The sequence below is a fragment of the Physella acuta genome, unplaced genomic scaffold (assembly GCF_028476545.2).
Source record: "Physella acuta isolate Inbredline_101_S28 unplaced genomic scaffold, ASM2847654v3 ptg000170l, whole genome shotgun sequence".
In the NCBI taxonomy this organism is placed as follows: domain Eukaryota; kingdom Metazoa; phylum Mollusca; class Gastropoda; family Physidae; genus Physella; species Physella acuta.
The window spans coordinates 138,841-202,941 of NW_026731689.1; the positions used below are offsets into that span (position 1 = coordinate 138,841).

Consider the following 64,101-nt stretch of genomic DNA (forward strand, 5'->3'; position numbering starts at 1 on the left):
TTTCAACAAATAATGCACTTTCTGTTCTATACATACATCTGTTGAAAAAAAAAAACGTTTATGTAAATAGAATCAGACATGTCTAACTTTGTATAATGAAAAGCAGGTATAAAAAACAACTTACGTAACAGAAAGTTTAAAATGAGTTAGAGACCACTTTTACTGGTCGAAAAATAGATTTTGTAGCATTTTTCGTCAAAGATTTTTTGAAAACTAAAACGCTTACTTTAGATAATCTGATTAATCTGTCAAACTTTTATTTTTCTGTGATGTGATGCGATTTAAAATGATCCAAAATAAAGATATCGAAGGTCTTCCGAAAAAAAAAACCACTTTTTGTTGGATTGTTGGATCTTGAGTCGCCTCCCACACACCCGCACACATTCTCAGCTGGTGTGGATATGGGCACATTTTAGATCGTCAATAAAGTCTTGATGGTAACGATTTTCGCTATGTTTACCGCCATCTGTGTGGACCAAAAATAGATATTATTTCTCACGAGGAAAAAAAAAAGCCACATTTTTAAAATCCGAAATCGATGTGTATCAATCAATATGTATTCGATGTAGACAAATCCCAGGTATAAAAGAAGTATTTGACTTTGGGATGATACTGGCTGAAGTGTGAGTTACCATGACGCCTTTGAGGACCTTAACGTTGTTGCTGGTGTTGTCTATGATGTTGGTGTACGTCACGGCTGCTGTGTTGCCTAGCAACACAACGACGACGACAAAAGCGCCAGCAACTACTAATGGTGAGTATAACAGAACCCTGCTGTCTTGTATGTCGTAATGGTGAGTATACAATGTGCCTGCTGTCCAGAATGTCAAAATGGTGAGTATACAATGAGTCAGCTTTCCTGTATATCGTAATGGTGAGTGTTAAAAAAGCCAAATTAAACCAATTGAGTGTCTGAGTATCACACATCATGATGTTTGATCTTACCGCTACAGGCGACAACTGCCAAGTAAACGGCAACATCATCCCTGCTGACCAAACCGTCAGCATCGAGGGTAGAGGCGATTGTTATTGCGTCAAGGACGGAAGTTACGACCTGCGCGCTGAGTGTGTTCTGGTGACCCCGCTAATGACGACACCCAATGTTTGTAACGTAAGGTTTAACATTTTTCAATACCCTTTAATTAAGGTCCAATGTACAACTAGTTTACGTGTTTGCAAGAAGAGGAATTTAATTATTTAACCAGGATGTTGATATTTAGAATAATTAATCTCCTCTTATAGTCTTATGTACTTATGTAGAGTCAAAATCAGTGTGTCTTCCAGACTTTTTCTCCGGGGGGGGGGGGGGGGGGGCACTTGATATGTTCGGGGGGGGGGCGGTCTACATTTTTGAGGGGGACACACGACACTGGTAGTTTTTGAATTGATATGCCCAAATATAGATAATCGAATAGAAGCTAAGTTTTCTTTCTAACTTTCGTTGCTAGTGAGGGTGTGTATTAATGGGGAGAAGGGGTTGGGAATGGGAGGTGGGGGAGGGGGAGTAAGGCGCGTTAGGCGACTGTGAGAGCGGAATTGTAAAATTATAATATTCTGTACGGCTTGGTTGAATCTCCAGGAAAACCTGGACAACTCTAACCCCTGTTACAAGTGCACATGTGAGAGCAACGAGAAACAATGTTACTACATCGACTGTTTTTTTGACCCGTGTGTGGACGGCTACTACGAACCTGGGGTTTGTTGCAAGATATGCCCCAACGGTCAGTGTCTGGCGGCCTCAACTACATACATACTTATATATATATATATATATATATATATATATATATATATATATATATATATATATATATATATATATATATATATATATATATATACATACATATATATATATATATATATATATATATATATATATATATATATATATATATATATATATATATATATATATATATATATATATATATATATATATATATATATATATATATATATATATATATACATACATACATATATATATATATATATATATATATATATATATATATATATATATATATATATTTATATATTTATATATTTATATACAAATATATATTTTTATATATATACATATATATATATATATATATATATATATATATATATATATATATATATATATATATATATATATATTTATATATAAATATATATTTATATATATATATATATATATATATATATATATATATATATATATATATATATATATATATATATATATATGTATACATATATAGAAAGGGAGAGAGAGAGAGGGGAGAGAGAGAGAGACGGATTGAATACTACGAGCATCCTATTTAATGTGTAGCCTCATGTTTTCTTCTAAAACACCCTATGTAATAGTTCACAATGATATCTCCACCTTCCAGGTAGAAACTGTGCTGTAGGAGGTACAATTATCCCTGATGGTACCAGTGTTGCTGTCGAGGGCTATGGCGAGTGCCACTGTTCTATGGACTACAACACGTTCCGTTTATCTGCAGCGTGTACACCCCAAACACCCCCCATGACCACCCCGGGGTTACCATCCACCCCTGGCTGTGATGTAAGTATTGTTCTGCCTTATGTTTTGTGTGGTCTATGTATTACCGTATTACAGTATGGTTAGACTTGTTTTGTCTTCAAATGTGCTGATTTAAAGAACTAGTTTAATCATATATAAAATAATGGCTAGTATGGTGTTTCACATCTCAGTTAAAAGAAGAAAAAATGAAAGAATAAAAGAAAATGATACAACGAAGTACAATTTTGAAAATTTTGTTGTCTCAAAAATTAATTTAAATGAATATGTTTATATTCAAACAAACCTTAAACCTCCAATATATTTACACCTTTTAGTATTTAATAAATACCGTTGTAATTATCTCATGAAAGTATTGGGATGTTTAATCCCCTTTACATTTCTCGTATTACGGTCACAATCTTTAACACCCCTTTGGTTTTTAGTTTTAAATATGTTTAACAATTGAATTTCAAAAAATTATCACTCTTAGTGCCAAATTGAGTAAACATCATTGTATGGTGTTTTTTCACAAAGTTAAAATAAGCCTGGGATAGTGAGATGCTGTCGTCGAATGTTTGTATGAGTGTGGCGTTTTTCAGGAAACCATCGACAACTCCGACCCCTGCTTCGTCTGTGAGTGTTACAACAACGAAAGACAATGTTACGTCATCGACTGTGCACCTTTAGGATGTGTGGACGGGTACAAAAAACCCGGAGACTGCTGCACCAAATGTCCAAACGGTCAGTTCCAGAAACTTAGAACTGGTCAATACATTGTTCGAATGGTCAATCCATAATACTTAGAACTGTCAATATATTGTCCATATGGTTAGGCCATGATACTTAGAATTGGCCAATACATTGTCCAAATGGTCAACCCATTATGAGTGTGGATTAAAATATGTATAACTAGTTTTAAAATTTAATGAAAAAGTAAGTAAAGATTATTCTTTACATCTAGAGATCCATTGGGCAGATGAAGCAGAGTTCATATGTTTCTAGTCCTCAACATATTAAGTAATCGTGTGTTCAGCACTATGCCCAGTCATCTTTACTTTCTCCATCATAAGTTAGGTACATAGAGTTGGGTGGACTCAGGAACGTTATATAGTCACAAGTGCTAATCGAGATCCGAACTCAAGACCTCCGGGCTAACAGTCAAACGCTCTACCGCGCCGACCCATCTGTATTCTCTACTTGCAACTTTTCCTCCAGGCAACAACTGTGCCGTGGATGGCACCATCATCACCGAGAACAGCCGCGTCTATGTCGATGGTCACGGCGAGTGCTATTGCGTCATCAACTTCGAGAAGTATCGCTTGGAGGCTGAGTGTGTTCCCCCCACAGACTTCCCCCACACCACGCCCTGGTTACCTCCCTCTACACCTGCTAGCTGTGAGGTAAGCGATAACAGCGCACCCTAGTCGTAGAAGTGGTGCGGTAGTGACAGAACTAATGGTGAGCAACAGGTGTAGGTACCCAACACTGACATGCTCTCCTCAACGACCACAGCAACTATATGTACTCACCTACAGAGTTTCTTTTAGGCACACACCCTCCCCCCCCCCCGCCCCCCCCCCCCCCCCCGCCACCAACCCAGAACAAAATAAAATTTATACTGATAATATATACTTCAGCCAGTGAAAAATCTAGGCTAAAGGGATCTTGTCGTCCCCGCCTCCCCCCATCAAAACTTTTTCATACCCCTCCCCCCTTGTCATGCCAATCAAGTGGTCAATACAAAACAGGATAAGCCAGAGGCGTAGCGACCCTTCCCGGCGCCCGGGGACAAACTTTCGATTTGCAACCCCCCGCCTCGAACTTTTGATTTGCGCCCCCCCCCCCCCCTAAGGTCGGCGCCCGGGGACATATGTCCCCCACCCCCACCCCCTGGCTACGCCTCTGGGATAAGCTATGTAGATACGGCTAGCTAAAGCGAGCGAGTATTTTGATGGACATCGCTTCCTGTAACATCCGCGTTACGGCTATCTTGAGATCGTACAAGCTGAGACAGTGTTTATTCAAATAGAACTTTTTTCAAAATTATTTAGATAAAATGATGAACATTTTTTAAAATTCATATAAACATGCTATTTTTTTTTTAATTAGGATGTAAGTATCATTGTGTTATATTTGCAGGGTCTTACAAATCCTGCAGCAGGGAATCCCTGCATGTATTGCTATTGTATGAACGGGATATATGAATGTATAATTGGGGATTGTGGGATGCCGAGGTGTTTTGACAGTGTAAGGGAGCCTGGTGCTTGTTGTAGCACCTGCCCAAATGGTGAGTTGTTGTAGCACTTGCCCAAATGGTGAGTTGTTGTAGCACCTGTGAACATTGTGAGTTGTTGTAGCACCTGCCCAAATAGTGAGTTGTTGTAGCACCTGCCCAAATAGTGAGTTGTTGTAGCACCTGTGAACATTGTGAGTTGTTGTAGCACCTGCCAAAATGGTGAGTTGTTGAAGCACCTGTAAACATGGTGATTTGTTGAAGCACCTGTCCTTATGGTGAGTTGTTGTAGCACTTTTAATAATTATTTGGGCACCCCTATAAAAATAGGGTCTACGGTAAATCGTTAATTTCAATTTCTAACAAACCAAGGGCTTAGTATATGGATGAAATCGATTGTCTTTCTATCGTGTATTAAAGGTGAGAACTGTGAATACGGAGGCTCCATCATCCCATACGGTCAGACGGTGGATGTTCCCTTCTTGGGCACGTGCACGTGTGCAGAGAATCATTATACGGGAGAGTTGCTTGCTCAGTGCATCCCGTTCGAACCTACCACACCTCCCGACCCACCCACCACACCTACCGGATGTTATGATGTAAGGAAATCTTTCTGATCACTTTAAAAAAAAGGTGTAATCTTTTAAAATTAGAGCTGTAATGTAAGGAGGTCGTGACAAAAGTTGTACCGCGGTGTCTGTTTGTTGCCAGGGTTACGTAGACAGCGACGACCCCTGCCGGAGGTGCGAGTGTGACGGCGACCAGTTGATGTGCTACAACATACCCTGCGCCTGGGGGAAGTGTGTCGACGGTTACACGGAGCCAGGGCAGTGCTGCCCTACGTGCCCTAACGGTGAGTACTAGTCCAATTACCCGGGGCACTTCTGCCCAAAGTATATATATGTAACTAGGGTAGTTACCATACTATGGTTAACAACGTATTACAGTCTGATGCAATAGTGCAGATGTTGGGCTGATAACGATCACAAAGCCAAGGCGTAGTTTGGGAAGCGATACGACAAAGCCGCTGCGCAGTTCACAGGCTGACGTAACAGTGCAGATGGTTTATTAATCGGATTGTATGACAGAAGCTGCGCAATTAATATTCTGATGCAACGATTAGAATACAAGTACGAATACGAGTACGAATACGAGTACGAATACGATTACGAATACGAAGGGATATATAGGAAGGCGACAGCTGAGAACGAGAGAGTATCAAAGGACGGTGGACAGTAGAGAACTCAGTTGGTTACTGAACGGGTTAGACGTATTGTGTTAATAGGGACGATAGACATGTGCATTCGGTTATGTGAAGACTAGTGAGGACGGTTGGGGGTCAGTTGATTCATTATATTATTGTGAAGCATTTCTTTTGATTCATGTAATAAAAGGATCAATGGTAAACCTGCATCTTCGAGTATCTATATTGTGGTCGATGTTGTGTAGAATGAGTAAATACACTCGTTAACATTTGGCACTACAAGCAAATAGACTCGTTACATTTGGCGTTGTCGAGCAGTGGAATAGACTCGGTTACATTTGGCGTTGTCGAGCAGAAGAATTCAACTAGACTTGCCGCTTTAGGCACCCATAGTCAACCTAGTTCATAACTGTGTTTCGTGTGTGTGAATTCGGACATTCAGGAACAGTGAAAATTGAGGAACGAGGAAAATTATTCATACATACACGGTAGGAAAGGTCTTTTTTTTTCTACTCAAAGAATTAAAATTAGAATGTCTACTCTGGACGAGAAGCAGACCCATATTGTGGTCCTGCCCAGAGAGTCCCACATCAACAAATTTTACGGGGACGGCGATCCAACTTTAACCAACAGGTTCAGTGAAGAGGTCAAAGCGGCCTGGGCCTCGAGATACATGTCACCAGAGGAAAGATTAAGACTGCTGATGGGCAGTATAGGAGAGACGGTTAGGGCAGAGGTCAAATGCCACGATAAAACCATCCAATCAGATCCAGATAAGGTGCTGGATCTAATTATGGAGACCTTTGGGGAGAGACGGTCGGGATCGCAACTGCTATCGGGGTTCGTAGGCTTAAAGCAGAGAATGGCGGAGAGTGTGATGGAGTATTCACACCGAATGAACAGGGCCTTTGATTCGGTAAAGGGCAAAACACCTGACATTGATGTGCGCCTACTGAGGGACCATTTCATCGAGGGGCTAGCAACCCCGATCTTAAGGAGAGAGTTGAAAGAAGAGGTCTACAAAGACCCACAGTTGACCTTCCTTCAGGTCAGGAACTCAGCGATCCGCAGGTCCGAGGATGAGGACCAATCGAACTGTTCGGTAGACAAAGTCTCTGTGCCGGAACAGAAACAATCCCCACCCACAGGGACCGGCACGATGGAAACCATGATGGCTCAACTGTTGGCCCACCTGGATAAGGTTGACCAACAATTGGAGAGGTTAGAAAGCAGGCCAACAGCAGAGAATCAGGACAAAAACGGGACAAAACATAGACAGGTTAGACGGCCGCGACCTGCCAAGCCATCACTCCAGTGGACAGCTGACGGTAGACCAATTAGCCTGTCCTGCTCACAACCCGGACATATGGCACGGTACTGTCAGGGAAACGGTCGTCCTCTGTAAGGCAGGGCCAGGCTACAGAGGGGCGAGGTTATGGCCCAAGAAACAAAATGATGGGAGTCTGTCCCGAAATGGTGATTACGATTGGGGACATCGCGGTGAAGGCAATTGTGGATACAGGCTCCCAGGTGACGACAATTACGGAACAATTTTACACCAAATAGATGAAAGGAAAAGACCATAGGTTAAGGTCTGACACATGCATGCGCCTGACGGCAGCTAATGGACTAACCATTCCATACTGTGGTTATTTTCTGGCGGATGTCGTGGTGGCGGGACATAGGTTGAAGCAGGTTGGGGTGTTCGTTACGAAACACAACCTAGAGACAAATGTGTCAAATATACCTTGCCTGTTGGACATGAATATCCTTGGCCAGTTGCCAGAATTTCTTACAAATATTGTCGGATCGTCCACACCAGGTCGGGGATCAAAGTTGGCCAGGTTTGCCAAGACCAGAGGAAGGACATCAGTCCCGGCAAACACGGTCAAGGCAATCACATTACAAATTGGTGATAGAAGTGTGAATGGTGATGTGATGGTAGAACCATCTGGCGCCGCACTGAGGGCAGGCGTCGTGTTACTGAGGACATACACATCAGCGGAAAATGGACTGGTTCAAGGATTAGTGGCAAATGTATTGGATGAGGAAATTTTTATACCACCTAACACTCTGGTAGGAGTACCACAGAACGTCGAGGTACAAAGGTCGGCACAGTGCATCGAACTGATCAATACCAGCAGTAATGAAGTAACAATTAGGTCGGTCAATGTGACGGCCGAGGTGAAGAAAGAGGATGGCCGATCATATACATTCCCGGAAACTGAGGACCCAAAATTAAATGAATTACTGAATAAGTACAGGGATATATTTGCCTCGTACGAGGGTGATTTGGGGTACACGGAAGTAATAAAACACCAGATACCCTTACTACAAGACAAGCCTGTGGCGCAACCTTATCGAAGATTACCACCAAGTCACTACTCGGCGGTGAAAGCACACCTGAACGATCTACTAAAAAAGGGAATTATTACAACCAGCACGAGCCCGTATGCGGCACCGTTAGTAGTGGTAAAAAAGAAGTCAGGGGAGATAAGACTGTGTTGTGATTACCGGAAATTGAACAATATCACAAGAAGGGATGCATTCCCCTTGCCTCGTATTGATGAATGTCTTGATGCGTTGGGGGGAGCAAGATTTTTTTCTACCTTGGATTTGGCTAGTGGCTACCACCAAGTGGCCATGCACCCCAACGATCAACATAAGACTGCATTTATTTCTCCACTGGGACTGTACGAGTGGACCCGTATGCCATTTGGTCTAGCTAATGCACTTGCTACATTCCAGCGAGTAATGCAAAGTACTATGAGTGACTTTCTATTTCAAATAATGTTGGTGTACTTGGATGATATACTAGTTTACTCAAAAACTTGGGAGGACCATCTAGAAAGATTAGAACAAGTGTTTCTCCGTCTTAGAGAGATAGGAGTAAAGCTGAACCCAGCAAATGCGTCTTCGGTCTGAAATCGGTACGTTTTTTGGGTTATGTGATTTCGTCGGATGGCATCGCCACTGACCCAGATAAAATTGCAGCTGTTAAAGAATGGAAACAGCCAACAACCACAGTAGAGGTCAGATCATTCTTGGGCTTTGCTTCCTATTATAGAAAATTTGTACCTGGTTTTGCAAAAATTGCCGCACCGTTGCATGACTTGGTAAACAAAATGACAAAGAAACACAGTAAGGAGAAAAAGAAAGGCAAAACACAACTGATAGGTGAATTATGGACTGAGGAATGCCTGAACTCGTTTAAGCTACTGAAAAATGCTTTGACCGAGGCGCCGGTATTAGGATACGCAGACTTTGACAAACCATTTCGGCTAGAAATTGACGCCAGCTCTAAAGGTCTGGGAGCTGTACTATCACAACAACAAAAGCAAGGTTTCAGGGTTATTGCGTATGCCAGTCGAGCTCTGAAGGAATCAGAGAAGAACATGACAAATTACAGCGCCATGAAACTAGAACTTTTGACATTAAAATGGGCTGTGACTGAAAAATTCAGAGACTATCTATTAGGTGCTAAATGTGTGGTATACACTGACAATAACCCCTTGAGTCACCTAAAGACAGCAAAGTTGGGATCCATCGAACAGCGATGGGCAGCAGAATTGGCACTCTTTGACCTAGAGATAAAATATCGCCCGGGGCGGTCCAATGGCAATGCGGACGCTTTATCAAGGAATCCGTACGAGAGACCGGGCGATGAGGAAGAAACGCTGACAGGAATATGTGAGGTCAGAGCGTCAACAGATATCCCTCACGGGGTGCAAGTGATGCAAAACGGGCAGACCGGGGTGGAGCACATATCCACGGAGCCCCGACATATGGACATCAGTGATTTTAACTGCCTTAATCACAAAGAGATAAGAGATGCCCAGAGAACGGATAGCGGGTTACAGCCGCTATTGAAATACGTCCAGCAACAAAAATTCCCAGGAAAAAGGGAAAGAGAACAGTTTGGTCGAGAAACAAAGAAACTACTGAGTCAGTGGGACCGTCTCAGTATAAAGGATGGTGTTCTCATGCGGAGAATTCATGACCAAATAGACGGGACAATACACCAGGTGGTGGTGCCAGGACAATTACGAGAAGAAGTGCTAAAGTTGGCACATGACAGGGCGGGACACCAGGGTCAGGACAGGACGCACAAAATATTACGACGGCGGTGTTACTGGCCCAATATGGAGATGGAGGTCAAACGCCATTGTGAGGCTTGTGTGAGGTGTCAGCATGCGAAAATGCCAGTTGTCAAAATGAGACAGCCATCAGGACACCTACTGGCGACAAAACCACTAGAGATTGTGGCTATGGACTTTACGTCGTTGGAGCAATCATCGGATGGGACGGAACATGTGTTGGTAATGACTGATGTATTCACCAAATGGACTGTTGCGGTGCCCACACGAGATCAGACTGCCAAAACAGTGGCAAAGGTCTTAATAGAACATTGTTTCATCAAATATGGCATACCAAGACAATTACACTCTGACCAAGGAAGGGCCTTCGAGTCAGAAGTAATAAACCAACTGTGCAGCCACTACGGGATCAACAAATCTAGAACAACCACATATAATCCTAAAGGAAACGGACAGTGCGAGCGGTTCAACCGCAGCATGCATGATTTGCTGCGTACTCTAGAACCTGAACAGAAAAAACGTTGGCCTGATTTTCTCCCAGAGTTGGTATATCTATACAACTGCACCCCCCATGCCACAACCGGCTTTTCGCCACACATGTTACTGTTCGGACGGGAGGCTCGACTCCCTCTTGACTTGTTCCTAGGAAAAAAGGAAAGTATGACTGGCTCATACACCGCACTGGAATATGTGAATGAACATATGAGACGAATTAGAGAAATGTACAGGGTGGTACAGGAAAGACTAGAACATGAAGCACGGCGAAGGGAACCGCCGGTACAGACAAAGGACCCGCCACTCAAACTGAACGACAGGGTATTACTGCGTAGCCACCCGTTAGGCAGAAACAAAATCCACGACCTCTGGGGACAGGAGATATGGCAAGTCGTGGAGATGCCTAAAGTAGCAGGTGGCCCCTTTAAGATAAGACCCATCAATCACACCAAACCGGATCGGTGGGCGAATATTGCTCAATTAAAGAAATATTGTCATAGTCAAGAAGAGCAGTTACACACAAGGAAACCTAAGACAATTAGGGAACCGGAAACTATAACGGAAATTCACATACCCATCCCGGAACCATGTCACCATCAACAGCACAACAGCGATACACAAGTGGAGGATAACGGCAACAAAGAGGATCCCGTTCCTCCCAGAAGCAGAGAGACAGTAGACCATCAGATAAGTGGTCCGCGGAGAAGTTTGAGAAACAGAAAGAATACGAAATTTTTCGTCAGCAACCATCAATTCTTTCATGGTCGCGCTGGTATGAGAACAGACTGTTCAAAAAGTTATAAAAGTGAACTGGTGAAGGCACCAAACGAAAAAAGGTGGATGTGAATTCTAGAACTGCTTTGTGTCTGAGGAATATGATGTAGACACATTTGATATGTGAAATAGGGATAACTGTCAATCTTTTACGAATGTGACGACATTGACAGTGAGTGGAACAATAAATTTTTTTTTACGGCGGTGCGTTGGACATTGAAGGAGTGCACCTGCCAAGCGTTGTTTGTGGTTGAAAACACACAAAAAAAGGCGGGGGTGGATGTAACTAGGGTAGTTACCATACTATGGTTAACAACGTATTACAGTCTGATGCAATAGTGCAGATGTTGGGCTGATAACGATCACAAAGCCAAGGCGTAGTTTGGGAAGCGATACGACAAAGCCGCTGCGCAGTTCACAGGCTGACGTAACAGTGCAGATGGTTTATTAATCGGATTGTATGACAGAAGCTGCGCAATTAATATTCTGATGCAACGATTAGAATACGAGTACGAATACGAGTACGAATACGAGTACGAATACGATTACGAATACGAAGGGATATATAGGAAGGCGACAGCTGAGAACGAGAGAGTATCAAAGGACGGTGGACAGTAGAGAACTCAGTTGGTTACTGAACGGGTTAGACGTATTGTGTTAATAGGGACGATAGACATGTGCATTCGGTTATGTGAAGACTAGTGAGGACGGTTGGGGGTCAGTTGATTCATTATATTATTGTGAAGCATTTCTTTTGATTCATGTAATAAAAGGATCAATGGTAAACCTGCATCTTCGAGTATCTATATTGTGGTCGATGTTGTGTAGAATGAGTAAATACACTCGTTAACATTTGGCACTACAAGCAAATAGACTCGTTACATTTGGCGTTGTCGAGCAGTGGAATAGACTCGGTTACATATATAAACAATGAAATAATGATTACTACAATTATACCGTAACACATATTTTATAAATACAATGGATTGTCCATGAGAGACGTCACTCTGATTTTGGCAACTCTGTACCCCTCAATGCCAAACTTACTCTTCAATAACATGACTTCTACTCCCTCACTCCCTACTCTACACCAACCGCTGCAAGTATTCCAATCTTAAAGCAGCAGTTCATTTGTACAATTTGGATTAAGCTTCATGAGGATGAAATAAATTCATACATGGCTATTGCGGTTTATTAATTTTTTTTAAAGTTGCGATTTTTCCAGAAACGTAGTTTGAAAAATTACTATTTAAATTGCAAACGTGAGTCGCCCTACTGTCTTAAATCAATTACAATATAGGAACATTGAGCACAAAACAGTCGTTATATATTTGCAAATGGTACGGTGAATACATAATTGCCAGTCCATCTTTATTTTTATTAAAATTTCCAGGTCGCAACTGTAAGGCAAACGGGGTGATCATTCCCTACGGAACACCGGTGTTGATAGAAGGCATCGGTTACTGCTACTGTGTGGATGAGACCAGTACGTATTGGCAGGGTGGGGTGGAAGTAGAGTGCTTACCACTCTCCACAACTCCGTTCACAACGCCACACACCACACCAGCAATGACCACACTGTACCACGAAGAAACCACCCCAGTGACACCCCCTCAGACGACCCCAGCAACAGACGCCCCGTGGTGGGAGACGAGCCAGGCACCATGGGAGGACACAACTACTGACCCCCCGCCACAGGGAGAGGTCAGCAGCAGACCTGCAAGAAGTATTAGAGAGGCCGTTAGAAGGCTCATGGCTAAACGTTGATGTCTGTATCTGCCAACTGTTCCTTAAATGGCAAGTCCAACCAGGCAATAGAATTTGTTTAAAAAGAAACATTGTCGTGTTATACATTACTTATATTGCTTGTATTAAAAAAACTGTCGGATATTTTAATTGCGTTTATTTAGATTTTAATAGTATATAAAAATATGTTGTAGTGTTTGTTATTAGTATATAAACAATGTATTTCATTGATTATTAAAGGATTTTTTTTCCATTAAAATGACACGTATTCTAAAATTGAGATTGTTTAATATCTAACTACAAAAACAATCGAGGATTCCTATTCAAATATTATGTTACTTGCTGCAATTTTAGTTTAAAATTAAAATGTGAAAGAAACTTTTCTAACAACAAGCTTTAAACGGCGCACCAAAAATGACAAAACATCACATTTTTATGGTTTTTACAAGCTTTCATTCGTCATAGATCGAAACGGGCAAGCAAAATTTCAAGCACTTCTAACTGACCGACTCGCTTCCAGCTTGGGACATGGGTTAAGACGATGTCATCTGTCATAAAATGTAAAATACTTATTTGCTTAATTAATTTTTATGAATTAATTAAAATTTTCTGAAATTAGTAGAGTGACCTACTACTACTATCCCTCATTATTATACGCGCATTATCATGTTCATTTGGTTCGAAACAGTTTTTTAGTCATGAAACTATTATTTAAAACAAGTTAATTAAAAAAGTCTAGTGACATTTGTGCGCAATTTCCTTATCTTAATACTACTAAAAGTCAAGTTTGTTTACATGTTTGAATATTTATTTTTTTGTTTGTCCGATCGAAAATTGTGATATGTTCGACTCTATCTGGAAAGCTGTAAAATAGTATGCAGGTAGAGAATAATTTTTTAATGCAGACAGACTGTTGATCACAAATTTATTTAAAGACGTTAATTAATTAATTGATTTATTCATACGCAGAGTAACCCATTTTTTTAAAAAAGATTTGAAAAGCCACTAGACTCGACGGAAACAGTGACGTCACATGATGTGTTTATTTTTTAAATCGATAATGGCGGCCTATCGAAGAAGATTGTGTTCCCATTCCAATGTTTAACGCGTTCTAAAGCTAATTTTCTGTCGGCTTTAACTTTAACAATACGTCCGTTTGCTGTATTTATTACGTTCCAACACTTATATCAATTTTCAACTGTCTTTTTCATTTAGTTTTACAATAAATTTCTCTAGGTCTAAAGATCAGCTGTCGAAGGAAAGTTATTTATAGATCTAGATCTAGAATCTAGAATCTAAAAATCTAGGTCAAACCCAAGATTTATTAGTTATAAATACAATAAAAAAAACGAAACTTTAGCAAACCAGTCGTAGATCTAGAATACAGATAATTCTATCTAGATTTAGATAATAATGAGTTTCTATATACTAAACTATTTTAGACCTTTATTATTTTATATAAATCTTTTTTTGTATAGCTATGAAATATGCTAATTAGGAAATGCTGGATGCGGGGCCTATTTGCATAACTTAAGATTCATACGCGGCTTCTATACCGCTAAGTGTGCAAAATTATAGACGTAAACTCTAGATATAGCTCAGTCGTAGATCTAAAATATAGATAATTTTCTATCTAGATTTAGATAATAATGATTTTCTATATACTAAACTATTTTAGACCTTTATTATTTTATATAAATCTTTGTTTGGAATATGGTAATTTTGAAATGCTCGCTCCGGGCCTATAAGCGTAGCTAATGATTAGATCTAGATTCTAGGTCTAGCAAGAAAAACTAAACATAAGAAGACTTAAGCAAACGAGTCGTAGAATCTAGACTAGATCTAGATAATTCTATCTAGATCTAGATAATTTCAGACCTTCTTTATCTATATATATAAAGCAAAGTGGTCAAGTGCCCGATAGGGCACTTCCCGGCGCCGCAGGCGCGTCAAATTTGGCACGATGGTGCCTTCGGGCGATAGAACACGAGGGCCGGTGACGGTTGGCCGAAAAATATACGGAGAGGGGGTCAAAACTGACCTCGACTGACCGGCGCCTTATATGGGCTATATTACGAAAAAAAATTTCCTCCGACGACCCCCCTTGATATTTTGTGAGGTGGTAGGAGAATGCCTTGGGGTGTCACAAAAAACTCGGCATATCTGGGAAAACTTCGTAAAGGGGTCAAAACTGACCAGTCGTATTTCCCTATATAATCTATGTATTTTATGGGGAAAACAGAGGGTCATTTCAAAACGGATTTTAGGGCACTTACCTTCTTTACATCTGGCTAAGTTTTGGCATGCTTATAGGTAAATGGCTTGGCCGTAGGGCAGACATGTCGGTTTCACTCATAGCCCTCGACGAGGGCTAAAAAGTGACCGCGAGTGAAATTCTCTTTATATGAGCTCTATTACGAAAAAAAATTTCCTCCGACGACCCCCCTTGAAATTTTGTGAGGTGGTAGGAGAACGCCTAGGGGTGTCAAAAAAAACTCGGCATATCTCGGAAAAATCGGGAAGTGGGTCAAAACTGACCAGTCGTATTTCCCTATATAATCTTTGTATTTTATGGGAAAAACAGAGGGTCATTTCAAAACGGATTTTAGGGCACTTACCCTCTTTACATCTCGCTAATTTTCGGCATGTTTATAGGTAAATGGCTTGGCCGTACGGCTGACCTGTCAGTTTCACTCAAAGCCCTCGACGAGGGCTAAAAAGTGACCGCGAGTGAAATTCTCTTTATATGAGCTCTATTACGGAAAAAAATTTCCTCCGACGACCCCCCTTGAAATTTTGTGAGGTGGTAGGAGAACGCCTTGGGGTGTCAAAAAAAACTCGGCATATCTCGGAAAAATCGGGAAGTGGGTCAAAACTGACCAATTGTATTTCCCTATATAATCTTTGTATTTTATTGGAAAAACAGAGGGTCATTTCAACGCAGGCTTTAGGGTACTTAAACTCAGTATATCTGGCTAAATTTTTGCATACTCTTAGGTCAATGGCTTGACCTTTAGGGAAAACTGTCGGTTTCACTCAAAGCCCTCGACGAGGGCTAAAAAGTGACCGCGAGTGAAATTCTCTTTATATGAGCTCTATTACGAAACAAAATTTCCTCTGACGACCCCCCTTGAAATTTTGTGAGGTGGTAGGAGAACGCCTTGGGGTGTCACAAAAAACTCGCCATGTCCTGGAAAAATCGGGAAATGGGTCAAAACTGACCAGTCGTATTTCCCTATATAATCTTTGTATTTTATGGGAAAAACAGAGGGTCATTTCAACGCAGGCTTTAGGGTACTTAAACTCAGTATATCTGGCTAAATTTTTGCATACTCTTAGGTCAATGGCTTGACCTTTAGGGAAAACTGTCGGTTTCACTCAAAGCCCTCGACGAGGGCTAAAAAGTGACCGCGAGTGAAATTCTCTTTATATGAGCTCTATTACGAAAAAAATTTTCCTCCGACGACCCCCCTTGAAATTTTGTGAGGTGGTAGGAGAACGCCTTGGGGTGTCACAAAAAACTCGGCATATCTGGGAAAACTTCGTAAAGCGGTCAAAACTGACCAGTTGTATTTCCTATATAATCTTTGTATTTTATTGGAAAAACAGAGGGTCATTTCAACGCAGGCTTTAGGGTACTTAAACTCAGTATATCTGGCTAAATTTTTGCATACTCTTAGGTCAATGGCTTGACCTTTAGGGAAAACTGTCGGTTTCACTCAAAGCCCTCGACGAGGGCTAAAAAGTGACCGCGAGTGAAATTCTCTTTATATGAGCTCTATTACGAAAAAAAATTTCCTCCGACGACCCCCCTTGAAATTTTGTGAGGTGGTAGGAGAACGCCTTGGGGTGTCACAAAAAACTCGGCATATCTGGGAAAACTTCGTAAAGCGGTCAAAACTGACCAGTTGTATTTCCCTATATAATCTTTGTATTTTATTGGAAAAACAGAGGGTCATTTCAACGCAGGCTTTAGGGTACTTAAACTCAGTATATCTGGCTAAACTTTTGCATACTCTTAGGTAAATGGCTTGACCTTTAGGGAAAACTGTCGGTTTCACTCAAAGCACTCGACGAGGGCTAAAATGTGACCGCGAGTGAAATTCTCTTTATATGAGCTCTATTACGAAAAAAAATTTCCTCCGACGACCCCCCTTGATATTTTGTGAGGTGGTAGGAGAACGCCTTGGGGTGTCACAAAAAACTCGGCATATCTGGGAAAACTTCGTAAAGGGGTCAAAACTGACCAGTCGTATTTCCCTATATAATCTTTGTATTTTATGGGAAAAACAGAGGGTCATTTCAACGCAGGCTTTAGGGTACTTAAACTCAGTATATCTGGCTAAACTTTTGCATACTCTTAGGTAAATGGCTTGACCTTTAGGGAAAACTGTCGGTTTCACTCAAAGCACTCGACGAGGGCTAAAATGTGACCGCGAGTGAAATTCTCTTTATATGAGCTCTATTACGAAAAAAAATTTCCTCCGACGACCCCCCTTGATATTTTGTGAGGTGGTAGGAGAACGCCTTGGGGTGTCACAAAAAACTCGGCATATCTGGGAAAACTTCGTAAAGGGGTCAAAACTGACCAGTCGTATTTCCCTATATAATCTTTGTATTTTATGGAAAAAAACAGGGTAATTTCAACACAATTTTTACGTTACTTAACCTCTGTACATCATGCTAATGTTTTGCATACACTTCTATAGATGACTAGGCCGTATGGAAAAACTGTTGGTCAGACTCAAAGCCCTCGACCAGTGCTAAAACATGACCGCGAGTGAAATTCTCCTTATATGAGATATATATAAATAATTTGACGATCGATCCCGTTAATATTATTTGAGGTCGTAGACCGACCCTGGAGGGTAACAAAAAACTTTAATCCCGTCGGAAAAAGCTATTGTAGTCGTTAAATATGTTTATATATCGTATTTTCTTATATAAGCATAGTAACTGTTTGTTTAAAAAAAAAGTAAACACAGAGATACGTCATTCGGTTAATTTCCAAGGGAGGTAACCTTTTTAAATAATTATTTTTCAAATAATTGTATACTATTTTAAACAGAAACAGAAAACGACAAAGTATAGCATTTGTTTTAGATAAAAAAAAGTTATTAATTAAGCTACGTATCATAATTAAATAAAAAATTAATTTTAAAAATCAATGTAATATAAATTATGAGATATACTGTTCATGGAACCTCTGTAGTTCTATTTCCATCTTAGTTATAAATTGCGTACTTTCGAACACTCTCTGAAAGCTGATGTTAAAGAGCATAGGCCTACAACATCTTCTCTAAAATTAGCATTACTGTTTACATTTAAGCACTCCACGCCTCATCCATCACCTAATAATTACTATTCAAATTATCAAATGTTTTTGAAAACCTAAGCGAAGCTAGGCAGTATGCCTAGTTTTATATAAATCTTTGTTTGGCTAATTTAAGATAAAATTTAATTTGAAAGTTACTACTACTAGAGTTAGATCTAGATCTATGCGCGTAAGGAGACTCAAAGTATAGTATAAAACTTCACTTGTAATGTCACGAGTAAATAGCTAACTTGGTAGTGAGGTCGGCTCTCATGTGGGTGGCACAGGTTCTAGACCAATTCGTCAATGATTTTTTTTTTCAATTTTTTTTTTTAGATGTGAATAATAAAGTTGCCTATCTGAACTTGGCGGGACACTGGGCAGGTGAAGTAGAGTTGAGTAGGTCACCTGTGACGTCAATATATGAAGGGATAGTCCGAAATCGTTGTTTTCGGTGTTTTTAAAAGATAAAAAACATATTTTTGAATGTGGGGTCTGTTTTTTGTGACGATAAGTGACACTGCAGTAGCGTAGCGAGGAGGGGGGGGCGGGAGGGAAGGGGAGGCGGGGGGAGGTGGACGGGGGAGGGGGGGTGGGGGGGACATATGTTGGGGCGCCAAAATGGTTTGGAAAAATAAATTGAAAGGTTGAGGGGGGTTCAAATGGAAAGTTTGAGTGGGGGGGGGGGGGTGCACATCAAAAGTTTGAAGGGGGGTGGGGTTGAAAATCGAAATCTTGGGGGGGGGGGGGGTTCAAATCGAAAAGTTTGTCCCCGGGCGCCGGGAAGGGTCGCTATGCCTCTGAGTGACAGACGTGATGTTTTTTGATGGATGACCCCCGAAACCCACAGTTATCCAACGGATGACGGGTATTCTAGTGTTATCTAAAAATAGCTCTGACGTATAATGTTGGGGTGCGTTCAAGCTAGAAGAACGATCGGTTTGTAGGTGTTTATGTAATTTTAAAATTTTGTGACCGAACGAGAGGATATTTTTGAAAACTTTCTTCGGCAATATTGTTCTAAATTATGACAGAAATCGATTGGTACATGTTTCAAGTCGCTAAGTGGCCTGGTTGCCGAGATATGGGCCAAAAACTGATTTTTTTCGAGGAGTTTTGGCTTTTCCGGGAAATACATGAAAGAAACCCGGAATTTTTATGGCCTATGCTCATTCTCGTAACTTGCTTAACATAATTGCTTTTGGAACTAGTCATCGATATTGCTTCGTTGAGGAGGAGATACGACTTAAAGCCCGGACACACATTCATCCATACATTCATTCATCCATCCATCCATTCCCAGAAATGACGAGTTAATAAACGCAATTCTCCAGAATGGAAATTGCGCTAAAAAATTAAAAGTACTGAAAAAAGCATAAAATGCATAAAACGTTTTAATAACAAGCTTTAATGTAATACTGCAGTGAAAAGGAGGAAATATATAGTTATGTTTATGTAAATAGTAGTAGTTTATTTCAAAAAATATTTTCTCATTTTTAGTGCATTATTACATAAAACATTAAAACTTGTTATTGAAACGGTTTTTTAATGCATTTTTTAATAAAAATCATAAAGAGCTTAAAGTGTTACTTTAGGTCACCAGAAATCAATTAAAATTTGAAAGAATTTGGAGAATAAACTTGTAAATATGTATTCTATTTCTTCAACCACCCTGATGCGGTTTGTATGTTACAGGTTTTTTGAAATCGGGAAATAGAGTAAAGTACCATTTCCTGATATTTGAAGTCACTCAAAACTTTAAAGTAATTCAAGTATAAAATCTTTAACTTATGTGTGACATTTTTTTCTGCCGTACTAATACCCTACTCAAATTATTGTGTTCACGCGATAGTAAAGTGCGAGTTCATGTACCGGATATCGCTCAAAAGAAAAGAAACCTATGCACACAAGTTTATTTGTATGTGATATTTCTTCCATTTAACTTAAACGGTACTGAACTTGTGGGGTTAGAGAAACTGGAAGTAGAATAAGTAACATTTCCGGTTACAGGATATCGCTCAAAGTTGATAGAAATTAAAGATATTAATATGTTAAAACTAGCCATTGTCGGCTAGGCTTTGTTCAAGCCATATGAAGCCATGTCCAAATGTAAAGGTTAATGCACATATGTATGTTTGTTTACCAAATGTTTTAACTAAACAAAAAAAGCATTACATAATGCGACGCTTGAAACATCAGCAACACATGATTCTAAAAAAATTGCCTACACATCACTTGCCATTCATCAACATCACGGTTCTTTACACAAATTTTGTGCACATTTACATAATACTTCCTTAAACTTTGCTGATGAGAAAGTAAAATGTGAAACTTTATGTTGTACGAATGTATACCATAAAGATAACAAGTTAATGCAATTCGTGAAAATTCAGTCATTAGCTATGTTAATTAAATACGTCTAATTTTATTTACACCACGTTTGATTTTTTTTTTTTTTTTTTTTTGTAACTGTAATAAACGTGTGTACAAAACATTTAGATACCAAGAATTCTACACCACGTTTGATTAAAAGTTAACTCACCATGGTTTCGACATGTCCTCTTATTGTATACTTGTTATGTGTTTTACAAAAAAACAACAACACTCAAAGCTTAGCGGTGTAGTTGTTTCAGTATGTTGCCATATATATATATATATATATATATATATATATATATATATATATATATATATATATATATATATATATATATATATATATATATATATATATATATATATATATATATTATATATATATATATATATATATATATATATATATATATATATATATATATATATATATATATATATATATATCGTGATGAGAATATCAAAATATCAGAAGATTGTATTGATATACATTTATTTAAATTAATCTCTTCTAAGAAGAGATTAAGGTAGGCTACTCTTCGAAATATTTTCTTCATAAGATTGACAGCTGTATTGAAATAAAATAGATGGAGCATATTTGGTTGACGTCAGATCTCTACTTTAAAATCACATAGGAATACATCTACATTCTTTTGGGATTTTGATTGACACTTTAACTTTCCTGGAGTAAACCATGCAAGGTTATACATTTTGTTCTATTTAATGGTAATGCTAATCTGCAGCTAGACTTACCAGGAGTAAAATGTATTTAGGAAAAATGTTGTCGCAACAAATTTTATTTACGCTAATATTGTGTCAAAGTTATTGCAATGTGGTGTTAGCAGCTAAGTGGAAAGATTGTCTTGTAAGTGTTTTCATTTTTTGTACGATAGTTTGTCAATAGCATTTTTACTAAATTGTAGTTAAACCTTCTGAATCGATGCGATATCTATACATTTTATTATTTTAGTTAAGGTTCTAAATACATAATATACCAATGTATTTCTTTTTAGTTATTAAAATAGTGGTGTATTTTATTTTATGATTAAAATTAATAGTTTTTTTTCTTTCTTTTTTGCGATTTAATGTATAAAAGCTTGTTATTAAAACGTTTTAAAAGTTTTAAAAATAACTATAAATGTTCAAACTTTAACTCGCATGACAAAATACAATTCAGCATCAAATGAACACAAAGTGCGGAAAAGTCCGGAGAAAAATTAGTACTTTATATGGGAATTTGAAATTATTTCTTTAAAAAATTAATTAAGCTTCCAATTATATCAAATTTGATGTCACATATCATTGTCGTCCGATCTTGACCCACGTGCCAAGTTTGGAACGAATTGGCCAGTTACAGGTTGTAGAAATTTCGTTCGGCCGTCTCCACCCATTATAAAGCACTATGCACTAAGCACGACTAACAAAAGCAGGAGGATGCGAGTTAAATAAATCCTTGTAAAATTAGAATAACCCATTACCAATAAATAAAATTGTGGTTTTAATGAGTCTATGATGTAATCGCCATTGAAAGGAAAATGCTAATAAACAAACCAAAAGCTTAATCGTATTTAACAGGGCCTGACAAACCCAGCGCTAAACAACCCGTGCATGGAATGCTCTTGTGTTGATGGTCAGTTCCAGTGTATGCAAGCTTGCTGTCTTTACCCTGAGTGTGTGGACAGTGTTAAGAAGCCTGGAGTCTGCTGTCCAGTTTGTCCAAACGGTCAGTTTATTCAAGTTATTACCATTTAATACAGGGGTGGGCCAAGTGCAACCCGCGGGCCACATGCGGCCCGCCACAGGGTTTTTGTAGCCCGCCACACATTCAGATAACCCCGCCTTAATAACGTTTAAGGCTGTAAGATAAAAATGGCAATTGAAGGAGAATCTGTTTCTGTGCAGTATATCACATGGATTGAAGTGTGATCTACGGCTAACCGAATTTTTTTTCTTCGAACCAAGTCTGGTACTAACCAGAATCAAAAGACAGTAATGACGTCATACCAATCCTGGTAGTCGAACATAAGTCCGTAGATCTGTTTATCATTTCTTCTCCGCGGAAACATATGCTACCGTTTTATTTTAAACAGCATAATGATTTAAATATAAATTTTGATTAAATAAAAATAAATCGAGAGTGATCTCCCCTAAACTTTCTCGAATATTCTAATATAACACTACGTGAGATGGCAATTCGGAATATAGACATGATTTTTGTTTACTTAAACTTTTAAAAATAGAATAGAATCTAGTAGAAAAAGAATTGCGCACCAAGCGAACGCCAAAACAAAATGTGCATAATAGTGCGCAATATTATTAGTACTTTATAAATTTACATGCTTTTTTTGATACATCGAAAATAGCGTAAATTAGTACTTTCGGTCAACGGAAATTACTCTAAATTTGATAGAAGGTAGAGAATTAGATCTTTTACCTATAAGTAATATTTCTTTCATTTATCTTAAATAGTACTCAAGTTAAAGGCTTTTGAAAAATTCAAAGTGGAAAAAGTACCACTTCCGGTTATCGGAAATCGCTCAAAAGTTTACACTGATCTACGATTTTGATAAAATACCTATACATGAAATTTTATCAACCTAGCTGTAACGGTACTCTAGTTATCGTGTCTACACACACACAGACACACACACACAGACACACACAGACACACAGACATACGGACAAGATTGCAAAATTATGTTTTTCCTTATCAGTGAGGTGTAAAACGTCGAGATTTCTAACAATCTCGATTTTTTTTGCACGATTACGACTTTCTCTATACTTTGTATATACGAGAAAGTAAAAAAGTTAAGGCTATGTATTGTCTAACTAAAAAAAACTATGATGCTAAGGAATATTTTCACTCTCCTCAGGTCGAAATTGCAAAATAAACAACAAAATTGTTCCCATTGATAGCAGGATTGTGGTCCCAGGTCTTGGCGAATGCTTGTGTGGTCCCCCAGGGGAAAAAGGTCCAGAAACTGTATGTTTCCCAATTACATCTGCACCAGTGACGACCACAACAACCACAACAACCACAACAACCACACTCAAGCCTACAACACAGATACCTACAACATGTCAAGTATGTAATAGTATATATATATATATATATATAGGCCCTATATATATATATATATATATATATGTATATATATATATATATATATATATATATATATATATATATATATATATATATATATATATATATATATATATATACATATATATATATACATATATATATATATATATATATATATATATATATATATATATATATATATATATATATATATATATATATAAAGTTGATTATGTTTGTCGATAACAACAGAATTAGAAGGGGTTAACGTATAAGTAAACGCGAACGTAAACGGGAACGTAAACGTTAACAAGAACGTGAACGTGAACGTGAACGTGAACTCAAACTCAAACTCAAACTCAAACTCAAACTCAAACTCAAACTCAAACTCAAACTCAAACTCAAACTCAAACTCAAACTCAAACTCAAACTCAAACTCAAACTCAAACTCAAACTCAAACTCAAACTCAAACTCAAACTCAAACTCAAACTCAAACTCAAACTCAAACTCAAACTCAAACTCAAACTCAAACTCAAACTCAAACTCAAACTCAAACTCAAACTCAAACTCAAACTCAAACTCAAACTCAAACTCAAACTCAAACTCAAACTCAAACTCAAACTCAAACTCAAACTCAAACTCAAACTCAAACTCAAACGTAAACGTAAACGTAAAGGGAAAAGGAAACGGAAACGGAAACGCGAACGAGTACGTGATCGTAAACGGTGATGGTAACGGTGACGGTGACGGTGACGGCCACGGCCACGGTCACGGTCACGGTCACGGTCGCGGTCACGGTCACGGTCACGGTCACGGTCACGGTCACGGTCACGGTTACGGTCACGGTCACGGTCACGGTCACGGTCACGGTCACGGTCACGGTCACGGTCACGGTCACGGTCACGGTCATGGTCATGGTCACGGTCACGGTCATGGTCATGGTCACGGTCATGGTCATGGTCATGGTCATGGTCATGGTCACGGTCACGGTCACGGTCATGGTCATGGTCATGGTCATGGTCATGGTCATGGTCATGGTCATGGTCATGGTCATGGTCATGGTCATGGTCATGGTCATGGTCATGGTCATGGTCATGGTCATGGTCATGGTCATGGTCATGGTCATGGTCATGGTCATGGTCATGGTCATGGTCATGGTCATGGTCATGGTCATGGTCATGGTCATGGTCATGGTCATGGTCATGGTCATGGTCATGGTCATGGTCATGGTCATGGTCATGGTCATGGTCATGGTCATGGTCATGGTCATGGTCACGGTCATGGTCACGGTCATGGTCATGGTCATGGTCGTGGTCATGGTCATGGTAATGGTCATGGTAATGGTAATGGTCATGGTAGTGATAGTGATAGTGGTAGTGGTAGTGGTAGTGGTAGTGGTAGTGGTAGTGGTAGTGGTAGTGGTAGTGGTAGTGGTAGTGGTAGTGGTAATGATAGTGGTAATGGTAATGGTAATGCTAACTTTTAACGGTCACGGTAATGGTAATGGTAAAGGTAGACTTGCATTTACTTTTTTTTTATTCCATTTGCCATTTTGTGTCTGTGCCGATGTCAGTCCCATATAATTTGATAGCACGTACCACGACTGTTGGTTCCTGAGAAACTGTCTTTTAATGGCTAAATTATAATCAGTATATTTTTAAAATAAATCTAAAAAGCATTTGGCTAACTGTATTGCAAAGTAACTCCTGCTATTTGCCCACTGTAGGAATATTTTCCATATTGTTTTCATACACAAAATTCTCATTTTATCTCTAGCCAACATCTAGTTGACTCATGCTAAAGTTCGGGCTGAGTCAATGTTATTGATGCAGTATCCACCAAGAAATCGTCATACGTAATTGACATATATGCGTTTGTCTGAAAATGTTAAATTATACAAAGTTAATTGTTAAACCAAACGAGATACACTTGTGAAAATTGTATGGTTGAAACGAGTTTACATATTAACAAATCCAACAACGTTTATTTTCACGTGATCCTATCCTAGGAGAGTAATAAAAAGAAGAATTGTAATTAATTAACAAAAATAGGATATTTGTATCAAATTGTTTTTACAATTGCAAACCACTAACAACAGGGCCTGACGAACCCAGCGCTAAACAACCCGTGCATGGAATGCTCTTGTGTTGATGGTCAGTTCCAGTGTATGCAAGCTTGCTGTCTTTATCCTGAGTGTGTGGACAGTGTTAAGAAGCCTGGAGTCTGCTGTCCAGTTTGTCCAAACGGTCAGTTTATTCAAGTTTTACCGTTTAAGGCAAAATGATTTGAATACAATTTTATTTTTATATAAGGCTTTGTATTGTTAACTAACTTTAAATGTTTAATAAGCACATATTTTTGCTCTCCTCAGGTCGAAATTGCAAAATAAACAACAAAATTGTTCCCATTGATAGCGTGATTGTGGTCCCAGGACTTGGCGAATGCGTATGTGGTCTTCCAATGGAAAATGGTCCAGAAACTGCATGTTTCCCAGTTTCATCTGCCCCAGTGACCACCACAACAACCACCACAACCACCACAACCACACGCAAGCCCACAACAACCACACGCAAGCCTACAACACAGAGACGTAATACTCCAAAACCTGTTGGTTACTTAATGTGAGTTTTTTTAAAGTCTTGTAGGTTCCAGAAGAGCACCTTGGTCAAACTTAGAAAAAATTGTTAAAATGTCATTAAACAATCAGTGGAGTAAACACTAAGGGCGGATAGGGGTTGATATCATTAGATAATTTTGTGAGCTCGTTACCCTTGAATGACTTTTAAATATGCTAGATTAGAGACGGAAGTTAGACTTTTCTAACCATGACATCTGTCAACTTGAAACTAGAGGATTGGAAAAAAATTAATGTAGTAATATTTGTTTGATTAAATGAGTGAATGTACTTTTATATCAATACAATAGCTGAATACTTAGTAGAAAATGTAACAAGCAGAAACCCATTTATATAAAAAATCGTTTTAAATGCATTAGATATTAAGAATAAAAGTAAACGTTTTCATTAGCAAGAATGATTAAAGTTCAAATTCTATTTAGTCGTTCTAGAAATGTTTTCTATACATTCTGCGACGAACTTATGTAATAGTCTATTTTTTAAGACAATGTGGCTTAATTTTAAATTATTTTTAGTGCATATAGTATTTATTAAAGAAGTATCTCTACGTCTATTATTTATCGACTTGAAGAAATCTTACTAAAAAAACAACAACCATGTCTTATGCATGCTTTAATTAAAACTATTTGCATTCTCTAATTACCGTTGAGCTTCTCTTTTACTTCTTATCTAGAAATTGTTTTTAATTTCAGATCAAATAGGATGAAATATATTTTTCCTTTTTAAAAGACCTGGAAGCATAACTTCTTAAATCCAACAATGGCTAATTGAAAGCATCACAAAAATGGTGATAAAAGTTTAAATTAATGTTCTAAATTTACCTGTTATAAAATAAAGCAATCATGATTTCAAAACCTCTGTGTCTACTTTATGTATTTTGATGTATGAACTATCTTTGAATGCATATATTGAAACATCTACTGCAAAAAAAAAAAGTTTAAATCTCTTTCAACCTAACGCAACACTGACAGTAATGCTCATCTTAACCCTATATTGCATACTGTAGCCATATGGCAACGTACCATTTTGAACAACCACAAATGTTTAATTTTACAGATACACATTAACTATAGTGTTTCATCCCTTTATTATAATCTCCCTTACAAAATAAATGCGAACTCTTTTTAGCAGAAACATTTTTGTTCCATTTCCGATTTCATTTTCGTGAGAATGTGGGCCAGCTTATCAACATGAAGGTTGGTATTTTTTTTATAATTTTTTTTTCATAAAGTACTTCTTACTTCACTATAAAAAAAATATAATGATAATTCAAAACTATTCTAAATTGTGTATATTCTATCATATGTATCATGTAATATGATTTACATACTTATTTAGATCGAAAATGGTTTGTTGCCATATGGCATCATATTGCAACAGAGGTTACTTTCAGGCTCTGTAGCCAAATGGCGACAATAAATCTATTTTTTGTTTTTTTAAAGATTTTTCAATGTATTTAGTTATATTCAAAGAAGATAATAATGCTCCTATTACCAATTACTTCCTAAGTTCTTTTGTTGAGAGGATGTCACAGAAAGAAAATTTATTTACTAAATTTATCCGCCTACTAATAATAAGCATATTTACTAGGATTAGTACAACTACTAAATAGATCTAGAATCTAACTATTTTAGCACATATATCACTATAAAATATATATATATAAACTGTTATTGGCAAATGCAATATATTATTTAGTCAAGAACATTACTGATTTAGAATAGTAGTAGTATTACTTATATAAACTTTACAATATATTTTATCGGCTAATAAAATTTATAATATATAATCCTAGCTTATATGATTTAGTTTTTAATTTTATAATTATTTTTTCAGAAGCTGCTAGTTACTGATACAAATGGATTCTAGAGAATTTTATTAGAGTAACATGAAAAGAAAAGTTAGAAGCATCATCAAACAGATGACCAGGAAACACTTCAGATACATTTCAAAATCATGACGGTTAGTTACAAATAGATTTAGGAACTCTGTAATCATAAAAAAAATGTTCACAAGATAGTAATCAATGCCGCTATTTATTGATAATGTATTTATTGATTGGGCACACTGCATGTCATGATATCTAGCCTGAATTACCAATATAATTAATTATACCTTAGGGTTTATTTAGCGTAGAAATGTTATTGACGACACGAGCATATTGGTTTGACTAATTATTGATAGAAATGTTAACCTTTTCTTATAGGGAAACAAATGTTTGTGTACTATTGACACAGTAAGTTTTATTCCAGTAGCCTACAGTTAAATGGTGGGTAACTTGATATTTTTATTTGTGTTATTCAGGTGAAGAAATATGAAACACGGCACAAGTTCTCTCAGAAGAAACAGAAATGCCACACCAGAAATAAAGTGTCTGACACCACACCATTGTAGGACCAACAAATAAAATCTACAAGTTTTGGACAATTATGAGGATATAAAGATACTAATATAATAATATAATTGGCTCTCTTGTTGTAAAGTGATAGTTGTATGGGAATTGTGTAAATAATTAAATTTTGAAATTCAGTTTTGTAAAAAAAATTTTTTAAAAAGTGCTAGGAACATTTTTGTTAGCCATCATAATATATGTTAGTGTTGTAAATATTTGTAAATATTACAGCAGCTAGAATACATGGCTATTATCTGGTAGATATTTTAGTAATCACAATAATGTAAGGGGGTAAAAAGTGTATTGTACCATGCAGTGCGGCTAAAAGAACAACTATCACTGGATAATTTATGTGCTTGTATAATTTTTTTTATAAATCTCTTAGCTACAAGAAACTTACTACAACAAGCAAGTTCAAGAAATACACACTTGTGTCAATCCCATTAGGAAAACTGCTATAGCAACTTATTTTAGCTACAATATTCTCATGTGATAAAAAATAAAGATAAGTTTTACTAAGTTACTCATAATACTTTCCAAATTTACCTAAACAGATAAATAATGGTACTTATTGTGTTAGGTCCAAAATAAGGGTTAGGATTATAATGCAATTAAATAATGTGATCATTGATTTCAATACCAAGCATCCAACACAAGTTTTGGAAGTTTATCTCTTTCTTATGAGTGTAATATATAAATAAAAAATTTTTATGTGTTTTAGTAGTATGTGAAAATTACCAATTTGTGTTGAAATGCATATATTATTGATATGTTTAATAAATCTTTAGTTTGTACTGTCCTAGAGCTTGTTTGTCTTTGTTTATACTAAAATTTGTTAGTTTGTTGCCATTTGGCAACTACTGAAATTTTTACCCTTATACGCACCATGTTGCCGCATGGCAACATACCTACAAAAGCAATATCCCATAATTTTTTTTACAAATTATCCATATAGAAGTGATCTATGATCTACCCATAACATAAACAAAGCATAGAAAAATTTTTCCATGTTCAAATAAAAAAGCGTGCAATATAGGGTTAATGGTTTTCATTCAATGTTTAAAATATTTGATCTTTCTGTTGTTGACGTTTTCTGATCTAACGATTAAATTGCAGTAATTGAAATTAGTCAACTTGTCAATAGAATGTATAAAACAGTTATACGTCAAATTTATGACTGTTTACGTTAACTATTTGCATCTCGGGGTGTTAACAACTGAAAAAGCTCCAGTTTCAAACATTAAAATGTTGTTATTCATCGTATATTTTCTTTCATTCTATGATTCTTTGATTCTTTGATTGTTGCAACTCTTTCTCTTCAGTTATCTCCCACTTTGCTACGCAATGATTCATTCAATATTTTCAAAATTACTTGACAAAAAACAATTGCCCACCAAATGAATACAAATATCTAAGAAAATAGTAGGCTCCTTTAATTTATTTATACAGCATTAATTAAGCATCCAAAAAAGTCAAATTTCCTTTCACGTTGCATTGTCATCAGGTCTTTTAAGAAAGATTCAAGACAAATTTTTGATTCATGTGTCTGTTTCTAAATTGTATTTTGAACAGTATTTAAGCCATGACCTTGAGCATTTAGTACTGTTCATACCATACACTCAACCGATGAGATAAAAAACCGACAATGTATTTGTTTTTAAAATGTATATATATATATATATATATATATATATATATATATATATATATAGTTTTATTTTGTTAAATTGCTGAGATGTAAATATTTGGCAAACGGTTAAGACTTTGCATATTAAATTTGAAAGATCAACATAAGTTGCGGGAAGGAACTTTAACTCTAGGATTAGTTACTTACCTTTTAAAGGATTATCTCTGACCTTCACGATTTGGGTGTCAGGAAAGTAGTTTTATAAAGCCGATACGATGGTCGTGCATTTTGAAATTTTGAAATCTAGGATTGTGTTTGAAATTTGTGATTTAGAACTTATGCTATATTTATGTGTGGGGAGGAAGTGTGTGTGTTTATGTGTGTGCATAGGTGTGCGTATGTGCTTATGTGCATTTGGTAGGGGTTAGTGTCATGTGTACAATTTTAAAAAGTGTCCGAAATGATAGAGATGAACTCTTTGTTGATACTCACAATTTTGTTTAACTACTTTTCGACAGATGACAAAGTAAATGCACGCTAAAAAGGTTGTACGCCTACTGTGCACATTTGGTTTAGATAATAATTTAATCAATGATACACTTATCTAAATGTCAGGTTTATACACACAATAACAAACTTTCGATCTCGCTTACGAATTCTGCAACAGTCTATACATACAGTGAGTCGGATGATGATAATAGCGCAGGGATCGGCAATCTTTTAAGATGGAAGAGTCAAAAGTTACAATTTACAAAATTTCCCGGGTTTTAGAGAGTCACTAACATTTTAGTTTCAATATAATGATATTTGATTAGGATTATATATATATATATATATATATATATATATATATATATATATATATATATATATATATATATATATATATATATATATATATATAACGTTACCGTTAACGTTAATTATCTGCTCCTAATAGCCGTCACTAAACCCGGCTCTACGATTGAAAAACATTAAGCGTGAACCACAGCTCACCAGACCATGTGGGGGTGGTAGGGATATGCTTACAGAGGAAGAGAGGGAGCTGCTAGGCGCGCTTACAGCTTGGTGTTTTCTAGGGTATCCAAGAAGAGAATTATATATATAGATTGTATAATTTCATTTTCACTGGGTGGTGGGGTGCATGTCTACCCTGCGTTCAGAAGGGTGGAATAAAAGCCTGGTGAGAACCAAATGACAGAAGCGAACGATACAATTTATTCAAACCGATATCCAAGACAGTTAGTTTGCCGTGTTGATGCCTGCCTGGCTAATGGGAGACTCCTGTTGAGCCGGTGTTATTCTTTAAAAAAAACCGCTTGTAAACTGAATTGGGATAGTATATTATTTGATTAATACTTTTATTATTCTGGCGAAACATGTGTATGCTTTAATATAAATTAATGATATTTCATATTTTAAAGCTATATATTTTAAATAACAAATCAAATGTATTTACATAATCCTAATCAAATATCAAATGTTGAAATAAAAATGTTAGTGGCTCTTTAAGAATTGCTTAGTTTTGTAAACTGAGAATTTTGGCTCTTCCGTCTAGAAAGGTTGTCGACCCCTGTCTAACCGTTAGAAACTGCCAAAGTTTTCTTATTCGGACGACACAACAGACCACTCAAACTCCTCAGCTGAAGAGAAGAACACAGAGAAGAAAAGGCAAATACAAAATCACAATCTAACAAAACAAATACACGGAGGAAAAGAAAAGACTTGCTACCGATAAAGATGAAAAGACCTAGGGACTACACACTACAAAGATTTGCTACCGCCAAAGATGAGTGGACCTAGGGACTACACACTATATGATAACAAAGAACAGCGATCTATTTAATTATCTGATTATAAAATTAAAGTTTATCCTGAAGATTTCACACCATTTTGCGCAATATTTTAATGTAGCGCGTATTTAATTTTGGCTTTGCTTTAGTTTAGCTAACTCCTTTTAGGTGTAATACTAAATAAAAATTATTAAAATTAATTTGTTTTTCTAAGGAAATAATCGAAATGGAATAAAATAGTTTTTGAAACAAAGGATGTTTAATTTATTTAGTGTGGTTTAATTCTTCCACTTTACCATTAACAAAACAAAATAAATGTCTACGTTTTATTACAACATTTAAACACCACACATTTCTTACATCATTTTTACTTCATAACTCATAACAAGCTTGTTTTAGTGTGTGAAGGGTCTTAATAAGATCAATCAATTATCTAGAGACTTGAATGATCAAGTCGAAATAAACTGAACCATATTCAATGAGTTCCTAATGGTGGGAAACGTGCGGCTCGCGAGCCGCATGCGGCTCTTTTGATGACAAGATGCGGCTCTCCAGCTCCTTGCAAAAATATTAATAATTATATAATTTCATTTTCACTGGACGGTGGGGTACATGTCTACCCTGCGTTCAGAAGGGTGGAGTAAAAGCCTGGTGAGAAACAAATGTCAGAAGCGAACGATACAAGTTATTCAAACCGATATCCAAGACAGTTAGTTTGCCGTGTTGATGCCTGCCTGGCTAATGGGAGACTCCTGTTGAGCAGGTGTTATTCTTAAAAAAAAAAAAAACTGCTTCTAAACTGGATTGGGATAGTATATTATTTGATTAATAATTTTATTATTCTGGCGAAACATGTGTATGTTTTTATATGAATTAATGTTATTTCATATTTTAAAGCTTTATATTTTAAATAACAAATCAAATGTATTTACATAATCCAAATCAAATATCAAATGTTGAAATTAAAATGTTAGTGGCTCTTTAAGAACAGCTTAGTTTTGTAAACTGAAAATGTTGGCTCTTCCGTCTACAAAGGTTGTCGACCCCTGTCTAACCGTTAGTAACTGCCAAAGTTTTCTTATTCGGACGACACAACAGACCACTCAAACTCCTCAGCTGAAGAGAAGAACACAGAAGAAAAACAGGCAAATACAAAATCACAATCTAACAAAATAATGAACTGAGGAAAAGAAAAGACTTGCTACTGATAAAGATGAAAAGACCTAGGGACAACACACTACGATGGCTTGCTACTGACAAAGATGAGTGGACCTAGGGACTACACACTACAAAGATTTGCTACCGACAAAGATGACTGGACCTAGGGACTACACATTACAAAGATTTGCTACCGACAAACATGGTTGGACCTAGGGACTACACACTGCAAAGATTTGCTACCGACAAAGATGAATGGACAAAAATTCAGTACGATTAAATAAACATTTCATGCTTATTATCCAAGTACCGTTGTAAATACCGCATATCTTGTCAGGTTAAGTGACCGTAAGACGCGATCATACGTAGCTGATATAGGATGGAATTCATACAAATATATGATAACAAAGAACAGCGATGTATTTAATTATCTGATTATAAAATTAAAGTTTATCCAGAAGATTTCACACCATTTTGCGCAATATTTTAATGTTGCGCGTATTTATGTTTGGCTTTGCTTTAGTTTAGCTAACTCCTATTAGGCGTAATACTAAATAAAAATTTAAAAAATTAATTTGTTTTTCTAAGGAAATAATCAAAATGGAATAAATTAGTTCTTAAAACAAAAGATGTTTAATTTATTTAGTGTGGTATGATTCTTCAACTTTACCATTAACAAAACAAAATAAATGTCTACGTTTTGTTACAATATTCAAACACCACACATTTCGTACATCATACTTACTTCATAATTTATAACAAACTTCTTTTAGAGTGTGAAGGGTCTTAATAAGATCAATCAATTATCTAGAGCCTTGAATGATCAAGTCGAAATAAACTGAACCATATTCAATGAGTTCCTAATGGTGGGAAACGTGCGGCTCGCGAGCCGCATGCGGCTCTTTTGATGACAAGATGCGGCTCTCCAGCTCCTTGCACAAATATTAATAATTATATAATTTCATTTTCACTGGACGGTGGGGTACATGTCTACCCTGCGTTCAGAAGGGTGGAATAAAAGCCTGGTGAGAAACAAATGTCAGAAGCGAACGATACAAGTTATTCAAACCGATATCCAAGACAGTTAGTTTGCCGTGTTGATGCCTGCCTGGCTAATGGGAGACTCCTGTTGAGCAGGTGTTATTCTTAAAAAAAAAAAAAAACTGCTTCTAAACTGGATTGGGATAGTATATTATTTGATTAATAATTTTATTATTCTGGCGAAACATGTGTATGTTTTTATATGAATTAATGTTATTTCATATTTTAAAGCTATATATTTTAAATAACAAATCAAATGTATTTACATAATCCTGATCAAATGTCAAATGTTGAAATAAAAATGTTAGTGGCTCTTTAAGAACTACTAAATTTTGTCAACTGAAAATTTTGGCTCTTCCATCTCCAAAGGTTGCCGATCCCTGGCCTAGACAGTAGGAATATTTTCCATATTTATATTTTTCATACACTAACTTTTCATTTTATGTCTAGCGAACATCTAGTTGTCTCGCGCTAAAGTACGGGATGAGGCAATGTTGATGTAGTATCCACCAAGAAATCGTAAAGCTTAATTGACATATATGCGTTTGTCTGAAAATGTTAAATTATACAAAGTTAATGTAAAACAAATCGAGGTACACCTGTGAAAATTGTATGGTTGAAACGAGTTTACCTATTAACAACTTATCCAACAACATAGTATGACCGTAATAAAATGAAAAATTGTGATTAATAAACCAAAGTAAGAAATTTGTAACACTTTTTATTTAACAATTTCAAACCACTAACAGGGCCTGACAAACCCAGCGCTAAACAACCCGTGCATGGAATGCTCTTGTGTTGATGGTCAGTTCCAGTGTATGCAAGCTTGCTGTCTTTACCCTGAGTGTGTGGACAGTGTTAAGAAGCCTGGAGTCTGCTGTCCAGTTTGTCCAAACGGTCAGTTTATTCAAGTTATAAGGCAAAATGATTTGAATACAATTTTATTTTTATATAAGGCTTTGTATTGTTAACTAACTTTAAATGTTTAATAAGCACATATTTTTGCTCTCCTCAGGTCGAAATTGCAAAATAAACGACACAATTGTTCCCATTGATAGCGTGATTGTGGTCCCAGGACTTGGCGAATGCTTGTGTGGTCTTCCAATGGAAAATGGTCCAGAAACTGCATGTTTCCCAGTTTCATCTGCACCAGTGACCACCACAACAACCACATCCACCACAACCACCACACGCAAGCCCACAACAACCACACTCAAGCCTACAACACAGAGACGTAATACTCCCAAATCTGTTGGTTACTTAATGTGAGTTTTTTAAAGTCTTGTAGGTTCCAGAAGAACCCATTGGTCAAACTTAGAAAAAGTTGTTAAAATGTCATTAAACAATCACTGGAGAAAACACTAAAGGGCGGATAGGGGTTGATATCATTAGATAATTTTGTGAGTTCGTTTGCCTTGAATGACTTTTAAATATGCTAGATTAGAAGCGGAAGTTAGACATTTCTAATCACGACAGTTGTCAACTTGATACTAGAGGATTGAAAAAAATAATGTAGTAATATTTGTTTGATTAAATGGGTGAATGTACTTTTATATCAATACAATAGCTGAATAACTAGTAGAAAAAATAACAAGCAGAAAGTCCTTCATATAAAAAAAATTGTTTTAAATGCATTAGAAATTAATTAGTCGTTTTAGAAATGTTTTCTATACATTTTGCGACGAACTTATGTATTATTCTATTTTTAAGACAAAGTGGCTTATTTTTAAATTATTTTTAGTGCTTACAGTATTTATTAAAGAAGTATCTCTACGTGTATTATTTATCGACTTCAAAGAAATCTAAGTAAAAAAAAACAATCATGTCTTTTGTATGCTTTAATTAAAACTATTTGCATTCTCTAATTACGGTTCAGTTCCTCTTTTACTTCTTATCTACACATTGTTTTGAATTTCAGATCAAATAGGATGAAATATATTTTTCCTTTTTAAAAGACCTGGAAGCATAACTTCTTAAATCCAACAATGGCTAATTGAAAGCATCACAAACATGGTTATAAAAGTTTAAATTAATGTTGTAAATTTACCTGTTATAAAATAAAGCAATCATGATTTCAAAACCTCTGTGTCTACTTTATGTATTTCAATGTATAAACTATCTTTGAATGCAAATATTGAAACATCTACTGCAAAAAAAAACTTGGTGTTTTCATGCGAAATATTTTTGTCTAGCGTTATTAAAATGTTTAAATCTCTTTCAACCTTAAACAACACTCACAGTAATGCTCATCTTAATGGTATTCATTCAATGTTTAAAATCTTTGATCTTTTTGTTGTTGAAGTTTTCTAATCCAACGATCAAATTGCAGAAATTGAAATTAGTCAACTTGTCAATAGAATGTATAAAACAGTTATACTTCAAATTTATGACTGTTTACGTTGACTATTTGCATCTCGGGGTGTTAATAACTGAAAAAGCTCTATTTTCAAAACTAAATTTTTTTTTTGATCGTTTATTTTCTTTCATTCTATGATTCTTTGATTCTTTGATTGTTGCAACTCTTTCTCTTCAGTTATCTCCCACTTTGCTACGCAATGATTCAATGAATATTTTCAAAATTACTTGACAAAAAACAATTGCCCACCAAATGAACACAAATATCTAGGAAAATAGTAGGCTCCTTTAATTTATATATACAACATTAATTAAGCATAAAAAAAAAATCTTTAAGAAAGATTCAAGACAGATTTTGTTTTCGTGTGTCTGTTTCTAAATTGTATTTTGAACTGTATTTAAGCCATGACCTTTAGCATTTAGTACTGTTCATATCATACACTCGACCTACGCGATCGGAAACCGACAATATATTTGTTTTTAAAAGATATATATATATATATATATATATATATATATATATATATATATATATATATATATATATCTTTTAAAATATAATGTTTAATTTTGTTAAACTGTTGAGATGTAAATATTTGGCAAACGGTTAAGACTTTGCATATTAAATTTGAAAGATCAACATACGTTGCGGGAAGGAACTTTAACTCGAGGATTATTTACTTACCTTTTAAAGGATTATCTCTGACCTTCACGACTTTGGTGTCAGGAAAATAGTTTTATAAAGCAGATACGATGGTGGTGCATTTTGAAATTTTGAAATCTAGGATTGTGTTTGAAATTTGTGATTTAGAACTTACGCTATATTTATGTGTGGGGAGGAAGTGTGTATGTTTGTGTGTGTGCATAGGTGTGCGTATGTGCTTTTTTGTATGGGGAGGGGTTAGTCTCATGTATACAATTTTAAAAAGTGTCCAAAATCATCGAGATGAACTCTTTGATGATACTCACAATTTTGTTTAACTACTTGTTGACAGACGACAAAGTAAATGCACGCTAAAAAGGTTGTAAGCCTACTGTGCACATTTGGTTTAGATAATAATTTAATCAATGATACACTTATCTCAATGTCAGGTTTATACACACAATAACGAACGTTCGATCTCGCTTACGAATTCAGCAACAGTCTATATACATTGGACGAAGTGGTCTAGTGGTAGAGAGCTGGACTACGAACCCGTAAGTCTCGAGTTTGAATCCGGGTTCAAGTCAGTAGACCTCACTGAGTCCACCCAACTCTAATGGGTACCTAACTCACGTTAGGGAAAGTAAAGGCGGCTGGGTATAGTGCTGACCACACTATCTCTTCATATGCCGAGGTCACAGAAACAAATGTACTCTACTTCACTTGCCCCATAGACCGTCAGGTTTGAAAGGGAAACTTTAAACTTATATACATAGACATGGAAAAGATTAACTGTATTCTGAAAAAGGTATCGAAACCTACTTCCGTAACCGAACGCTTCAGGTTTGATAGGAGTTCGAAAATATGTCACTGGTCGATAAATAGGCAAATTTGCAATATTTGTTGTGGAGAATTTTTGAAAACAGAAGGTTTACTTTAGATGATCCGATTTTTAAATCTTTTTTTCTGTCACCTGATAAGAGTTAAGATAATACATAATCAATAGCTTCGTGAACAGAACATATCAGTAGTCGACCTTGACAAACACATTTTAAAAAGAGTTTTGTTGGAATGTTTGATATAGAGTCACCACCTACGTTTCCACAGCTGTTGTGATCGTCGAATCTCGGAAGGTCACAAAAGGGAGTATTGAGTCTATTTTTTTTTTGTGTGCAAAAGTAATAATTCTTGGAATTACCGCCATCTGTAGGAGCCAAAATAGATTTGATTTCCTTATATGAAATTGAAGTCACATTTTAATAATCTAAAATCAATTTGTATCACTATTTGCTTGACGTCGAGAAAATCCACGTATAAAAGAAGTATTTAACTTTTTGATTGCACAGATTGCTGGCTGAGGTTGTCACATGAAATACCATGACGTCTGTGAGGACTTTCGCGTTTTTTCTGATGTTGTCGGTGCTGTTTGTTTACGCCACGACTGCTGTGTTGCCTAGCAACACGACTACGACGAAAAAAGCGTCACCCACGACGAAAACAACAACCACAAAAGTGCCAACAACGAAAAAAACAACTACCACCAAAGCGCCACAAACGACGAAAACAAAAGCCACCAAGCCACCACCAACGACTAAAACAACTACTACAAAAGCACCACCAACGACCAAAACAACTACCACCAAAGCTCCACGCACGCCCAAACCAACCACAACGAAGAGGCTCCCGACAAAGAAAACAGCGACGACGACAAATAACCCTACCACAACACCAAAGCCAGCTAATTGTGAGGTGAGTTTTTATTATAACATAAAATCACGTTTTAAGTTGTGTGTTATGCGCTTATAGTTTTATCTATAAAGGCAATTTAGAAAATTGGTTTTGGACGCTTCTTTCTTGCTAATTCATTAAGTCCTTCTGCTCCATAATATTTCGTATTTAGTACTGTAAATTTTTTCGGGCGTACATATGATGTGCGGCCAAGTCAAACTACCCCTCACCCAATACAAGAGTCCACAAAACTCGACAGGCCTGTGACTACCACCGACCCCCCCCCCCCCTCCCACCTCCCAATGCTATCCCGCATAGATGTCTTTAATGAAAGTCCCAAAGTTTCGGCACTAATTCAGATCTCAGAACTGGGTTTCATGTTGGCTTAAAATGTTTTCTAAAGAGTGGGGAAACCAATTCGTCTAGTGAATATACAGATATGTACTTATATATATATATATATATATATAGTGCTACCTCGAGAGACCAGTTAAGTGCGTTCAGTAACATAGCTTGTATGTCAAATTGCTAGTGTTTCAAAGCAATTTTCTGAATTGAAATTAGTTGAAGAATCATTAATCTGTTCGAGCCCGCAAAGTACCACTTTTGGATGTTGTTCATTAGTTTTTTCGTTTTTTTTTAAATAAGAAAAGAAAAGTGCATTAATACATAACAAGAATGGTTTAATATCATAAGATAGGTATATGCAAAAATATTTACTGGATTTAGAAAGTGTATTTTCCTTGAAAATTAGCCAACTTGAGCTTACTTAAGATGCTTACGGAGGTTTAGGCCCAATGTAGGCCCAGTGTAGGCCCAGTTCACTTAATCACTGTTAGTTTTTAAGCTCTTTTGGTCACATCGATTCGCTTACTTGATACACTCACTACACTTTATTCTTAAGGAGACTTAAACTTCAACGGATATAACGAAGCCTAAATTATACTTTCGCTTCATTTTAATCAATGCTCTTCGCTGTTCTTTGCATTTTTATGCAACACTTTCCAGATTCCCCCCCCCCCCCCCGTTTTTTAATGCAGGCCTTTAAAATAAACCTGTCCAAGGAGGTGTGTTTTTCCCTTCCTTTCAGAAGGGCCGCAAGTAAGTTAGGTAAGCGTCATTAAATAGCTCCGATACACAAGCAGTTGCAACTTTTTTGGGATTTTTTTTACAACGAACTGTTAAACCCACTAATCCAGTTACTGCTATCTCATACTTTGCTCGTGTGTCTAAGTTTTAGCTCGCTCGATCGCCCATACGTAAAATATTTTGTATGTCCTAGGACCTAGTTAACCCAGCCGAAGGACATCCATGCATGCACTGCTGGTGTTATGAGGGCGAGTACCAATGTGCTGTACCTGGCTGTCTACGACCCAGGTGTGTTGACAGTGTGAGCGATCCAAAATACTGCTGTCCTGTTTGTCCTAACGGTGAGTGTTCAAAAGTTCTTTTAGTAGCTCAATGAACGTCTCAGTATCACGAGTTCAGGAAAGGATGTAAGCTAAACACTTCAAGACTTATCTTTTTTTAGGCGATAACTGTGAAATGAATGGCAACATCATCCCTAGTGGCCAAACCGTTACTATCAAAGACGTAGGTCAGTGTTATTGTGTCGTGGACGAGTATGATGGCTTGCGCCCTGAGTGTGTTCCTGTGACCCCACCGATGACGACACCATATAATATGTGTGAGGTAAAGTTTTAAAATTAATTACATCCTCTAAATATGGTTTAGGTCGTTAATAATAACAAACTGATCAGGGGATTTGAGGAACGAAAAATATGATTTTTAAATTGATTAATAAAATCAAAATAAGTGAATTGTTCTGTTACAGTCTTGGGTATTTTAAAAATAAATAAAAAAGTTTGATAAATAAATAAATTCATATATATATATATATATATATATATATATATATATATATATATATATATATATATATATATATATATATATATATATATATATATATATATATATATATATATATATATATGGCGGGCTTTAATCCCCAGGAAAATGTGGACAACACTGACCCCTGTTACAAGTGCACGTGTGAGTACAACGAGAAACAATGTTACCACATGGACTGTTTCATGGACCAATGTGCTGACGGCTACACCGAGCCAGGAGAATGTTGCCCGACATGTCCCAACGGTGGGTGTCCGACAGAAAATAGATACATGTGTCTTAAGCCATATATACTAGTTCTAACCAGAGGTTCCTTTAGGTGTCTCTTCGGGGACGCCTGCGTCCGCCTCCCTACCCCGAAGCAAGTCTATCCCTCCTCACCCAACCCCTAACGAAATAGAAGAAATTTATCGTTTTTATAGAAAGAAATACATTAACCAGGGCCCGGACGAAAATATTTGGAAGAAACTCTTTTAAAATTAATACTATTAGTAAACTGCTATTATGTTTGCAGAAGGTAAAGATTTATCTTTAGACCTAGTTATTCATTTGGCTATTGTAGCGTAAGTTAGGTACTCATCATTGCTGGGTGGACTCAGGGGCGTTCAACCCGGATTCGAACTCGAAACTTTTCCCACTACATGCGTAGCTTTAAAGTTACTACATACATTTTTGTTCAAGTTTTTAATCAGACTTATTTTACAGGTAAAAACTGTGCTATTGGAGGTACAATCATCCCCGTAGGGGCCATCGTTTTTGTCGAGGGCTATGGCGAGTGCTACTGTGATATGTATCAAGACGATTATCGGATATACGCCAAATGTAGTGCCCCCACCGGTTCTCCTTCGACCACACCCCAACCAGATCCTGTTACCCAGCCCAGGACAGACCCGTCTACCCCGTCCTGGTCACCCCCCACTACCACAGCCTTGTCACCCCCCTCAACACCTGGAAACTGTGAGGTAAGTGATAAGGGTACAATATGATGATAGTTAAGTCGTGACGTGATGTCAACTCTTTTTATAAACCTCAGGTCTAATGACCACAACACATAAATACTCTATCCTCGCCGACCACAATCACGTCATTTACTGACATGGGAACATTAGCACCGTGTTTTTGATAAGCTTTACAGAAGAACGTGCGTGGACTAAGAAGCTTACTTGTCAACCCTGGTTCGAGATCAGCCGACCCCTACCTGCCTCACATGCCAAACATTTGAGCCACTGCACCACTCGAAGAAAGTCATTCATATGTTAAGACTAAAGCCCCAAGTCGGCCACTTCGTAAACTTGCTGAGTAGTTTGAGAAGTCGACAAAATCATCGCACAAAATAGATGACGTATTGCAATCGTGCAGGAATTTCATATCGAGATTTGAAGCATCGGAGTAACTTAGTTTTGCGATTTTATCTGTATGTCTGTGTGTCTGTATGTCTGTATATCTGTGTGTCTGTATGTCTGTGTGTCTGTATGTCGTATGTCTGCGTGTCTGTATGTCTGTATGTCTGAGTGTCTGTATGTCTGTATATATGTGAGTTTGTATGTCTGTGTGTCTGTGTGTCTGTATGTCTGTGTGTCTGTATGTCTGTTTGTCTATATGTCTGTGTGTCTGTGTGTCTCTATGTCTCCGTGCCTGTATGTCTGTGTGTCTTTGTGTATGTATTTCTGTGTATGTATGTCTGTATGTATGTCTGAGTGTCTGTATGTCTGTATGTTTGTGTGTCTGTATGTCTGTGTGTCACTGTGTCTGTGTGCTTGTATGTGAACACTGTTAACGTTTCAGTTATGATGACGAAATTGCTTATACAATAATAATAATCGAACAACTTTTGATCGATTTCCGGTAACAAGAGGTACTACAAAGGCTACGTAGTTTCGCACTTGTTGATGAATCTTAGTAAAACATTTCTTCATTCAGGTGTGTACGACCAGATCCCACTAACGCGCAACGGGTAGTTTTTTTCATAAAATTGTACTAACCTCTTTTTTTCAAGGGTTTGAACAACCCAGCTACGGGCGATCCTTGCATGCACTGCTACTGTACGAACGGGCGGTATGAATGTATCACTGGGGATTGTGGGACACCCAGGTGTTTTGACAGCGTCAAGAAGCCTGGTGACTGTTGCAGAACATGTCCCAATGGTGAGTATTTGGTGAGGTGGGGCTGACTGATTGGTGGGTGTTTGGTGTGGTGGTGATTGGGGATGGTGAGAGGTTGGTGTGGTGGTGTTAGTGGATGGTGAGTGATTGGTGTGGTGGTGTAAGGAAATGGTGAGTGGTTGGTGTGGTGGTGTTAGGGGATGGTGAGTTGGTATGGTGGTGTTAGGGTATGGTGAGTGATTGGTGTGGTGGTGTTAGGGTATGGTGAGTGGTTGGTGTGGTGGTGTTAGGGGATGGTGAGTGGTTGGTGTGGTGGTGTTAGGGGATGGTGAGTTGGTATGGTGGTGTTGAGAGGTTGGTTAGCCAATCTCGAGTGCTGGTGATTTTGTGTTTGCTTTTTAATGCCGACGAATTCAATAGTAGACAAGAGTCAATTTATAGTTTAAGTTTACATGAACGTTAATTCGTTTACATAATTCTTGAAATACGTGTTTCTTCAACTAAAGTATTTTAGTAGTATTTATTTCAGTATTAGGACAATTTTATCGAAATGTGAATAAGGTCTTTCGAAATATTAAAACATATTTCTGTTATTAACTAAGGCACACATTGTGTTTACTATTAGCGCGCTTCCGGTGTAGTAGTAACAAATACTAAATCCTAAAAATAAAACTTTGAAAGAATTACACGTTGTTCGGATGAAAGAAATTGTGCATCCAACATATTTGACAGGTGAGAACTGTGCTTTTGAAGGCTGGGTCATTCCATACGGTCAGACAGTGTATGTTCCTCTCAATGGTGACTGCATCTGTGTAGAGGTCGACCGTTACACGAGAGAGCTAGGTGTGCATTGTACCCCTGTGGAAATGACCGCACCTCAAGTTGAACTAACGACACCTGGATGTCCAGATGTAAGCAGTTTCTTTTTAAAATGATTCTTCTGTTAAAAATAAGATTGAATGAATGTTATAAAGTGTGCTGAGGGTGGTAAAGTGGTGCTTTTGGTTGGCAGGGTTACATAGATAGCAGCAATCCCTGCCGGAGGTGCGAATGTAACAGCGGTCAGATCCTATGCTACACATTACCCTGCCCTTTGGGACTGTGTGTCGACGGCTACACGGAGCCAGGGCAGTGCTGCCCTACGTGCCCTAATGGTGAGTAGAATGCTAAGCTCTAGGCACTGCTGCCAATTTTAGCACAAGACTGCAAATATGACTGAATTATACCAGGCATTTCCTGTTCAAGGATTAGCATCTCAATTTCTATATTTTAGAAACATAAAAATAGAAGACTTGTTGTAAGACGTATACAACCAAGTTAATAATTTTAAAATAATTATGACTTGACTGTAAATCCCATGCAAGTAGACATTGAAAATCAGAGTGGGTGTCCGTAAATAGTGATTTAATTTTATACAACCCATCTCTCCACAACATCACAAGTCAGAACCGGCTAAAGGACGACACTACAGTCTAACATCAAGCACCTTCCCCAACACACACAAAAACACAGACACATTAAAACAAAAATCTTTTTTCTAAATTATGAATGTAGCTTAGACACACATTACTATCCCCTCCACACTTCGCCAAGAAAACCTCTAACCCTTCCAAGGAGTGTGAGACCATTGATGGACGGTGCCAAAATAATCAACTCTAATCAAATTTAAACAAACAATAATTTAGTAACACACTTGTTCAGTTTAATAATCTTTGTACACTACTCAGCTTGTCGTTTTAGTGTATTTATTCTACTTGTCACAAGCCTTTTCTCCTACCTATTTCATGGCACACACTCAAAACAAAAATCAACCCTTGTTCCTGTAATTTCCATAATTTTATTGGTTCATAAGAACATCGCCTTCACTTCCAGACATCGCCATGTTATTCGCGCCCTATCTGCCTCTCTCCTTCCTTTCCTTAACGCATGCGCACACCCACCTTACATTTTAGATCCACACCGCCTTTTTTAAGATACACATTCGGAACATACATTCATCTACATTTAACTGTTACACTACTTATACACTCACAAATGGTACGGTTAATGAATAAAAACTGCTGAATATTTAATTCTTCTTCTCCCAGGTCGAAACTGTATGGGCTATGGTGTAATACTCCCCTACGGTTCACCAACGTTGGTTGAAGGTATCGGCTACTGCTACTGTGAGGATGACCCTTATACGTCTTGGATGGGTAGGATGGTGGTTAAGTGCTTGCCATTACCCACAACAACACCATGGGCGGACACGACTGAACCTACTGACCCCACCCCACAGGGTGAGACCAACAGCCGGCCTGCCAGGAGTATCAGGGAGACTATCAGAAAGCTCACAGCTAGACGTTGATGTCAGAATCTGCTAGCAGCTAAAGAAACAGACACTAACCTGGCAATATAACTTACCCACAATAATAATATTGTCTTGTTACACGCTTAATCTTTGAAATAATAATAAATAAAGCGGAAGTGATCTCACAGAAACATTGTCGTGTATTCCTATATAATAATAATGTTTGTAATTGAACTTGTATTGCAATCGGCCTGTATAAATATACAAGTTTGTGACAAAGCTTCTCGTTTGTCAACAAAAACACAATATATATATATATATATATATATATATATATATATATATATATATATATATATATATATATATATATATATATATATATATATATATATATATATATATATATATATATTTATATATATATAAATATATATATATATATATATATATATATATATATATATATATATATATATATATATATATATATATATATATATATATATATATATATATATATATCAATATCAATATCAATCTCTTCAAAGAAGAGATTAAAGTCTCAGCCAACATTTGAAAATGTTTTCTTTATAAGATAGACAGCTGTTTTCAAATATAATAGTGTAGCTTATGTCATTGACGCCACATCTTTACTGTATTAATCAAAGCAGATTTATCTACATTCCATTGGGATTTTGACAGACGCGACAACTTTCCTGGTTAAAAAAAAACAAGGTTTTAATTTTATTTATTTCATTGGTAAAGTTAGTGTGCTGCTGTACTCGCCATGAGTAGAATGTGTTTTGGTGAAATACTATCCACACGCCTGTTGTTGATGCTAATGTTGATTCTCAACTATGGTAGTGTGAATTCAATTCCTGTCACACCAGCGCCTAAGGCAACAAATTGTGCTGTAAGTGGGTTTATATTAGGTGTTTCAAATGTCGTTTAACCTTTATTGAATTTTAGTTTAACATTCTAAGGCTAGACACATTTTCTATTTTCAACTTTTCTTTCTTCGTCTTCATTGTAATGTTGGAAGGGATTCCCCAACACAAGTATTACGTGTCAACTTGTTATGTGCCAAAATGGGCCGTTGACTCCGATTTTATTATCATTTTCTTTTTGGATTAGGTTCAATAGCCTTTGTCCAACCAAGAACAACTTACAAGACAGCATTTGTTTTATTTTGGAGTTGTCTCCCCCCCCCCCCCCCAAAGAGCTGTTGCCCCCAACTATCGAACCTTATCTGGAGATTCGAACTCGATATTTTCGGTTTAGCAATCATGAGCTTTACCACACTCGACAATGCTGACCCAACCCCCTTGTTTTAAACAAACCATTTAAGATTTGTAAAGATTTTTAAATGTTGAAGTCAAATTAGATTTTTTTTAAAAGTGCAATTTGAAATGAAAAAAAAAAACAACAATCACAAACCAATCCAACAATACGGGTACAGTCATTTAAAATGAGGATATAATCACTATAGAAAGAATCTTCTAATCAACAAACCCAACAGGCTAATAAGAGACAATTTTTTACCATTTCAACCAACCAACAGGGCCTGACCAACCCAGGGTTAAACAACCCGTGCATGCGTTGCTCCTGTGTGGACGGTCAGTTCGAGTGTATGATCGAGTGCTGTAAGGGCCTGGAGTGTGTGGACGGTGTAATTAAACCTGGAGCCTGCTGTCCAACTTGTCCTAACGGTCAGTTTATTCGAGCTTTTTATTTCGCAACAAAATATAATTTAAAAATTTTTTCGTTACTACCGACTAAGACAAGACGACACAAAGGGTTAATTATGTAGAATCAATTAAGTAGAATCAATTAATTAAGTAGAATTTACCTGGTTCTATGCAGCTAAGGACATGCAATGATTGTGTGGTCAGCACTACGGCTAAACGAGTTTTGTTTCTTTGGAAAGAAAAAAAAAAGACGTCAAATTGAAACCAATGCCGGGAGTCGGAAATAAATCTTTTGATCTATTTATCTTGTACTCTGCAGCACCCGTATATGATGTCAGTTTTAGAAAAAAAAGTTGACATTTTTTAATACAATTTTATTTTAATATTAAAAACTACATGTTTATGTATTGACACCACGTTTTAATTGTTCAATGAACACATAAAATAACAAATTAAAACAACTGTAATGCTTTCATATATTTCTACTCCTCAGGTAAAAATTGCAAAATAAACGGCCGCATTGTTCCCATTGACAGCAGGATTGTGATCCCAGGACTTGGCGAATGCCTGTGTGGCCCTCCGGGTGAAGAAGGTCCAGAAACTGTATGTTTCCCAGTTACACAGTCCCCAGTGACCACCACAACAACCACAACAACAACCACACCAAAGCCCGCCACACTCAAACCTAAACCTCTCAAGCCGGTTAATACTTTGATGTAAGTTTTTTTTTTAATTATTGTAAGTTTAAGAAGAGCGTCTGAGACGAGGGGTGAAGTTCAATTTTCTGAGCTTCAAACTTGTGTTTGCTGTTGGAATATGTCACGTGCTAGAGGTGTGAGATGTGTACGGTGAAAATGTCTAGCACAAGCTACAGCTTATACAAAATTAAACGTATGACACCAAGTAGGTACATCCTTGACTCGCCGTGTGAGAGGATGTTTCGTGGTATCAGCCATGAGTACCGGTCTCTCTTGGGGGTATCTAAGAGCCAACGTGTACTGACATATTGTTTTTGTTACTAATCTTTTTTCAGTTTTGACGAATACTTCAGAAGAAATTTCTTGCAACGTACATTTTAAATAGTAACACAATTATATCTATAGAAAAATCGAATAATGTTTTGGAATTTTGTCATAAAAATTAGTGTTAAAGATGAGTACTTAAAACACAAAAGGGGAAATAAGTTAGTTGTAGCGTTCCTGTTATAAGTCAAAGACATATATCCTAGAGCAGAGACGGCCTTTTAACATTTTTAATCATGTTGTAATTTAAAACAAAACTTGAAGAATTAATGACTTAGTATTATTTTAAATCACAGGTTAAGCTTACTTTTCTATGTTTACATTAGATAAAAACAAACACGGAGTAAAACTAGCTTAACTACTTAAAATATAAAGAAATATTCATAGTCTTAAAAAGAAGAAATTAAACACGTTTTCATGTTTTAGAAAACTAGGTAATTAAAAAGTCTAGTGACAATTTTAGCGGAATTTCCTTAAAATAGTTCTGTCGTAGCGTAAATCAAGAGCAGGGTTAGTAAAACCATTGGTTAGTTATTAAAACGTTTTTTATTAATTTTTTTTTCAGTATTTTACATGTTTTATTTACAATAGAGTTACATAACTAAAATCCATTGCGCGCCTAGCTACCGAACGTGACGTCGCAGCCATTGAACGTGATGGCGCAGCTATTGAACGTGATGACGCGTGTGGTGTGGTTGGATAAAAGTGCCTACTAATTCGGTCCAAATTTTAATTAATACAAAAAATTTTCTGTGACCGAACGAAAGGATATTTTTGAAAACTTTCTTCGGCAATGTTGTTCTAAATTATGGCAGGAATCGATTGGTACATGTTTCAAGTCGCTAAGTGGTCTGGTTGCCGAGATATGGGCCAAAAACTGCATTTTTTCGAGGTTTTTTTGGCTTTTACGGGAAATCCATGAAAGAAAACCGGAATTTTTTTGGCCTATGTTCATCCTCGTAATTTGCTTAACATAATTGTTTTTGGAACTAGTCCTCGATATTGCTTCGTTGAGGAGGAGATACGACTTAAAGCTGCGGACACACATCCATTCATTCATACATTCATACATCCAGAAATGACGGGTTAATAAACGCAATTCTCCAGAATGGAAATTGCGCTAAAAATTATAAATTTTAAACATGTAGGCCTATTTGTTATCATGAAATGTTTGCAATACAATTTACGAAAAGGTTTTTTCTATTACAGCTTTCGAGACATTATGGCTTAATTTTTCTCTATTTTCAGTGGATACAGTATTTATTGTAGATGTCTTGCTATATGTTTTACTTATCGAATTAACGTCATTTTTATGCAATATGTTAAATAAATGTACTTTGCTTCTCTCAATGTTGAGTTCCTTCTTGTGTTCTGATCTACAAAATGTTCTGACTTTCAGGTCCAAGCGCGTGAAGTACCTGTTGCCTATTTGAAGCTCCAGGAAAATCAACTCTCTTAACAAATCAATTCTAATGGATCATGATGTAAATCTACCTGTTTTATAAATAAAGCAATTCACATTTCAGAAACTCGCTGATGTATAAAATACTTCTGTATTCAAACATTTCGCACACATTAAAGCGACGTGCTTGAAAATGAACATCGTAAGGGTATTGTTTCAAGGTTTAAAATCTTGGATCTTTGTCTTGTTGAAGTTTCATAGCAGACGTATCTGGTGCTATCTGCATATCAGTGAGGTATGTTGTCTTAGTTTCTGCCGCAAGTACATGAAAAGCGTGTGGTTCCTTCAATGAGATCGTTCGTTTTGTTGTGGTTGTTGTTGAGGTGGGCCTATTATTAAAAGTGTTGATTTCGATCGAAGTTCCTACTTTTTATTTCGTCTAATAGCCGCAAAACAAGCATATATATAGATTGTTTTTCCAGAAAAAACATGGAGTCGAAAATGTCATAGAAAATGATATCAATTTACCAAATTCTAAATAATCTAATTTTTATATTTGAAACTAAATCCACCTAACTGAAACGGCCCTCAGTTAATGTTCACTCTGGGGGCAGTGATGCTTTCACGCAGCTAGAGTATTACTGCACTATGTGCACCAATGATGAGTACTACACCAAACACAGGCATCCCAGACAGACATGTCCAAGACTTAAGTAAATCCGACATTTACTGTGTAATGTCTAGTAGCTGGAACTGGAAACATTAAAACTTAGAGCAATTAATTCGCCCTGATCAATCAAAAAGGAAACTTGAAGCAATTAAACATCCGCGAGAATTAAAAAAAAAAATGGCGTCCCCTAATTTTTGCAACTAGCCACATCTGTTTAGAATATTTGCATTCTTATGTAGATTTAACTTGTTTTCGTTAAAACTAACAGCACGACCAAAGCTTAATGTGATTAGCAGCTGTGTGGAATTAATGTGTGCGTGATTGACAGCTGCATTCACGTGGAACTGTCCAGCCTATTTCCATGACATGTACACTCATGCATTAAATTACAATGGATTGGTCTACATGTCGATGTGTGATTGATTGACCCATACAACACTACTTAAAGCGGACTGCAATGTTGTCAAGTAGATTATTGCGATAGTAGCAGCTAGCCTGTGGAGACTCACCATGTACCGTGGTAAAATGTTGTCGTCACATGTGGTGTTGTTGATGTTGTTGTTGTGTCTCAGCTACGGTAGGGGGTTGTCAATTCCTGTCACACCATCACCACAACCCACAGACTGTGAGGTAAGTTACTTCATTATCACCACAACCCACACATCTATGAAACGTAAATATTAAAAATAATTAAGGCATGAACTATTTTTTCGAATACATACCCTGTATTACATATTGTGACATAATGATAAACTATCACTCTAAAAAGAGTGTTATAGTATGTGCACAATTCTTCATAATGTACTCAGGGTCTGACGAACCCGGGGTTAAATGACCCATGCCAGACATGCACATGTGTGGACGGTCAGTTCGAGTGTATGGTAATGTGTTGTGCGGCACCTGAGTGTGTGGACAGTGTTAAATCGCCTGGAGCTTGCTGTCCATACTGCCCCAATGGTTAGTTTTAATTTTTTTTTTTAATATTGTAAAGGACCAAAGACCATCTAGTGGACCAGGGTCTCCAAACTTTTCAGCCCGAGGGCCGCATTAACTATCAAATTTCAGCCCAAGGGTCGCATTAACTATCAAATTTCAGCCCAAGGGCCGCATTAACTATCAAATTTCAGCCCGAGGGCCGCATTAACTATCAAATTTCAGCCCGAGGGCCGCATTAACTATCAAATTTCAGCCCAAGGGCCGCATTAACTATCAAATTTCAGCCCGAGGGCCGCATTAACTATCAAATTTCAGCCCGAGGGCCGCATTAACTATCAAATTTCAGTTCGGGGCCCGCATTAACTATCAAATTTCAGCCCGAGGGCCGCATTAACTATCAAATTTCAGTTCGGGGGCCGCATTAACTATCAAATTTCAGCCCGGGGGCCGCATTAACTATCAAATTTCAGTTCGGGGCCCGCATTAACTATCAAATGTCAGCCCGAGGGCCGCATTAACTATCAAATTTCAGCCCGAGGGCCGCATTAACTATCAAATTTCAGCCCGAGGGCCGCATTAACTATCAAATTTCAGCCCGAGGGCCGCATTAACTATCAAATTTCAGCCCGGGGGCCGCATTAACTATCAAATTTCAGTTCGGGGCCCGCATTAACTATCAAATTTCAGTTCGGGGGCCGCATTAACTATCAAATTTCAGTTCGGGGGCCGCATTAACTATCAAATTTCAGTTCGGGGGCCAGTTTCTTCCAGTCATGTCTTTGATTTTTCTGGGCCGTAGTTTGGAGACCCCTGATATAATTAAAGTGAATTATTTTGCACTTGTTAAAGTTAAACATATGACTGAAACAATGTTAACTAGGTTATGCTCCAGTCATCAGATGCGTTTGCTGATTTCCTGTCGTTAAAATAAGACAAATATTTCTAACCCAACTTCATATTGTGCTATTTAAGGTACGCCAAGTGGTGATTAATCCTTTTATATCGTCCACTACAGGGGTCTCCAAACTACGGCCCGCGGGCCGGATGTGGCCCGTGAGGCCCTCTCATCCGGCCCGCGGAGATCATTTTGTTCACGGAAAAAAAAACGTTTGTTGGTGATGGCTGAGGAACTTTGCCCAGAAAAATCAAAGACATGCCTGGAAGAAACTGGCCCCCGAACTAAAATTTGATAGTTAATGCGGCCCTCGGATTGAAAAGTTTGGAGACCCCTGAATTATATCATTCAGATAATTCAATACTAATAATAATAATACGTTTTGCAGAGAAATTAGATTCACCACAGTAGTTTTAGCTGTATAAAACACTGAATTCCCACAACTTCCTTCTACTATTTTACTTGTCTTAGTAATTAAATTTTATGTACTCAGGTCCCAACTGTAGAATAGAGGGCGAGATAGTTTCAGCTTCCAGCACGGTTACCGTCCCTGGCAAAGGACAATGTATGTGTGGTCCTCCCGGTGATGGGGGACCTGAACAATTTTGTTTCAACTAGCCTCACCCAGCCAGGTGAGTCCTTCAGGTAATGGGGGTGGGGGGGGGGGGGGGCTAAACAATTTTGTTTCAACTTGCCTCACCCAGCCAGGTGAGTCCTTCAGGTAATGGGGGTGGGGGGGGGGCTAAACAATTTTGTTTCAACTTGCCTCACCCAGCCAGGTGAGTCCTTCAGGTAATGGGGGTGGGGGGGGGGGGGCTAAACAATTTTGTTTCAACTAGCCTCACCTAGCCAGGTAAGTACTTCAGGTGATGGGGGGGGGGGGAACCTCAACAATTTTGTTTCAACTAGCCTCACCTAGCCACGTAAGTACATCAGGTAGTGTATCGTAGGTTGTTGAACTCCATTACCTGAAGAGGTGTGGTTAGCGGTAGTGATTGGTTAGTGACAATATGCGGTTAGTGGCGGGGTGTGGCTAGTAGCAGGGCATAGCATCTCTAGCCTTCAAGACTCAGGTTCAAATCTCTAGAGCCAACATTCAACAAACTACGAGAACAAATAATTTCACATTTATGACGATGTGTAACGAGGCGGAGGATAGTTTAAAATTTAAAAATTAAAATTCACGTCAGACTTCTAAATTTAGAAAGTAATTTTAAAAAATGAATTTTAACTGTTTCGCATTTAAAACAAAATATTACAGCTGATAATAGCAGTTTCAACTGTATAAAATGTGCATCAATTTTCTGATGGTGCTCTTGATATCCTTGACTGTGAAAATTCAAAGCTAAGCTCGACCGCGACCTTCCACATTTTTCCAAGAGGTATTTAGTTAACGATGGTGTTCGACGCTTACAAACGCCGAGACAACTGCAATTATTTTCGTCTAAACCTTAGCTAAGTTTGATGGTGTATCATCAATATACATACCTTGTTTACCATTTAACATGACAGTTTGTTTCCACAATGAATGTTTTAGTTATTCGTTTGCTTATTTTTTTTATTTTGTCCTTTCTTTTCAGGTAGAAACTAAAATACGTTTCTACAAGTATTTCTAAACTTCTTGCTTGAAGAATGAGATCAAACCTCCACCCTACAGATGTAACCAATTACTGCTAATTAGAAACATAAGGCACATTTTTCAATTTCTTTAAAAAATATTCGCATTATCTTTATTATGTGATGTTAAAACAAAATGATAAATAAAATTACAAATTCTTTTTAAGGTTGATGTTTCCTTCATATCGTAACTTGGTGATTTTATTTGAACTGCAAACAATATGTGCGTGTTTTAAAATAAATTTATTTTAGTACAACAACAAATAAACAAAAACATCAACTCCTAGTACATTTTAGGAGACCATTTATTTTTGTATGTTGACGTTTAATAAAATTCAAAAATAGTAAATGCAGGTACAATAAAGTAGTGAAGATAGTATCACGTGAAGGTAGTATCACGTGATGGTAGTATCACGTGATGGTAGTATCACGTGAAGGTAGTATCACGTGATGGTAGTATCACGTGATGGTAGTATATATATATATATATATATAAGTAGTATAGTAGGTCGTGTTTGGGTCGTAAGAGGAGGAGGAGGCGAGGGGGAAGAGGAGGAGGAGGAGGAGGAGGAGGAGGAGTGATTGATTATTTTGACCGTTATTGATTGATTTTTGCCCACCTGTTGCATATTTTGACCGTTATTGATTGATTTTTGCCCACCTGTTGCATATTTTGACCGTTATTGATTGATTCTCGACCACCTGTTGATTTGTGTCCCTGTTTTTTTGACCAACTATTGATTTTTTTGCCCGTTGTTGATTGTTCATTAAACAACTGTTGATTATTTTGACTAGTAGGTTATTGTTTTGATCGGTATGTTGACCACTTGACCACTTGTTGACCAAAACGATTATCATAGAGGAGGAGGAGGTTATTGTTTTGATCAATTGATCGATATATTGACCAGTTGACCAACTGACCACTTGAGCTATTGTTTTATTAATGGTTAAATAATAATGTTATACATTTTGTTGACCAGTGGACCAACTGACCAGTAGTTGACCAGATGATCAGTTTATCGGTTGTTGACCAGTTGCCCATTTGTTGGTTGTTTTTATTGACCTGGACGACAGTCCGACTTTAACAGTATATCGTAAAATAGTATTTCACCACCCTCCAGTGAGGGTGTGGGTGGGGGTGACGCGGGTGAAACCCGGGGTCGGGTGGGGGAGGTGGTAGCAGGTGGTACCCCTTCCCTTTGTGTGTTGCAATCTCATTCTCCCTTTGTCTGAAGTCTGTGTGATCATGTCCTTTTGTGTGCCGCTACTAGCGTCATACTCAAAGGCAGGTGCTGTACCCCATTGTCTAATCCAACTCACGCGCCTTTACTATCGATTTTTTTTTAAAGTCATGTTTAAACATGTTGACCGTATAAAATCTTTGTTGAATAGGACTGATGGATGTCGAATTCTACTCGTCTTAATTTAAAGAGATACAACACGTGCCAACAGCCGGGCGGTTATTGCCCCCTTCCTGGTTTCTACTTGGTTGTTGTGTTTATGGCTTGCGTTTATACACACACACACACACACACACACACACACACACACACAACTTACACACAACTTATATCACAACAAAATACTTCTTATATTTTATGAATTTATTTCAACTTTCTCCAAGTCATCAAACGCTTTTAAAATATCATATCTCAGGGCGAGTAAACGTTCAAAGGCTACACGAGAGAGATTAATTCCAGAATTATTAGGAAATTTAAGATCTGTACCATCCATAAGATCTCTAAGATTTAAAGTGTTTTTGTTCATGAATTGACTAACGATAGCTACTTTATAACCACTGTCATTCGTCGTTCGTATTTCCGTCACTTTATTACTACTCCTGGCCACAAGTATCCAATCTTCACTAGACATCTTGAAAGCGCGGAAATAAACGTTTATAATTAGTCCCAATAAGTGCAAGTGTTAAACGTGATATAAGTCGATCGTTAATATATTGTCGAGCCGGTAACGGTGAAAAAGGGTGGAGAATAAGTTTTAGGCTAGCTCCCCGAACTTTCTTCAAAACAAAATAAACTGCGTATAACCCGCAGCTGTTGGTTACAATGTCTTGCAAAACTCTTGAATTGTAAACGAATGGTCTGTTTGAATTATTTTTTATAAAAGTCAAAATGGCGGGTTCACGCGGTGGTAATCCAAAACTATCGAAATAAGTAAATTGCGATAGACCATTGAAAAAAAGACCAACCCAGTGGCTGCCTTCATCCTTGGACGAATCTAAATTTATAATGAACGCCGCTTGCTTCGTTCTATCGATACGAGTAGGTAGTTGATCGCACGCTACAACACCAAAGAGATTTGTGCGTTGTACAAATAAATCTGCGGCCAGTATACTTTGTAGTTCTCTTGTGTTCATTTTCGTTTATAAGACGCTTTAGGCGGTGTAATCTGTCAACACTTGTCTCGTTTTTGAAATTTCTAACACCGAATCTAGTTCAGCATACGCAATAACTTGAATAGGTTCAGTTGTAACTTGTGAAAATTTAAGTTCAATAGAAACAGGTCCAGATTTAGCCAATTCAAATTGTTCACCATCCAAAAGACTGGGGCTTAAATAAAAAGCAAACAAGGTATAGCCGTTCTTAAAGTGTTTATAGTCTATTCCATTCCCAGCATCTTTTCCAACCATACCCAGAGAGAGGTTACTATTGAAAAATGCTCTAATGGCTTGATTCCTATCAAAGTCCATGACCAGTGGTTTTCCCGATAACGATCGTCCATCAACGCTTACATTTAAATACGTCAAGTGAAAATGTTGAAAATTGAAGGGGTTTTTCGTGTAACTACCATTAAAGGCTGTAGAGGCGACTAGACCGAGGACTAATCGGGTGGGTGTTTGACTCATATACAAATTGTCTTGATTGTGACTTAACATTCCTTTCGGTATAGCAAAGGTCTTTATAACAACGCGTTTAAAAGGGTATTTTGCATTCATTCTCGTTAAAGCCTTTTCATGCGCGATAGAAATCGCCGGGTTAAGTCTGGCCTTTCTAACCACCAATGTTGCGTGCGTTATCATCGCTTTATACCTCTTGTTTTGGTCTGCTGTCAAGAGAGTGAAACTGTCTTTTGCGGGTGTAAGTTTAATTTTAATGTCAACCCCATTCAACATATAGCGATCTTGGGTGAAAATGTCAGAGTGTATACGTCCCATCATATCGATCTCATGACTTTCAGCAGCGGTGGTGCGGCGAATCCTATACCCATCATTATTATCATCTTTGAACTCCTCGAAATAACACGGTGTGTCCATCGCATATAGAGCAGCTGATAGAGACCCATTCTTGGCATCTTCCCCGTAATTTAACGTAGCCTCCAGATAGGCGCGATACGGATAGGTGTTCTCACTAGCGGTGATTAGTGTGTCGTTGAGAGAAATATCCACTTGGGAAAATAAACTGTGCAAAAAATAATTGACTGGTGCAACATCAGAGTCCACTGATATGGGATCACCATTCGCTAAGGTCACCTTAGCGCGCACATGTAAATACGTGTTGAACAAATCTAGATAGTCTTCACTGTTGCCAGAAATTGCAAATTCTATAGGTGCACTTTGTGCCAAGGATGCGAGGGGGTGTATTTCAACAAATTGACCCTCCTCGACGGCAGTTTGTGTCGGGGGTATACTAAATAAATCCAATCCAGAATGTAAGCACTCACATGAACTTGGATGAATAAGAGCCATGGTTAAGCAAATATATCTGAATACTTGGGATGTTTCTTCTTTCGCTTAGCACACGCCTTCGAATGATTGTGACTTGATCTGTGTGCTAGTTTTATTCGTTTTTCAAAGGGTTCACCTGGTGGTCTCGACAGCGCACGCTTTCTTCTCAATCCGCTTCCTGATTGGTTTTGTCCCAGGTGATCAACGGCGCCTTGTAATAAACGATGACCAGCTTCTTTGGCGTGTTCTTTGAACGATTCTCCAATGTTTCTTCCCGCTAATGCATCGTTTGCAACATGCAACCCGGTACTAACACCTTCTCTGAGTAAAGCCTTACCTCCCGTCTTTAACCAAGGGAGGACCATTCGACCTAGACCACTAAAGAAACTACCAATACCGTGTCCTCTCTGATTTCTTCCACCGATAAAAATTGGTAAACCATGACCGTACTGGTTACAGTAAAAATCTTCGTACAATTTAGGGTTTCGATGTAAAAGGGTATGTTTCACCATGGTGTGAGTTATTCCAGATCGAAATGTTTACGTGTTCTAAAATGTAGTGTCAACACTGACGTTCCACTTGTGAATGAGAGAGATTGTCCCAACTCATCGCATAAAAGTATTTCCACTGTGTCGAATGAAAAGCGGTTCAGGGGGATGTAGTGGGGTTTGTCGTAAATACGAAAAACGGAACTTGGTTTCTTCTCAACGATCGGTACGGTCCGAAGCAAAGGGACCATTACATCTCCAACCGGTCTCGCTTCTACGAGGTCACAATAGACGAATACAATTTTTACTTCGTCTTCCTCGATATGTTTCTCTGTAACTTTACCCGGAACAATCATATAGGCGTTCAACCAGTCACGGACAGTACTTTCTATTCCCGATGCAACTACTTTGACGACAATTTTCTTAAATCCCTTATTACAGTCTGAAATTATAATTTCCACTTTTCGTTCATCTACATCTCTTTTTAATAGTTTTTTTATAGCGTTGACAAGCAGGTCGATGTTTTGGTATTTGGTCTGGCGTAAGCCAAATAGAAAAAGGTTAACGTCTGCACCTTCTTTGATGGAATGATACTGGAGCCAAACTTCATGTTCTCTAATCATACAAAATGCATTCGGCATTTGAATCTCGACCAGACCAACCTCATAGTGCGAATTCACATCGATAGTCTGTGGTAATTTAACGAAGAAATGCCCAGCCTCATTGTCTGGAAATACATTTGGTGATGCATTGCTAGGCAGGGTGACATAAAAACTCATTGTAAAATTTTGGTTCTTGCAATGGTTGGGTTAGGTAAAATATAACCGAGACAGCTGGATAACAACACGACCCAAAGTTTTCCCTCTTTGTCGTCGACTGTTCCACGCGTCAAATTAAATAGTGAAAAAGCGATGACGACAAATATAACCAACATTTGAGACATGAAAACAATTTCCGGTCGTGTCCTTAGTCTACCGATCCAGCTCGAAATGGTCGAACCGATAGAAGACGTGGTGGATTTGGGTCTCACCTCACTCCCACCGAACGGTCTGAGCGTTTCTTCCAACACGGTCTCATCCATGCTTAGGCTTTTCACTGTTTCAACCATCGTTAGTCTTTATATTTCGAAATGTCTCTAGCTGAAATCCAACTGTTGAATGAAGGGTTATAACCGAACCACTTGACTAAATACTCTTTACCACTGACACCCTTTCTTTCTTGTATAATGTGTTCGATGCGGTACACATTTTTGTCCCCCACTTTCTGAAGCTCTTCTTTGTAAAACGATCCTTTCAATTCTTCACCCGAATCATCTTTTAAGACGTACGTTACGGGTGTTGTTGCGATAACTCGGCTCACCGTAAACAGTTCTTCCGTCCACGAAGGCGTATACCCCTTTTTAAAAGTGTGTCTGCTTTGCCCTATCCGTACACGATCACCTTCGTTAAATACTTTTCGATAAGTAATGTCCACTGGTGCGTATAAAGTATTCCACACCCTTTCTTGATTATTCAAATTAACATTCACGGGGGCCATGCGAATACTCCGATGGTATGAATGGTTATAATTGTTGATCAAATCGGCTACCACATCGATGTAACGAAGACGATTTGTTTTAGTAAAGTACCGCCACATTTTTTCTTTTAATGTGCGATTGAATCTTTCAACTATAGCCGCCTTAATATCTTCATTCTCAGTGGTAAAGAAATGAACGCCCTCTGCTTTAAGAAATTTAAAAAATGTCTTGTTGACAAATTCACTACCTTTGTCTGTTTGAAAATTTATAGGTTTTCTAGTCGAAAATATTTTACGCACAGCCTCCACTAGCGCTTTACCCGATTTTTTCCTTATCGGAATTGCCCAGGCGAATTTGCTAAACACATCGAGGCAAGTCACTAGGTAAGAAACGCCGTCATTGTCCTTTCGTAACGAGCGCATATCTATGAGATCCGCTTGAAATTGTTGATTTATTCCACCTGTGATGGTGGCGCGCCTTTGAAACCGTCGCCGAAGGGGTTTATGTAACGTGTAGGTATCCTGATGACTTAACCATTCTTTAATTTTTTTAGTTCCAATTTCAGGGTGTTTAAACACACCACCGTAGGCACCTGGTCTACTGGGGTCATAGTAATGTCTTGTTAGTGTTTGGTTTTTTCCCACTCGTCCCATTTGGTAGTACTTGTTTTAGTTTTCTTACTTCTGGTACGTTTCGATGGTGGAGTTTTTTCTACGTATGTCTTTTTATTTTTCTTCAAGGGGCGAACTTGAGAGTCAGGCGAGGCGGTTTTCGTTTTAGGTTCAGAGTCGGTTATGTCGATCGTTTCTTTTTTAGGTTCAGTTATGTTTTCTTGCTGTTTTGAAACCTCGGTCGTTGGTGTATTCACGGTGGATGGTTTCACATCGACTAAACCTAGGGGTTTGTTTCTATAATCGTTAAGTCGCGTCGTGTAGAGCTGTAGTGTCTTTTGATATTGTTTCACTTTGTCGTGTGGTGACAAATCTTCCCTATTTAAGATATGTTCCATTTGCGTATCCAAGAGGCGTAGACTATCGTTGAGTGTGTCGGGTGGTACATAGGGTTTTTGTTGCATAGACTCTAATATACGAGGATCCATTAAAATCATTTTTCTGGCCATCCTTAAAATCCCAAAACACCTTTAAGCACACCAAGGACTGGTCCGAGTAAAGCACCTATGAAACCTCCGTTCTGCAAAATTTCCTTTCGTCTTTTGACGGTCAATTTCTTTTTGCTAAGTTGTCTCAAGCTCGCTTTGTGACGACGTAGACGTCTCTTCTGAACCGGTGTGAGGGGAACGTTGCCTTTTAAGACATTGTGACAGCACTCGCATAATGTTTTTACGAGGTGGGGCGAAGCATTTTTGACAACTGCTTTCACGACGGGTGGTTTTGCCCGAGCCAATAACCTTAACATTTCACCTTGTCGTTTTACTGACTCAGACATGTTTGCTTTTTTATTTTGGAACGTAAACAACTTGTTGCTCGTGAGAAAAGATACAACTACGTAATCTCAGATTATCCGGTGTTTCCTGTCGAAGGTCGATCAACAAATAACCATGAGGGGCCGATGTCGCGTCCTTAAAACTTTCCTGGACATATGAAACGCGACCTGGGTACATTTGTTTTGCTAAATTTGTAATCTGTGAACCGTCCCTAGGGTTCTTGAACAGTACGATGTAGTGCGAATTGAGACTGATGGTTCTTTGTTCTTTATTTTTTCCGAATAGATTTTGGACAATATACATGACACTAATATTACGATGATGACTACCTTTCGTAAACAATTTTGTAATTCGCTCATCTGTTTCCACCATCAAATCATCTATCACAACTAGACGACGACGTTTTCCATCCCCCATTGAGCCGGTTTCTATGTCAGGAAGACCTTCCACAAACTGAACGTTCTTGATAGACTCAAACAAAGGCTGCCACTCCCCGTAACAGTAATAAATTTCATCAGGTGTAGGATCCATCATCTCTGACACCTGAGATAAAAACGTTTTAACAAATACCGTTTTACCACACCCGGTAGGGCCAGCTACCAGAGCCGTAAAGGGGTGTTTCCATCTCGGATCCATAGTTTCAATGTTTGAATTTGCTTTTAGTAACCCATCTTATATACGACACAGAGTTACATAACTTACATGCACAATTAATAAACACAATAAAATCACAAAAAGACCGTTTCAATGTATATAATAATATATTTATTTATTTAAAAAAAATCAACCCATCAGCATACAGTTATAAATTATGTCTTATTTACATATCTACATTAGTATAATATGTCGTTAAAATTTATAACTGTCCAAAGTCTTATATGTCTAGGGGAGATGTTGTCACATTGTCTGGCTGTACCTGTCTTTTAATATAAAAGTAAGAAAGTGCATTTTTGTGTTGGGTGTATGTATAAACCCCGTTGTTGAGTGCCCTGAAACCTGTATTTATCCCACCACCCGGTATTTTTGTCGTGAGGACCTGCATAAATGTGTCTTTGTCTAGTGTGTTGTGATTTTAGGATAGCCCTTTGGTGGATGTTTTAGGATCATTGTCTCCAAAACAGTGGTAAGACTTGCTACATAAAGATATCATCCCATCCCCTTCATATTCTAACTTAAACAACCCCGGTGTTCTTTTCTCATAACGTTTCCTATCACTACACCCCTGACAATGACTATCTACCGTACCCTTGCCGCTTATAAATTGTGGTCTATGTGAGTCGCATACTTCTGAGGGGAACCATTTGTCGTAAATGTCAAAAAAATTCGTGTTCTAGTCCTGGTCTTACGGCTTTTAATAAGTCATCGGTACTTAAGGCTAAATATAAACTGTCAGTGTCCATCTCGCAGAGTTGAAAGTCGGTTCTATCTATATATTTGTCTATAAAGTCATAATAAAATTCTAACATCCTAAGTTTAGCGTATTGATAAACGAAAAAACCTATCTGTAGGGGAAGATCCCAATCTATTTTCTTTTTTAACATTTCTATTTCGTAAACTCCGTCGGAAAGTTGGGTCATTTTTTTAAAGCGCGGATTATTAATACAACGTCCGACATCCCTATCACTACAGTAAGCTATGTCCGTATGTCGTGCTTTATTCGTTATCGTTTTACCGTAAGCCGCGTTTCCTAACAATTTCATTGTCTCACTAGTAATTGCGTTATTAACGTCTATATCCCCCTGTCTTCGCGCGTCTGAAACAGTATCCCCAAAGGTCTTAAAACATGAAACGGGATTATATTCTACCACTTGATAAATTTTAGTCACTACCAACTCATGATTTAAATACCACTTTAAAAGAGGGGTCGCTAATAAAATTTTCTCCCCTTTAAAACTACCGATTAAAGTACGTCTACCGCTTGTCAATAATTTATTGTCGACCGCGTATTGTCTCATAAACGATCCGATGTCGTCTCGCGTAACGTTAGTATTTTTAAAAATCGGTGTCATCTCACTAAAGTATTCTCTTAATCTATCCGGCACTGTAATGTCGCATTCTACCAAACCAAAACACGAGTCGTCTAAAACAGAATCGATGATCTGTTTTTCAGTCAGGGGCCAGCTTTTACCATAGGTCGGTGTCGGTGTCTTTTGAGGTTTGTCACTAGCTTGTAAATTTTTTTTAATATTTGGGTCAATCTGTTTAGTGGTAGCCCACTCACATTCCCACATTTCTACGACTTTAACGTCAACAGTATCGGTCAGGTACTTCGTAATTTCGGTTGTCTTTTTAAATAAGTCAGTCAAGGGTCTATTATTAATAGGGTTTACTGTCTTATCTTTAGTTAAGGGACAGTCAGGGTGTCCGTGAAAGAGACAGCCATGGAACTGATAAACGGTTCGAGCCTTCGAATCCCACCCGTCTACTCTTATATGTCGGGGTCCTAAACTAACTTCGCCCCCGTTAAACGCTGTTTTTAAAGTTACTCCCTTTGTTGTTGAAACCCACGATAACCACTCCCAGGCCTGTTCCCCATAACGACTAGCTCTACGCGGCTTAAACCCATCCTCACTATTTCTAATAATCGGAAATCCTGTCGGCATTTTCTGCATTAAAGACCATAAATAAAGCGCGTTCGCGTCGTACCCCTTAATCGCTTGTACCACTTTATTTCTAGCCCCCCTAATGAAAGTTACCCCCTTTTCGTGATGTCTATGAAAAATTATGGAGGGGCCCCCTACGATATTTTTTCGGATTGATGAATGTAACTCTGATTCGCGTTCAGAACACAAAGAAAAAGAAACGTCTTCTGAAAGTGTTTTAAAAAGATATTTTAATGTAACCCCGGGGACAGAAATCGCGTCTTTGAAAATATCAACCCCTAAATTTTGGTAAAAGTTAGTTTGGCGCTCGAGCGCCTCGATAAAGGGCTTAACATCAATATTATTATAATAAATAAGAAAATCTTTAAAAGTTTGCATCCCCTTCTCTACCCAAATTTGCCTACACGTCGCGTACTCCTCGTCCGAAATATTACAATTTTTTAAGGTGGAAAAAAAGGCCGAATGCGGAGGTAAAGACTTTTCATCTAACACGGCTAAACTTTTTACGTACTCGTACGGGAAAAATCCCTTGGTCTCTTTAACCTTATATGCGGCGAGATATTTACTATAGCTAAACCCCGGTGCTAGATAGTTAATTATATCTAAGAACTTTA

General features: G+C 37.6%; 5 protein-coding genes and 1 long non-coding RNA gene across 9 annotated transcripts; all 6 read left to right on the top strand.

The window, feature by feature from the left end:
• Window positions 1-633: 633 nt before the first annotated feature.
• On the top strand, window positions 634-13,088 carry LOC131936155 (kielin/chordin-like protein). The gene is made up of 10 exons (XM_059293065.1): window positions 634-754; window positions 954-1,102; window positions 1,580-1,721; window positions 2,385-2,560; window positions 3,118-3,259; window positions 3,734-3,918; window positions 4,658-4,805; window positions 5,172-5,350; window positions 5,463-5,604; window positions 12,715-13,088. Exons 1-10 carry the CDS (start codon window positions 634-636, stop codon window positions 13,086-13,088), a joined length of 1,758 nt encoding a protein of 585 aa, XP_059149048.1.
• Window positions 13,089-21,376: 8,288 nt separating this feature from the next.
• On the top strand, window positions 21,377-36,562 carry LOC131936174 (kielin/chordin-like protein). Of its 4 annotated transcripts, none has more exons than XM_059293089.1 (6): window positions 21,377-21,458; window positions 22,333-22,480; window positions 23,631-23,842; window positions 25,945-26,092; window positions 26,218-26,467; window positions 27,174-27,329. In XM_059293089.1, exons 2-6 carry the CDS (start codon window positions 22,366-22,368, stop codon window positions 27,205-27,207), a joined length of 759 nt encoding a protein of 252 aa, XP_059149072.1. In that variant the 5' UTR covers window positions 21,377-21,458; window positions 22,333-22,365; the 3' UTR covers window positions 27,208-27,329. The 4 variants fall into 4 exon arrangements, with proteins under 4 accessions (XP_059149072.1, XP_059149070.1, XP_059149071.1 ...); XM_059293087.1 differs by lacking the exon at window positions 27,174-27,329 and adding an exon at window positions 36,411-36,562 and having other exon boundaries at window positions 21,380-21,622; XM_059293088.1 differs by lacking the exons at window positions 25,945-26,092; window positions 26,218-26,467; window positions 27,174-27,329 and adding exons at window positions 35,242-35,389; window positions 35,508-35,757; window positions 36,411-36,562 and having other exon boundaries at window positions 21,380-21,622.
• Window positions 27,516-29,555, top strand: LOC131936176 (uncharacterized). The gene is made up of 3 exons (XR_009386022.1): window positions 27,516-27,677; window positions 28,318-28,443; window positions 28,786-29,555. It is a non-coding gene; the product is annotated as an uncharacterized LOC131936176 (long non-coding RNA).
• Window positions 36,563-38,796: 2,234 nt separating the features above from the next.
• On the top strand, window positions 38,797-45,706 carry LOC131936178 (kielin/chordin-like protein). Its single transcript, XM_059293090.1, has 9 exons — window positions 38,797-39,239; window positions 40,501-40,648; window positions 40,750-40,910; window positions 41,234-41,375; window positions 41,835-42,091; window positions 43,126-43,273; window positions 43,964-44,142; window positions 44,244-44,385; window positions 45,319-45,706. The coding sequence occupies exons 1-9, from the start codon at window positions 38,868-38,870 to the stop codon at window positions 45,576-45,578; spliced, it is 1,809 nt and encodes a 602-aa protein (XP_059149073.1). The 5' UTR covers window positions 38,797-38,867; the 3' UTR covers window positions 45,579-45,706.
• Window positions 45,707-46,223: 517 nt separating this feature from the next.
• On the top strand, window positions 46,224-47,932 carry LOC131936156 (kielin/chordin-like protein). Its single transcript, XM_059293066.1, has 3 exons — window positions 46,224-46,437; window positions 47,086-47,233; window positions 47,706-47,932. Exons 1-3 carry the CDS (start codon window positions 46,312-46,314, stop codon window positions 47,930-47,932), a joined length of 501 nt encoding a protein of 166 aa, XP_059149049.1. The 5' UTR covers window positions 46,224-46,311.
• A 2,832-nt stretch (window positions 47,933-50,764) lies between these two features.
• Window positions 50,765-52,765, top strand: LOC131936150 (von Willebrand factor C domain-containing protein 2-like). Its single transcript, XM_059293059.1, has 3 exons — window positions 50,765-50,936; window positions 51,116-51,263; window positions 52,631-52,765. Exons 1-3 carry the CDS (start codon window positions 50,817-50,819, stop codon window positions 52,753-52,755), a joined length of 393 nt encoding a protein of 130 aa, XP_059149042.1. The 5' UTR covers window positions 50,765-50,816; the 3' UTR covers window positions 52,756-52,765.
• Window positions 52,766-64,101: the final 11,336 nt, after the last annotated feature.

Bases quoted from the DNA above. Each gene is read 5' to 3' on its own strand.
- LOC131936155 (XM_059293065.1), top strand. From the start codon at position 634: ATGACGCCTTTGAGGACCTTAACGTTGTTGCTGGTGTTGTCTATGATG. The intron at 1,103-1,579 runs GTTTGTAACGTA...TTGAATCTCCAG, and splicing joins CGCTAATGACGACACCCAAT to GAAAACCTGGACAACTCTAA. The intron at 5,351-5,462 runs GTAAGGAAATCT...GTTTGTTGCCAG, and splicing joins CACCTACCGGATGTTATGAT to GGTTACGTAGACAGCGACGA.
- LOC131936174 (XM_059293087.1), top strand. From the start codon at position 21,521: ATGTATTTAGGAAAAATGTTGTCGCAACAAATTTTATTTACGCTAATA. The intron at 21,623-22,332 runs GTAAGTGTTTTC...CGTATTTAACAG, and splicing joins CTAAGTGGAAAGATTGTCTT to GGCCTGACAAACCCAGCGCT. The intron at 26,093-26,217 runs GTCAGTTTATTC...TGCTCTCCTCAG, and splicing joins CTGTCCAGTTTGTCCAAACG to GTCGAAATTGCAAAATAAAC.
- LOC131936156 (XM_059293066.1), top strand. From the start codon at position 46,312: ATGAGTAGAATGTGTTTTGGTGAAATACTATCCACACGCCTGTTGTTG. The intron at 46,438-47,085 runs GTAAGTGGGTTT...ACCAACCAACAG, and splicing joins CTAAGGCAACAAATTGTGCT to GGCCTGACCAACCCAGGGTT. The intron at 47,234-47,705 runs GTCAGTTTATTC...TCTACTCCTCAG, and splicing joins CTGTCCAACTTGTCCTAACG to GTAAAAATTGCAAAATAAAC.
- LOC131936150 (XM_059293059.1), top strand. From the start codon at position 50,817: ATGTACCGTGGTAAAATGTTGTCGTCACATGTGGTGTTGTTGATGTTG. The intron at 50,937-51,115 runs GTAAGTTACTTC...TAATGTACTCAG, and splicing joins CACAACCCACAGACTGTGAG to GGTCTGACGAACCCGGGGTT. The intron at 51,264-52,630 runs GTTAGTTTTAAT...TTATGTACTCAG, and splicing joins CTGTCCATACTGCCCCAATG to GTCCCAACTGTAGAATAGAG.
- LOC131936178 (XM_059293090.1), top strand. From the start codon at position 38,868: ATGACGTCTGTGAGGACTTTCGCGTTTTTTCTGATGTTGTCGGTGCTG. The intron at 42,092-43,125 runs GTAAGTGATAAG...CTTTTTTTCAAG, and splicing joins CAACACCTGGAAACTGTGAG to GGTTTGAACAACCCAGCTAC. The intron at 44,143-44,243 runs GTAAGCAGTTTC...TTTGGTTGGCAG, and splicing joins CGACACCTGGATGTCCAGAT to GGTTACATAGATAGCAGCAA.